At 49.5% G+C, this 68,449-nt stretch overlaps 1 protein-coding gene across 1 annotated transcript; it reads right to left on the minus strand.

The window, feature by feature from the left end:
- Positions 1-46,980: 46,980 nt before the first annotated feature.
- Positions 46,981-59,806, minus strand: Efnb1 (ephrin B1). Its single transcript, XM_028770023.1, has 5 exons — positions 58,854-59,806; positions 50,377-50,654; positions 49,415-49,507; positions 49,094-49,219; positions 46,981-48,859 (listed from the first exon to the last, which is right to left on the minus strand). The coding sequence occupies exons 1-5, from the start codon at positions 58,979-58,981 to the stop codon at positions 48,447-48,449; spliced, it is 1,038 nt and encodes a 345-aa protein (XP_028625856.1). The 5' UTR covers positions 58,982-59,806; the 3' UTR covers positions 46,981-48,446.
- Positions 59,807-68,449: the final 8,643 nt, after the last annotated feature.

Below are 68,449 nucleotides of genomic sequence, written 5' to 3' on the forward strand. Positions count from 1 at the left end.
CAAGGAGAAGATGGGGTAAGGACGTTTGAGGCTGTGGAGCATGGTTAGCCTCTCTGCCTTCGGTAGAGCATCATTTCCTGTGAGGTGGGGATGGAAAGGAAGAGATAAGCAGCCTTCTGGAGTCTGCCGCACAAGGAGCCCTTGGAAGGATGTGAATCTCAGAGAGTCTGCCACACAAGGACCAGTTGGAGGGATGCGAGTCTCAGCCATTTGGTCCTTCCTCAGTCCTTGCTGTTAACCTGGTCTCAGCAAAAAGCAGAAAGTGACTTGGGACATTTCTGATCATCCCCCCCTCCTCCAGACTCTGCAACCCTACTGCCTTCTCTCCTTCCTACCCCTGTGCTGATGGAAGATTAGACTTTTCTCCTGTTTCCAGCTAGACCTTCCAACTACACAGCCTACCCATATCACCCTCTGTTATGGAACTGTCCTGCAGGCATGACAGGGTGATGGGCATCTTGAAATCAGAGTAGCTGTGATTATATAGCAGCCATCTCCCTCACAAGATCAGGCCCACTGACATCTGAGGGCTCACCAAGCCAGTCAAGGTCTGGCCCCTCTCTGAGGATATAAAGCCATTAACAATTGCTTGGGGGTACTCTTTTGGGGGGTGCAGATTGTGCCTATATGTTGTCCATGTCCCTGGAAGCAATTTCAATAAAATTGGTTTGCCAAGGTGAACTTTGGATGAGATGGGTCTTTGGTCAGCGGTTACCCTCTTTGGTGTGAGCAGAAAACCCATGCATTTTAACCAGGCTCTTTCCCACAGTTCCTGCTCCTTGTTGACTTGGTTCCATTAGCAAAAACATTTGCTATCTTCCCTTTGAAGACAGGAAAAGGGGGCAACGAAAAGTAAAGAGCACGAAAGGTGAGGAGAAGAGAAAGGAGAGGAAAATAGTGAGGGGATAAGAAGAAGGACTAGGGGACAGAGAAGGGAGGAGAGTGGTGGAGTGGTACGAGCTTATGATCCCAGTATTCAGAAGAACGAGGCAGGAGGATTTCAAAATCCAGGCCAGCACAGGCTATACAAAGAGTCCTTGTCTTAGACAAGTCGATTTCGGTGTGTGTTTTCCTCTACCTATGGCCTATTTACTTTACTTTACTTTACTTTACTTTTTACTTTACTTTCCTTTCCTTGACAAGGAGATTTTGCAAAAAGCTGTCTTCACTGTCTCCACTTCTCGCCTCCAGGTAATCTCTCAGCCACTGTATTCTACCTTGACGCTCTTCACCCTTCAACTAAAGTCAGTCCTGTCTAGAGCTCCAACAACTGCCAGATTGCCAAATGGAGCAGGCCTTTCTAAGAGTAGCTACTGTGAGAAGCTCGCCATGGTAGTAGCCTGAGCAGTGCTTCTGAAGGAAGGCTGACCTTTCACCCTATTCTGAACCAACTGGGTAACCCTGAAAGCCACTTAAGATCTCTGAGGCTCCACATCCTAATCTGTAAAGTGGGCCTGATAATAGCTTGGCAGCATTGGTGTAAGGATTAAAGGAGTTAACCTAAGTAAAGCCCTTTAGCGCCTCACTCCAGCTCCCATCAGGGGCCGGTGCTCTGTATGAATGAGCTAGTTCCATCTACATGCTACAAGCTAGCTTGCATGACCTCCCAGCAGACCTCTCCAAAGTTGTCCAACTCTTTCTGCACTCCAGTGACAATACGCTATTTTTCTCCAGCCTCCCCAGCCATTCAGTTCATTATTCTGCAATACTTATTGCATCCCCTTAAACACGTGTGTTAGGTTCTCTCCCTCAGTGAGCTTGGGCAGTCTCAGGATCTTGAAAATCACTGAGAATCTTGCATCCCCAAGTGTCCATTGCCCTCCCAAGCCTGTTTGATCTCCAGGTTCATTTAACTAATCATTTACTTTGATGCCTTGATTTCAGTGCTTCAGGGAGAGATACATTGTCTCACTCTAAAGCCTGGTTTCCTCCCACGGCTTCCCATCTTAGGAAACAGGACAACTGACTAGGTGCTGGAACCCAGGCCCCAGGGCTATTCTAGGCTTTCCTTCTTCTCATTCCCACCTTCAGTTGAACAGTAGGTCCTATTGCTCTTCTTCCAATAGATGTCATCCATCCACGCCTCCCTTGCTTGTGCAGTGGCCACCATTTTCTCTCTAGGGAACAACTGTGTGGGGCTCCTTACGTCTGCCCCTATTTCCTGTGCCCTGCTACAGTCTTGTCTCCTAGCAATCACCAGAGTGGGGTTCAAAACGCCTATCAGACACTCCTTCTCTGTAGCTTCCAACGTGTGGTTTCTGCCTGGGTTTTGAATCAGACAAGCCTCTTTCCAAGATGTGTGGTACCCACTTTTTTCTGACCATATAGGTCCCACGACTCCTTTCTCATCCATGCTTCACCTCTACTGGCATCTATTTCAGTCCTTAGCACAAGACTTTTGCAGTGGCTATTCTCTTTGTTGGAAAGGTGCTTTCTTTCTTCAACTTTCTTCACCTCATCTCTTTGGTGACATTTGGTTAGCCTACAACTCCTAGCTTAAATATCATCTCCCTAAACAGGCCTTCACTCAACATCACAGGTAAGACAGCTTTCTCATATTAGTCTCTGTAATAGTGATCCACTTAGTCCTTCCTCGTCTCCTCGCGTGTTTGTTTCTTCTCTATTGTCCTCACAAGAATGGATGTGTAATTAGGACAAACGTCTTGACTGTCTAGTTTACTATGGTTGCCCCAGAGTATAGAACAATGACTATTACAAAGAATTCAATTGCCATTTGTTGAATGAACCAAAGAAAATGGGGCTAGAAAAAAGAAAGCAGGTTAGAGAGAGAGAAAAAAAAACAGAAGCTGTGAAGTGGAGTGGATATTATTGCTCTAGAAAGAGAAAAAGATAGACACTAGCCTCAGACAGAGCAAAGATGTCGCTTGAATGGTAAAGGAGAAGAGTAAAGGCGCCACAGGAGGCAGTAAGGAAGGCAAGAGAACATTCTACGAACCCAAAGCCAAGGCAGGGTGGAGAAGAGCAAGCAAAAAGGGACAGTTGGCAGGGACAGATGTGAGGATGGTCACTCCATTTGGTGACAAAGGGGCTCACTGATGCCTTATGAAAGAACACTTTCCAGCAAGAGGCTGGGGGTTGGGGGGAGGATATACTGAAGTAGACTGAGGTAAGAGTGGGAGGCCTAGAGCAGACACAGACAGCCTGTGCCGGAGAGTCTAACTGAAAAAGGAAGGGAACAGAGAAGGCCCAGCCTGAGGGGGAGGCAGGGTCAAAGGAGGGTCTCTTTGAAGGATAGAGGAGAGCTGAAAATCTTCATAGGCTGAGAAGGAAATAGCACTCAAGGAAGGGGAGAGGTGAAAATACAAAACAAAGGGCATAATTGATGGCATTAGAGGGTAGGTATGGAGGAGAGGAGAGACATGAGGAGGAGATGAGGAGGAGAGAGGGAGGGAGGAAGGGAGGACATGCACAGAAATACTGAGGTGCAGCACACAGCCTGAGTCTTTAGTGAAGCTGGAAGGCAAGCATGAAGACAATGTGTGTGTGGGTAAAATGTAAGAAGAGTAGAAACACAGCAAGGTGCCCCCTTGAGAGGAGTTAAAGGCTGAGGCTGACAGACTTAAGAGATGCTTCAAGTTACCTAGTCAGGCCTGGGGACAGGGCCAGCCAAAGATTGGGCCAGTAAAAGGTACAAAAAGCTTGACACTTGGTAAAGTTAGGCAATGTTCTGAGGGACAGTAAGGACTGGCAAGGAAGGTTTTCTGTGGGAGAGATATTGTGCGTGGGCACAGGAGACAAGCAAAAGGCAAGCATCCAGTGGAAAGTTGCTAAAGGAGTCTCCAGGTTTCCATTCTGATATCTGGCCACGAGGAGGTTGCTTCTACAGAAACGAACATCGTCTTGGCACAGGGCGGTGAAAACAAACCTGGATGTGTTCCCTTGGGGGCTTTGCCTCTCAAGAGTCTGAAGAAATTATGGGAGAATACCTTGCTGACTGGGGGAGGGGGGTGCCAGCTCATGAAGCATATGTATGGTACAGGCTTGCCACCTGGAAACATGTCATGACTTCTGGCACTCTAACGAAGGCCAGCAGACATGTGGGCTTGTCCAACTGTCTAGCAGTTCATATTTCTACCTGTCAGAATAGGAAGCTGGCATCAACTACCCATGGCAGGCTGGGACTCTGCAGGCTCCCAGGCAGGTAGAAACCCGGTAGAGGCAGGAAACCCAACTGCTGGGATTCCATCCCCTCAGGCCACCACGACCTGTGACTCCCAGTCCATGTCTCCATGAGTACTTGCCAGCTAGGTGTTGGGTGAGAACAGCCTGCACTGGAGAAGACTGCCCATGGGACTGAAGAGTCAATGAGAGAAGCAGCAGCCTACAGCCGGGTGAAGCTGACCAGGGCTAAAAGATGTGAGCTCATCTGTGGAGCTGAAAGCTGGTGAGATCAAACACAACCCACCTGACTAGGACTGCTGGAGCCAACGGGCACACCATCCTATTCCCAGTATGTCACCTGCATTTCATTTTCAAAAGGACAACAAATTAACGCAGTTTGTAAATGAGGCTGCCAGGGCCCCTCTGTCTTGACTGAGATTCCCCACCACACACAGACTGGTGGTGAGTAGTGCACCTCAATGTTGGCCTTCAATAAATGGAGTCATAGACAGACGGAATGACTCGCCATTGATAAAGCTATTGGAAAGATGTCTGGTCTATAGTAAGCATTCATTCATTACCTCTGGGGTGCTAGCCTAGGCAGCAGGCATTAAGCATTAGGTTGAATGAACTCTGACAGGTGTCGGTATAACTTCTCCATTGCTCCTGACCTCTCGGAGCCTCCAATTCCTCACTTTTACAGTAGCTGGTGATTAACTCGGCACACGGGTGGCCTCAGGTTAAATGATGAAATGTCCATGGATATGTTTGACTATCCTACTACATTCCAGCTGCTCAATAAATAACAGCCTGCCACCAATCCTGCCAAGTACCTGGCTCTATTTCCTAGAGATGGCTGAAGATGCTCAATCAAAACATCAGGCAGCCCAAGATCACTGGGTCCCTTTAGCTAGCTTAGTGCCCATTTACGTGGAAGTGGGTTATAGCTGGAACTTTTCTGGGTGAACTTATTCTTAGCACAGCTTGTAGTAGCCACAGTTTTTCAAACTCTCTAATCCAATAAGGTCTGCTGGATGGTTTCTTAAAGTACAGACTCCTAGACCACAGTCCCAGAGTTTCAGATTCAGTGAGGGAACAAGACAGGGGCTGAAGATGTGCATTTTTAACAAATTCCATGAAGCTGCTGATGCTGTTAGTCCTGGGACCACATTTTGAGATGCACTGCCTCAAAGCAGCAACTAATATTCATGTGTATCCCAAACTTCCGGGAGGCTGAAGATGTAGCTCAGAGGTAGCATGCTTGCCTAACACACACAAAGGCCCGAGTTTGATTCCTCAGGACTGCAGAGAGGCACCCAACACATGGGGGAAGTTGTTGGGTAGTGGATTCTGAGGAAGCAGTGCTGAAGTGAAGCCTGGGTTTCTGCAAAGGAGACACTGCTGCTAGCCTGAGCATCCTATGCATAGCAAAGCTCACAGGAGAGATGGACACACAGTTCATGGCCAGTTCTTCCCAGTTGGTGGGCAAGCAAAGCTGCATGGTGGAACACAGCGTTCGGGAGGCACAGGTCAGACCAAAGGGCACTATCAAAGAAGAGATAAGACAGTACTTGGCCAGCCAAGGGGAAAACATGATAAATAAGGGTAGCTCCATGAAAGGCACTCGCATAGCCGTCTTATATGTGTGCATGGGGGTATGTGGGCGGGAGAAAACCTTTGGAAAGAAAAAATTTCAAATAGCAAAGTAATATCTTGGAGAAAAAATCAAAGCTTTGTTTGAGTTCTCCACACACGGTTTATGAGTTATTACTGTTTTTAGTTTTAGTTATATATGGCCTGTGGTGTAAGAAATGGGTAAACTAGGTGGTCTACTTGGAGGTCAGGACCTCTGAAGGTGTTCAAACCCAGCCCTGGTGACAATTTGTACCTCTCCGAGCTTTGGAGCTGGAGGTTCTGGCCAACAGTTTGTTCTCATCCCATGGCATCCCCAGAGTGTTCAGAGAAGATTCCATGTTTGCAGGTGGAATGTTTAAGTCATTATGCATGGGGCCCAAGGTTCTTAGGCTGCAAGGTGTCATGTAGGACTTCAGAGGGTCCAAAGGTATAGGCATGGTGGTGCACGTCTATAATCTGAGCACTCTGAAGCCTAGAGTAGGAAGATAATGAGTTCAAGGATAACCTGGGAGAAAATGAGAACGGTCTCAAAAACAGAGGGTCTAATGAACTGGGGGGGGGGCATTAAGATGAATGCCAAGGAGAAAGGAAGGGCAACTCCTCACCATGGTGCCCTTCAGGAGTAAATTGTAGAGACAACAGCCAGATGAGGAAGGACTCGCAGCTGCTGCCAAAGGCAAGAGTCACAGAACACTGTGTTACCTAGGTCTACCTGCATTCATGACCTGTCTTCCATCTTAGCTGTACGGTTGAGAACAAATGACTTTCTGTTCTAAGGCTTGGTTTCCTTATCTGTGAAAGGAAGATAACTGTCCACACCTTATAGATTTGTTGTAATAACTAACCTAGTTAATATAAATCAAGAGTTGATAATAGCCCCAGACTATTGCAGAGTCTCAAAAACGATAATAGTTACAACGATCTACTCAGAGTTTTGGGGATGGGGCATCTAAATTGAGAAAAGAGATGAGTCGGGCCATAGGAAATATCTGTTCAAGGAGGCAAAGGGGCACAGGTGAATTGTGTCTAGGACCCATTTGAGAAAAGCTCAGACTTCTTAGTGCCAACTGCTGCCACTGCCCAGTCCTTTTAGGCCGTGTGTGAGCCAATGAATCACCAAGACACAAACCAGAATGAGTTTTGTGTGATCAACACACCTAGTGATGTAATGGTATGCCACAATGATACAGAGGCTGTTTGCATCATTCCTTCTGAAAACAAATTAAAAAGTGAATGTTTTCTCTCTAGCTCACAGTGAGCATCAGGACTTTGCTGGAAGGGGAACAGCTGTAGCATCCTTGGTGTCCTTCAGTGACCATGATCTGATCAGAGGACAAATGGCAAAGGAGGCCAATGTCTTCTCTAAAACCAAATTCTGGCCTACAGAAAGGACATGGTTGGGAGAGGGTAGTGCTGGGAACCCTAAAAAGAAATAAGCAGGCCATTCCTCACCAAGATGAGGGGCTTAACCCGATCATCCAGCCTGGCATATTCCTGAACACTGACTGGGAACACAGAGCCAAGGGAAGGTGGGATAAAGACTGGAGATCAGAGCCACTTAAGGAGAGATGAATAGAAGGCTCACATGTAGCCTGAAAGGGATGAACATAAATGGCGTTTGCTGTATATGTAAGAGTACATACGAAGAGATACATGAACATGTATGAACACAGCAACTGGCATGTAGGAATGACGAAGGTGATACCTGATCCTCCCTGTAACACCAAAATGCTAGTATAAGACTGAAAATGCCCAAGGCCTCCTGCTCACTGTAAAGACACTGTATATATCCAGATGCACCTAGGAGCCTTGCGTTTGTAAATATTGTCCATTGAGCAGCTACAATAGCTGCAAGCTGTTTTCACAGGATAAAAAAGGTGGCCCCTCATCCCTGTCTCCATCTATCCCAGTGGGCCCTGTTAGCACAACTTTCAACTAGCTTCCTCAAGTTCTGAGAGATTGAGCATCTTGGAAAGTTAAGGCAGGAGGCTTGTGGGTTCTGGGCCAGCTAGACTATATAGAAAGACGCTCTCAAGCAAGCTAAGAAAAAATTTCTTCTCCAAAACACAAAGAATCCAGTGGCGTAACGAGTCGATTTGTCCCCTCAGCTTCAATCTACACATCCCCAGGCCGCCTGTTATCTTCCTTTTACAGATAAAGAAACCAAGGCTTAGAACAAAGTCAGATCCCTGTGAAGTTGGCCAAGACCACACTGCATCACCATTGGCACAGTGGTCAAAGCCAGCGTGGGCTCTCTAAAGTGACAGGGCTGACCAGTTGCTTTCTTTCGGGACTCTGCTCAGGGTGGGAACCATCCATCCTGCCAAATCCCTTCATGTCCCAGAGAGGGCCAGGGACTTACCCAAGGGCATGCAAGGAGAGGTAGAAAGCAAAGCCACGTCTTTGGCCTCCTAGCTCTGGCCTGGAGCCACATTACCAGATCACCACAAACTTTTACAAACCTTCCTCCAAGTATACACAGTGCCTATTAAATTAGTCTTCTTGGCCTGGCCAAAGTCTCCCTTCCCTTCCCCCACCATCCTCCATCCTGTGGCTGACCTCCCTCCCTCCTGCTTGGTGCCTAATCCCAAGTGTCCTTTTCACATCCGCACCCTCCCCTCCCCCTGCCTGCTCTCCATAGGAGTGGGCCTCTCCCAGCCTCCCCATCTCCTGCTTCCCACCCCCTTGCCCCCAACCCTATAGAGTGTCATAAATTCTAACGAAACCCCATCAGGGGAAGAAAAGGAGCAAAAAGTGCCTAATTGGCAGGGGCCTGGAAGCCCTTGGTCCCCATGGTGGGATTGATAAGGTTCCTGGGAAGCAGTAGGGGTTTGGAGAGAGGAGGGGGAGACTGGGGGCCTGCCTGCCAAATGTAGCCAATTAATGTCAGTGCTGCCTTTCATGCCAGCCAATTAAGTCCCACATACTTGTCACCAGCCCTGGGAAGGGGGGCTGGGGAGGGCGGGACAGGGGGTTTCAAGGGAACAACTAATTTCCCTGTAGCCTCCAATAATGCTGCCTTCAAAATGGGGAGAAGGTTCTGGGGGAGCTGGAAGGTGGGTGGGGCCTCCAGGGGCTGGCGGGAGGGATGAGTTTCAGAATAGTGATCCTCGGTAGAGACTTGGTTTGTACCCCTGGGAAAAATGGAAGATCAGATTGGGTTCAGACGCCATGAGTTGGTAGAAACTAAACCTTTCTTATATTCTTCCCTGCACTAGCCAAAGCAGGCACCGGCCAGAGCTAGGTCATTTGACCTTCACAGCAATTCCTGGGCACTTCAGACATAGAGAATCTGTTCATGATCATTCGGCTTAAAATGGCCAGGCAGGCTCTGTCACACAGACCAAGGTGCTGTGACACCCTGACATCTGGCTCCAGCATCCAGGGGCTGCTCATCTCTTCTCGTGGCCACCATTCCATCAGCATATCCCGATAGCAGAGCACAGTCTCCTGAATGAGGCATATTAACAGGGTAGGATCAGAGAGACAGTGTCTTCCTAAGGATGGTTATCAGGAAACCAGGGATGGTCCCCAAGCTCTCCAAGGTTGCAGCAGCCTAGATAGATGGAACCGTTTCCAAGGCAGCCACAATTACCACGGGGGATCTCCCCAGTTCTTCCAGAGGCTTAGGGGAGTGGGCCAAATTGCTGGCTGGAGGAAATTTTCTAAGGATTCCTGAAAGGATGGACTGAGGAGAGGTAGTAGCTGGAGAGAAGGTTGGAAGAGTACAACCGGAACAGGAAAGAGAGCCCTGGTGGAAACTGGGCAATGTGGTAGAAGCAAGGACTGAATGAAGCAAATCTGCCACTCCAATCCTTGCGGAACCACCTCTGCACTAAGTGATCTTTGGAGAGTCCAGACCTCTCCACAAGCCTCAATTGCCACATCTGTGAAGTGGGGATGAGCAGAATACTCCCTTGTAAGACTCTTAGGAGGCTCAGTCGTGGGTCTCAAAGGGAGAAAAAAAGAGAGGGTTTGGAACCTATGAGTGGCTGGTCAGGGTGGAGGTGCTTCTGAGCAAGGGGTCGGGCCAGGGGCAGATGTGCCCAGGAACTGGCCCCACAATGAAACCAGCTGCCCCTCTGCCCTGGATGTAGGCAGAGGCATCACAATGTGTATATTGTCATGCAGATGCTCTACCCATTCCCCCCACCCCTAGTGGGCCCACTAATGACCCTGAGAGTTGGTTGGAGGCTGGGGCAGGCTAATTACATGGCCCGCCAAGACCCAATAATTACACAGCAACTTGTACAGAGAGGGTGGCTAATTGTGTGACAAGCTGTGAGGGGAGGGCTAGGGCGCCCCTCCAGCTAATGAGCTTCCCCCAGAGTCCATGGGGCAGGGCCAGGGCCAAGAGGGGATGTGGCAGGCAGGTCCTTCCCATTCCCAGCCCCCCATGGCGCCCAACTCCTGGGAGGGTGGCAGGGCGTGCAAGAGGGAGGGAGCAGTGATTAAGAGCCAAGGCTCGCCTCAGACCTGTCTCCTCTTGCCAAGTCTTGCTCAAAGCCGCACCTGGTCGGGTACCATGGGCCTGGCCCTCTCAGGAACAACTTCCCCCACCAATGCCTCCCTCACCCCGGGTGGCTTCGCTTCTCCCAGGCTCCTGCCCTTGTCCCTGCCTGGCTAGCACACTTTCTGTCCATGGCAAGGAGAAAATGGATCCGATTAATCTTGGGCCATCAAAAATTGAGATAGGAGCCTTGATGCTCCTATATCTCAGCCCCCACTCCTTGTGGGAACAAGAAGTCAAGGTCCTACTAAGGGCCAGAGGCCCAGGTTAGGGTTACTAGCCAGCTACCCTCATTGGTCATCTACATCTGTGGAGCTTTTCAGTGATTTCCTCAAAATGTCCCAGGTGCTCTGAAGGTCTTTGGGGGCTAACAAGATATGGCTCCCAGCTCAGCCCTTCCATTTTCACTATATGTAACTTCTACCAAGACCCTTGACTTCTGTGAGCCTTTTTAAACCACTTGTAAATGGCATGGTGAAGCGGATGGAATGAGCTAATGACAAAGAGGGCTGGACATGAGTGCCTGGGTGCACTGTGACATTCATACACGCTCCCTCAACTACACATCTGGGCATGTGCTCCAAAGACCAGCAAGGCATCCAAGTGTCCCATGACTGCATGACTCTCTACTCACCTCCACCTCCATTTCGGACTTGGTCCTCAGTCTTGCTCAGGAGTAGCCTTACCCCACCTGCCTGTGCTCAAGCCTACCGTCACTGCCTCCCCGTCCCTCTCTTTTACCTGAGGCTAGAGCCAAGCTGAATGAAAGAACAGGAACTTCCCTCAGACACTAGATTGAAACAAAGCTTCAAAGTGAAGGCAGACCTGCACCTTCTTCCCCCAGAGGTCCATTTCTAGCCCTCTCTAGCTCACCTCTCAACTTTTGACATTTTTGAACTCCCCTTCTCGAAAAAAAACAAGCAGGAGTAAAGTCATTGAAGTGGCTACTAACGGGTTGGAACAGCTTAACAATCACTTAATAAACTAATGGGCATGAGAGGAGGGTAGACTGGTCCCCAAACAGCACCTCCCTGCATGTCCTGGTCTACTGGGGCTCCTGTTCTATCTGCCTGGCCAGCTTGACTCCCAGAAGTCTGGATTTGCCTGCAGGAAGGCTTCCACTGGGTATATCTTTAGGTCTCGCTAGCCAGAACCACAGGTATGTCTGGGTCCAAGAAAGAGGTTCTTAGCTTCCCTGCACTCCAAGATGGTAGCTCTGTTCTGCCTGGAATGGCTCCAGGTAGGAAGGATGGGGACCAGGATGGGTACTACGTCCAGGCCAGATTTTTGGCCTGGTAGCTTAATAAGAAGGCCCCAACTTAGTTGATACCTGACTCTTCTGCGTTATGAGCATAAGATGTGTAGAAGGATTCCCTGTATGGACACTGCTATGACCGTCAGCCTAAGCCAATCACTTCTGCTGTCTGCCCAATATTTGTCTTCTTGGAAGATACTCGTCCCCCATATGCCTGCCCCCTAGGGATGCACTCTGTGTAAAATCAGTTCATGGAAGAGAAAACACATCCCTGATTATGAAGTGTCACAACAGGGTGTTTGTTGGAACGGCAGCTCATCGCTGTTGCTACGCTTTTTCTATATGAATTCTTTACCTCTGGCCTCTGAAGAAAGAAGAGATTGACTAAATCCACCCAGGAATACTTGCAAGGTCTTTTCATATAACATCTTTTATGGTCTGGGGGCTGCACCATCTTTCACAAGCTAGACAAGTGCACTACCACAGAGATAGATGCCTAGCTCAACTGATCTGGTTTATCTCTCCCCACATCAATGCTTCAAAGGTGTTACTTGTGTCCCTTTTGTGAATGGCTAAGCTAAGGCTCAGAGAGATTAGTTGACTTGCCTATGGCCACACAGCTAAGGAACACAAGGAGTTTTACTCTGAACTTCATTTGGGTGGCCACTGAATACCCTATACCTGCCTAGGCATCCCATCTACTGGACTGGGCCTACTAGCCTGGAGAGGCAGGGGGTGTCCACAGTGAACACTCAGGGCCCAGGCTTCAGACTGGGTCCTGATTCCAGGGTGTGAGCTCCACAGAACTCTGGAACTGAATTGCTATTGAGGGTCTGAAACCTCATTAAGCCCGTGAAGTTGCTGCCCCAAGCACATGCTGTTTGGGCCACTGAGTTCCTCAAGTAATTCCCAGAGTAATCTGTTCCTTCTCTCTGTCCCCTTTCCTCCAGCTTCTCCCAGCCTCTGCCCCATGAAGTACCCCCAGTCCTGGGGAGGATGAAGGCAGCCTCTGGGTATCCTGATGCTGCAGCAAGACTCCAGATGGTTCCTGGGTGCTGTTCTTGCCACCTTTCAGAGAAAAAGGACCCAGTTTGCTCTGGCTGCCTTTGGCTCTATTTCATTCCCCAATCCTTGGATCCTTGACATCTTAAAGATTGAGCACCTTTAGTACTTACCAGGCTCTGATCTGAAGTCTAGTGATTCCCCAGCCAGGCAAGGCCCAAGGGAGTTCTCAAAGCAAGGGGGAGAGGGGATAGATGCAAAACCAACAACATGCATTCAGTCCCACAATATTGTACTTTTGGATCCCAGAGAACAAGATCCTGATGAACACATGGAGATACACAGGGATGTAGTTCCAATGGGGACTTGGTCCCCGTCGAGGGATTGGATGATGAGACTGGGAGGTTCTGCTTTGATGTACCCGTGATCATGTGAGGAGCACGAGAGGCGGATGTACATGTGCTTATAAATATAAACACACATATCAGCTTGTGTGCAAGGGCAGCAACGGCCACTTCTGATGGGCACCGGGATCAGCATGTGCTGCAGAGTGGCTGTGGCTGTGGCTGTGGCTGTGGCTTGGCCAGTGGGTTCAAAGCTCTCTTAAGTCTTCCTGAGTTCCAATGAACCTCTAAAAGCCCCATGCCTCCATGTCCTCTCTATTCCAGCAGACACTGGGGCTGGAAACAGGTTTTCTCTCTAGTTGACATGGCCTTATCTGCATGTGGTTTCTTCAAATGGTCTCAATTCTCAGTCAAACAGATCAGAATCCTGATGGATGTGAACACCTGGAACTGGAACCAATGCTTTCATTGACGGGGCCTTTTATTCGGCTCCAGTGAACCCTTGCCAGAGCCAGACAAGTGTGGTAGAATAGTGACATTGGTCTTACTAACCACCTCTTCCTTTCACCCTACCTCTCCAGCTTGTCTCATATTTCTGCATACATATCTCTGCACATAGAGACTCACTGGTCTCTGCTTCCTTTCTGGTTTCACCAAAACCTATTTTCCATGTAAGTGACAAGGACACTAAAGTGAGGTCCTATTATTGCACCTGCAGTAACTCCCATCTCCTTTACAGTAAAAGCCACAATCCTTCCAACAAACCATACTATAGACTCATAAGATGTGACCTCCATCCTATGCCACTCCTAACAATTGCTCTTCTGGCCACCCTTCCTACCATCCTCCATGGTCCCAGCAAGGAGATCAGCATCTCCTTGCTGATCTCCAGTATACCAGGCACTCTCCATCCTCATAGGGCCTTTACACTTCCTTACTTCCTCTTGACTCCCACATTCTTCATATCTCCCATCATGCTCACATGGACCACTCTAGTTAAAATTAGAGATCCTCAGCTGCTCATCTGTGATGGTTTGTATATGCCTGGCCTGGGGAATGGCACTATTAGGAGGTGTGCCTTGTTGTAGTAGGTGTGACACTGTGAGTGTGGGCTTAAGACCCTAACACTAGCTGGCTGGAAGTGAGCATTCCAATAGCAGCCTTCAGATGAAGATGTAGAACTCTCAGCTCCTCCTGCACCATGCCTGCCTAGACGCTGTCATGCTCCTTCCTTGATGATAATGGACTGAACCTCTGAACCTGTAAGCCAGCCCCAATTAAATGTTGATTTTTTAAGACTTGCCTTGGTCATGGTGTCTGTTCACAGCAGTAAAACACCAACTAAGACACAGTTCCTAGTCTTTCTCCATCCTCTTTCTCCACAGAGCAGTTCTCATATCTGTTGCCCTGTATGGGGATGGAGCTCTATGGTGATCTATCAGACCTAACCACTGTTATGTCCTATCTCATTGAAAGAATACAACCTAAGACAGAAGCCCCAAGGCCATGCTCTTTAGGATACAGGAGTAAGCTTTCCATAAAGTTTGGGATAGAGGTGCTCTGGTCCCTATTTCTAATACTACCCAACCATGTCTCTCCCCAAGATACTGCTGGGCTTCTCACAGATGCAGATAGATATAGACCAACAATGCACATTTGTGCACAAGTGTACTCTATGCATGTACCCTCATACATGTACAGACATCTACACTGCCCAGAACTTTTTTGGACTCTGTCTTTGGCCCACAACTCCAGAAAAGCTCCAGGTTCTGTCATTTCCCTCCACTAATTGCTAAGCCCTTGGAGTTCTAATCCAAAGAGTCCCTTTTCGTTTCAGGGCACCCAGCCTCTGCCTTTCTGCCTTCAAGGTCTTCCCTGTTCTTTTCTTGATGCCTCCTCTAGCATGCATAGGCCCTATCATCTTCCCTTGGGCTGCCAGTCCCTGCTTCTGTCCCATCAGCATCCCCAGATCCAATCTTTCCTTTCACGAACCCTCAGATGCTGTGGCCCTCATTCTACTCCATCATGTTGGTGACACGCGCATTGCTTTTGCCCCACTCTCCTTGTGGTCCCCTGTCTATTCCTCTCCCCATCCCACTTGCTGACAACTGCTCAGGCTTCAGCTCTCCCAGCCTCAGCATTTCTGCCTGGCCTTTATGCCACCTGCAGGCCCAGCATCCCCAAGGGCTCTCCGCACAGCCACTCACTAATTAGGTCAATTATGAGGTCAATTATCTCCCCTCTCCAATGGTGCCTGCATTGCTCCACACATGGAGTCCTTCAGCACTTCCAGGGGCTCCGGACAGTAGATTCTGGAGCCCTTGCAGAGTCCCGTGCAGAGGCCTCAATTTGTCCCCAACCCAAGCAACTGCTTATCCCAGAGAACCATGCAGTGAGCTGAAGGTGCTCAGAAGGCATCAGAAGAATACATGGACAGCACGTCACAGCCCTGAATAACACCAGGGTGAACTTACCATGGTTGTACCACCATGGAGTCTATCACCAGAGCTGAGACATGTTTGTGTGCACGTCTGTATAAGAGGGGGGGTCAGTATAGGAGGGGGGTAGAGGAGAGACAACATGTCCCCAGAATAAACCTTTGTTTTCTTTAAAGTCATGAGGTTTAATTACCTCAAAGAAGGAAGGGACTATGAAGAGAACTCATTTTGAAAAACTGATCCTCTGACACATGGAAGCTGTCTGAAGATACTAACTATAAACTTCAATCCAGAACCTCTGATCCCATGACTTTTCTAGGCCTGACGCCATGTCTTTTTGAGAAAGTACTCCCATTTAGGATGAGCCCATGAGAGCCTCCATGTTCCCTTCGTTTTCCTAAAGTCTTTTTTTTCCACAGTGTGACCATTTGGTCACCTGCCCAGTTTCTTGAAAGCTGATGCTAAAAAATTCAGTGACATTCTGGCCATAAAAGCTCTAACTGCCCAAGACCCATGGCATCCGCGCTTTCCTCAGGCTCATTGGGCGAACTGAGAAATGCCCATGGCCTCTGGTTGGCTGACTCACAGTGGGAGTCGAGAATGGATGAGAAGGGAAACAGGAGAAAATGACAAAAGGAAACAGATAGTGAGAAGATGGATGCTGGCCAAATGCTGAAGAGAATGGATGGGAAGCTCACTGCACTGTGAGAGAGCTTGGACTAGTGTGCAGACCCATCTTCTCTGCTGTACACAGTAAGACAGGCTCCAGAAGAGAAAGGGCTTGCTCCAGACACCACTGACCTTCTCTAGCAGGGCACCCAACACCCTGCCTCAGGAGTCACCTTGGCAAGGAAGAGGTCAGGAGAAACAAAATGACACCTTCCAAACCTCTATGTTATTGGCCATAAAGACATCTGTTACAATAATTACATCAAGAAGTGTGTGTGCATGCACGTGTGTGCACACACATGTATGCATTCATGCTATAGTACACATGTGGAGTCAGAACATGTTTGGGGATTGGTCCTCACCTTCCGGGGATGCTCTTGTCTCTTGCCTCCCATCTTGCTGTAAGAATACCAGGGTTACAGATATGGGCTACTGTGTCCAGCCTTGTGTGGATTCTGGGGATATAAACTCAGACTCTATGCTTCTGCAGCAAGTGCTTTGCCTTCTGAGCCATCTCCCCAACACATATCAGGGAAATTTTAACAATAGGGAATTGAGTACTTTTGTACTTGGGAACTTTTGTAATAAGAAATTCTAGTTTCTTCATAGTGTTGAAAACTTTGCAACAAAAATAATTTATAAAACATATTTCACATCAGAAAATGATTATAATCTACCTTAAAGACCAGTTTATAAAACCAAAATTGCAAATGCATGCGGGGGGGGGGGGGAAACAGGTGGGAGTATGCTCAAATGTGACTACTGGTTATCTGGAGCCAGAATATACAAATGATTGGTGTCATTTTTTTGTGTGTTAACATCATTGGTATTTTTGTAGAATAAACTACAGATAACTTTTGTAATAAGAAAAAGCAGTAAAAAGTTATGTGTAAAAATGAAATGAAAAACAAAACAAAACAAAAATAGTTGCCATCCCCAGCTCCGTCTTTTCTCCCATCTTCCATGTGCTCAATCTCACCATCAGCATTAGCTAGTCCTCCTAACCAGGAAGCTGGGTCCAGACACAAAACGTGGGGCCATGGGTTTTCCCTACACTTGTGACCTCTGAAAATCTAAGCCCACAGTGTCTCTGAATTCTAGGTCTTTCTCTTTTCCTCCAGAGCCATGGCCTATCCCAGGCCACAGCATGATCTGAGGCCAGGGCCCTGTAGCCTGTCCATGGGCCTCTCCCTGCCTAACCTTCCCCTACCTTCCTCATATGGCAAGCTGAGCCACTTTCATGACACGTTCCACGTAATCATGTATCTCTGGCCTGCAAACCAAGTTGGTAGATCTTTTCTATAGGAAAAGATGGCTAGGCTTTGGGGTGTCTTTGAAAACCTCATTTCCCAGGCACCTCTTCTAGAAAGAGGATCCCCCTGCTCCTCCTGCCCCTCCCTCACACATACAGTTTTGCTCTGAGTTGGCAGAAGCCCTAGTCATGAAGCCGCCCCTCAAGCCCCATCCTTGCATACCTGTTCTCTCTAACCCCATTCCATTTCTCCCTGTCTGTCCTCCCTGGGAGGTGGTTTTGTCTTCTCTAGTAGCCAGAGAAGAACTCCTGTGGTTTGGGAGTAGATTATGGGGCCCTAAAAAGGGCAGCCACAAGAGGCATCATGGTTGAGTCCTAAAAAGTAGCAAGAACAGTAGGAGCCTGTTAAGTGACACAAGTAATGACTCCCAGGTGTGGGTCCCCAGCACACCACAATATCTACATCAGCCCCCCACAGTAGATACCACTGTCTTTTTTGGCCCACAGATCCTCCATTCAGCAGTGGATGCATACCACAGACCAGAATGCACCACTTCTTTTCACCTGCAGAGGCCTCTCTGCCTGGACCTGTAATGGAGGCCTGAAAACAAACACCCTCCACTCCCAGGATAAGGATACAGTGCAGAGACCGGAGCCTGCCCTGATTATAACTGGGTGAGGAGAGGATGCTCTAGTTGTGAACAATGCCGACACTGGGGCCACCTTAGCTCTTTATATGGCCTGGCTCTGACATTTTCTAGCTGGGTGGCCCCCGGCTGCACCTTACCTCACCTCTCAGAGTCTTGCATTCCTCAACTGTAAAACGGGAAAGGTAATCGTGCATACTTCATAAGACTGCTGGGAAGATGAAGTAAGAATATATGTAAAGTGTTTAGAACAGTGCCTGTCATGAGGGTGAGAGAGCTATGGAGGTGTTTGTTGTTATTTTCACAAGTCATAAAATTGTATACCTATGTATACACAAGTCAAACCCTTTTTTTTGGCAAAAGTGATAGATGTCTGTGCATTCCCTTGTGCATGTTGGGGGTGGGGGTGACCTTATGAATAAGCGATTATTTAAATGGTATGATTCAGGGGAGACTCCCCACACCTCCACCCATAAATGGCATGACTGCCTACCATTCTACCAACGAGGCATATATGATGTGAGTCTTGAAGACCATTCCTCTTTAGCAATCCCCCTATTAAAATGCGCATCCCCCTTGGGGGTGTTAAGCCTTATCAGCTAACACCTTAGTTGTCAGCTAACACCTTAGTTATCAGCTAACACCTTAGATATCAGTTAACACCTTAGTTGACAGCTAACACCTCAGCTGACAGCTAACACCTCCGTTGACAGCCAGCTGAGAGCAGGACCCTGCAGGACTGGCTTTTGGAAGATGGAGGACAGGAATAGTAGAAATAGAGGGGTTTCTATGGGGTTAAGAGGAAAGAACCAGGCTGGAACCCTAGTAACTTCTCAAGGTCATCAACCGACTGTTGCCCTGCAGTGTGTGAAGGAGAACATCTTTCCTTCCAGCTGGTGTCACCAGGTGTGGGTGGAGCGAGTCAGAAAGAGAGAGAGAGAGATCTTACGCCAGATGTTCCCTAGAAGTTGAGGAGGGCTGGCATAGCCAGCGGTGGGTGGCAGTCATGAGCTAAGATCCACCCCCACCCACCTTGCAGCTCTGGTGAGTGTACATGTTCTGTCTGAGCCTCCCTCCTCTAAGCCAGGGGTGACACTGGTGAAACTTGAGGTGAGAAAGAACAGGTACATGGTCTCGGGGACCAGCTCTGAGCAAGCCTAGGGCTGGTCTCTGATTGGGCCCTAAGAGGCCACTTCCCTGCCATTGACCTTAGAGGTCAGCAGGGCCAGCCCCTACTCTGAACCATCCGTGTCTCTGGCATTTATCATTTCATCCAAAGTCATTCCTGTTTCCTGCCTGGACCGTTCCTGTGTGTAATGAAAGCCATAAGCTCATTAAGTTGGGGTGAAGAAGGACTTCCTTTGATTTGTCCTCAATTTACCTCCCTCAAACTTCAAAAAGGCCCTCCTACATCCACAGAGCAGGAGCTCTGATGGCCAGAGTAGAGGCCCCTGTGTTCACAATGCTCATAACTTAGAACATTTGAACCCAACTTAATCTAACCAGTGTTGAAGACCAAAGAATCGTGTAATTGCTGAGCTGGAAAGACATTCTAGAAAGATGCTCAGAAATCAGAGCATCCCACTACACTCTTCCCAGTCCCTGCCCATCATTCAGATAAGAAGGCTGAGGACCTAAGAGGTTATTAATCCCTTGCATAAGCACACAGAGATAGTATGGATAAAAGGCTTCAGTGTGTACTCCCATAGGGAATCCTCAGAACATTCCTACAAGAAAGCCATGGTTAATATGCCCAGTGCTGGGTGTACAACTTGCTTAAGAACTTTTCTCTCAGCAAGGATGTGATAGGGTGGATTCCAATTGCAGCCCTCTCTCGATGGTACTTCCAAACAGGTTAGAGTGCTTAGTTAGCTGCATGAGCTCTGAGGTCAAAGGAAACTGGAGTTGTCCTAGTTACACCACTCCTTAGGCATGTGCACTTAGGTTGACAGAGCTTTGGCCTTGGTTTCCTATTGTTGAAACCAAAGAAGCGACGACTACTCTACTACGCTTTATTATTATTATTACTTTTATCATTTTACAATCCAGTCATGGCCCCCCTCCCCGGTCTGACCTCCCACAGTTCCTCACCTCATTCCTCCTCCCCCTACCTCCACGAGGATGTACCCCCTCCCGGGCCAGGCTCCCTACTCCCTGGGGCCTCCAGCCTCTCGAGGGTTAGGTGTATCTTCTCTGACTGAACCCAGACCCAGCAATCCTCTGCTGTACATGCGTTGGGAGCCTCATATCAGTTGGTATATGCTGCCTGGTTAGTGGTCCAGTGTTTGAGAGATTTCAGGGGTTTAGGTTAGTTGAGGCTGCTGGTTCTCCTACAGGGTTGCCCCCCTCCTCAGCTTCTTCCAGCTTTTCCCTAATTCAACCACAGGGGTCTCTGACTTCAGTCCATTTGGTTGGGTGTAAGTATCTGCTTCTATCTCAGTCTGGTAAGGCCTCTCAGAGGACAGCCATGCTAGGCTCCTGTCTGTAAGCACACCATAGTATTGGTGATAGTGTCAGGCCTTGGGCCTCTCCTTGAGCTGGATCCCACTTTGGGACTGTTTCTGGACCTTCTTTTCCTCAGTCTCTTCTCCATTTTCATCCCTGCAGTTCAGACAAGAACAATTATGAGTCAGAATTTTGACTGTAGGATGACAACTCCATCCCTTCACTTGATGTCCTGTCTTTCTACTAGAGGTGGACTCTACAAGTTCCCTCTCCCCACTGTTGGGCATTTCATCTAAGATCTCTCCCTTTGACTCCTGAGAGTCTCTCACCTCCCAGGTCTCTGGTACTTTCTAGAGGGTCTCCTCACCCCCAACCCCCACTGCCACCCCAGGAGGTTGCATATTTCTATTCATTCTGCTGGACCTCTGGCCTTCTCTATAATCTCTTCCTCCTCATACCTGATCATGTTCTCCTTTTCCTCTATCCCTTCCTTCTCATATGATCTCAATCTAAAGTCACCTCCTGGATTTGGTGGCACGTGCCTGTAATTACAGCACTTGGGAGACTGAGGCAGGAGGACTGCATGTTCCAAGTCAGCCCATGATAGTGATATATACGTGCATATAATATATATATTACTCTTACAGGATGCTGCACTGGAATGTGCTTATCTGTTCAATCCATAAAGATTAGTAAGCATCTACTATGTGCCAGACACTGTTCTAGTGTCTGAGGGTATAGAAGTGAACAAAACCAAGGCCAGCTCCCCACCTTCGTGGAGCTCACAATGTAGTATAGTATATAATGTAGCACATACACAAATAATTGCACAAGATACTTTCAGCTAGTGGCAAGTGGTGGGAAGGGGATAAAACCCAGGAGGATAAAACCTAGGAGTATAATAGAGAAGTATGACCAGGCAGGGGGGAGACCTTTCGGAATGTGTTTGCTCTGTTGGCTTTTCTTTTAAAGACAGTCTTGTTACATATACATATATATGTATGTGTATGTATATGATATAAAGTATATACATGTATATTATATGCACGTATATACCACTATCATGGGCTGACTTGGAACATGCAGTCCTCCTGCCTCAGTCTCCCAAGTGCTGTAATTACAGGCACGTGCCACCAAATCCAGGAGGTGACTTTAGATTGAGATCATATGTCAGGAGATAACACAGTCAGCAAAGTCTTCACCTCGAAAGCATGTAGATCAGAACCCATGTAAAAATACCAGGTATGGTGGCATAGTCTGAAATCCCTTCAGTTAGGAAGTGGAGGCAGAAATATCCCTGGGGCTTGCTGGACAGCCAATCTAGCCTAGTTGATCACCCTCAGATCTGGGTGAGAGATCTTTTGTCAAAGAAGATGGACTGTGTTTCCGAGGATGACAATCCAAGGTTGTCCTCTGGTCTCCCACATTTTTAATGTGCACATGCATCTGCATACATTTGGGCATGCATGTGCAAAGAGAAAGAAGATGGCTGAGAGAGAAGTTTGAGCTGTGACCTAGTGACGCATACAAAAGAGGAAAGAGCAAGCTCAGAGTCCCCAAGGTGAGAACCTGGATACTTTCTACTCCACAGCTCTTGCCCTGGTCATTCAGCTGGGCTCCAGGAAAGTGGACCCCTCTGCTTAAATAGCTAATGGGATCCTGAACTTACCATGATGCTTAAAACAGAGCTCTCAGTTTCCCTCCAGGTCCTCTGTTCCTGTTTTGTTCCCCATCTCAGTGGATGACACTACTAGTCCCTCAATTGCTGCACCCTAAGAGCTACCTTTGAAATTTCCTCACTCTCTACATCCGATCAGTTAGACAAGTCCAGCATTCTACTTCAGTGCATTCTGAACCCAGTTACCACGTATGCCCCCTCAGGCACCCTGCTCCAAGCCACCACCCTCTCTCCTCCAGACTAGTGAAGGGGCCACAGGATAGCCTCCCCTCACTGCCTTATCTGCCACAGCTTGTCGTCATCCTGGAGACGTCAGTGATTTCTTCACTTGAAAATATGAATCAGCATGCCTGGAATCCCAGCAAAGATGTGAGGATAGGCTTTAGCTACAGAGCAAGCTCAAGACACCTTTGGGCTGTGAGACCTGTGACAAACAGGAGTTGGATTCCAGCCACTGACTGACTTGCAAAGAAAAACAAAAACAAAAAAGAGGTAAAAAACAACAACAAAAAACACTTAAAAAAAAAAAACCTCTGAATAAAACCCCAAGTCTTGCTCATGGCTTCCAGGACCCAGAGTCCTCTGGTGCTGCCTGCTACTCCTGATCACCCTTAACATGGCCATCTGAATTACTCAGCATTAATCCCAGCCACCTCTGTCTTGCTATGCTCTCCAACAGACAGTAAGCACTCAAACGATGTTAGAAGATGAATAACAACCAAACAGAATGGAGGGAACTCAGGTTGGGAGGAGGGACTTCACAACTCTCACCAAGTGATTGGGAAGCTGCCACTTATGGCTATCTAGTGTCTCTCTGTCTGTCTGTCTGTCCACCTATCATTAGTCTACCTATCTACTTTGTGTTTGTTTGTTTGTTTGTTTGTTTGTTTTTGAGACAATCCCTCAGGTTGCCTCAGAAATTATGCCTCCTCAGGACTGGAATTGCCAGAGTAAGCCACCATTCTTGCCTTCTGACCTCTTCTTTTAGCTGCTTACCTCTTCCCACGGAAGGAAAACATAAAATGTCCCTCCTGGCCCAGCACACAGGCCTATTCTTCCTGTATTCTAAAAGGGAGCCAACCATCATGAGGAGAAAGTTCAACAACAAGCAATCCAGGAAAGGGAACAATAGGAGTTAGAGGCCAGGCATGAAGATGCTCAGGAAACACTAGCACAGAAACAGGAAGAAACCTAGGAATGAGCCCTACATGGAGACGGTGGCCACACACACATGTCCAAACACCAGGTGGTGGTTGTCAAGGCCCAGGGCTAGAGGGGAGGAGATGACCTTCAGTCCTCCAGACATGGCTGCTTCTCACAGTGACAGCAGGGAGTGGGAGGCAGGCTTGGCAGGAGGCAGGGAGTGTAGACACTGGCTGGGGAGGCGTGACTGTAAGAGGGTAGGCAAACGGGAGGACGGAATGAGCTCAATGGGGCAGCTTAGCCTAGCTGTGGAGGAAAGGATTCTTTCAGAGGGAAGAAACTAGAAAACATTTGCAGGCTCAGGGCAAGGAGCCAACAGAGGGGAGATGATTATTGGAGTGTGGTCTCCTGGGGGATGGGCTAGCTGGGACTTGGGGCCACTCCATCCTCTGAGTGGAGAGTAAAGCAGAAAAGACAGACCACCATGTGCCCATAAAGCCCTTCCCTTTCCAGCTGTCTTGCTAACACTCACCTGCAAAGTAGTTCTTTAGCTCTGACATCCACACAGGATGCTACTGGGAGGGTCCCACGTTGGGGATTCAGGTGGCAGGGAGGAGACGATTCGAGCACACACACCTGGTATGGCCTCTCTGCCTGGATTATTCACAAGAGTAGGTTATCATAGCAGCAGATTCTGACTGGAGAAGTTCAGCCTCCCCTCTCAGGCTCTCTCACAAGCTCTCTTGTCCTTCTACCATCTGCTGTGGGGTGCTGCTGCCGAAAGGTCCTTCTCAGATATAGGCCTGGGCCTTGGACCTCTCAGCCCCTACAACTGAAAGAAGTGGATCTCTTGCTTCTTTACAAATGCTCAGCCTAGTATTCTGTTCCAACAGTGGAACTGGACTGAGAAAGGCCTCATGCTGTCCAAGGCTCATATATACGGAGCCAGGATTTCCACCCGTGTGAGCACCCACTATCAATGCCTTCCACAACCTCATGAGTGAGGCAGTTTTCTTATGCTTTTCTTCAGTTGGATAAACTGAGCTTACAGAGAGGCTATCATTGCCCAAAGCCACACAGAGCCACTGACCAAAGGAAAGTCTCCAAAGAGATGATCATTTCTAACTCTTCTGTTGTGTGTCTAGAAGCAATAGTCACTGTACAAGGGCGAATGCCTTGAGCCTGTCTGAGTCCTGCCTGTGGTCATATAATGGAGAAAATGAAAACGTCAATAGACAATGAGTTGCCTGGAGCTACAGATGAAGGAAAGTCAGCATCTATGCCTTCTGACTTCCTGGTCTGTGGTACTGCCACCTGACTTAGTCAGGCATGGGAGAGGTAGGCTATGTGAAGTTGTAAAAAGTCAAAAATGATGTGTGTGGTGGAACACGCTTGGAACCCTTTGAAGGCTGAGGTAGAAGGATCACAAGTTCAAGGTCAGCCTAGGATAGACACCATACCCTGAATTAAAAACAAGAATGGGGGTTGGGGCCCCAGGTCAGCAGAAGGAGACTTGACTACCATGCATGCAGCAGGCTCTGGGCTCAATCTTCAATATTGCCAACAAACAAACCAAGAGAAAGGAAAGGAGGAAGAGTCAAGAATGCACTAGACTTAGCAGTCTTGGGGAACAAGGCTATACCTGCCTGTTTGGCAGTAAAAAATTGAAGATCAGGAAATACATGTTGGATGGATGGGTCCAAGAATAACGGGAATAAACACAATTTGGAGTCTGATAAGACTCTCTACTGTGGTCTCAAATCCTCTCCCTGGCTAGACCCTGGCTTCCTTCTCAGAGAGAGGTGGGAATAATGTTCTGCTCACACTGACCTGGGGTTTTAAATTGAAAGCTGGTCTCCCAAGCTAGAAGAGCCTATTAAGAGGCTTCTCAGCTCCTTCCAAAAGGAAGTCTCCCAAGGCCACTCTTGACCACACTAATGAAGTAGGAGTCCTACCTATATGCCAACAGACATGGCGCATACCACACTGCCTGTCTCATTCGGGCAGGATCTGGAAGTAAGTCCTTTCTCTGTTTCTAGGGCCCAAACAGAACAGCTATGTGGCCTACTCAGGACGGACAGCGTTTCAAGCTCTTGGACTTGGTCAGTTCTCTGGTACCTGTTTTCCTTTTCTCTCTTCCCATCATGGCCATTCATACACCTCACCCATCCCATCTGCCCTTGAGTGTGTGCACCGGGATGGTTTGTGTGTGTTCACATCAGGGAGAAATAGAAACATTTGGGCTCAAATAGGGGCATCTAGTCATGTCCCAGAGCCACCTTTCATACACACAGACACACACACACACACACACACACACACACACACACACACACGAGAAAGAGAGAGACACAGAGACAGAGATAAAGAGGTAAAGAGACAGAAAAAGAGACAGATAAAAAGAGAGACAGAGAAATAAAGATACACAGAGACACACACACACACACACACAGAGAGAGAGAGAGAGAGAGAGAGAGAGAGAGAGAGAGAGAGAGAGAGAGAGAGAGAGATACGCACATACAGAAAAGTAGCATGCCCACAAACATCTCTGTGGCAGGTACCCCTTTCTGTTAGATCTGAGTGTACATATTTCCTGCCAGGGTCAGGCTGAGGGATCCTTTCATGGGTAGATCTGCTATGGGAGAGGTGGAAGAGATAAGAAAGGGTAGAGTAAATTAATTTTGTCTCTCCTAATTAGACAGGCCCCGGGTCTGAAGACTGTGACCCCGGGTTTGGAACAGACTTGCTTTGATTCCTTCTCACCCAAACTTCTCTGCTAGACTTCTTCAGGAGACTTAGCACTTGCCCAGTGTCTAGCCAAGGGTCTCTAGCCCTATGCTGCATCATGAGTGGCCAGGGCTCAAGTGACAGGCTTCATTTTACTCTGGTGTGAAGGCAGGTCCCATATAGGTCATAGGTCACCTAGTACACTCCCTGTGAACTGCAGCCAGGATCTTCTTGGGAGAAAGCAGAGGTATTCCCAAGAGAAAGCCCAGCAGAGGCCCTACCAACAAGGTCGAGGGAGAGAAAAGGAGGGGAGACTAGCCCCATCAGGGAATCCCAAGACTCCCTCTGCCTACCTACTGCTTGTCTCCACCTTGTCTCTCCCTCCCCCATCTGTGCCCTGTTCCTCTCATGAAAAATGAATGGAGCATTTATTAAACTGTTTTCTCTTCAAAGGAGGTTTCAATTTTTAATGTCTCACCCGAGCTGGGGAGGCACACTGGCCCAGACAGGCTGTATAGAGGGGCAGAAAAGGTCTGCCTTGACCTGGAAGAGCTGGGAACAGGGTAAGAGAGAATAAAAGTACAGAGTGGGTATAAAAGGATATACCCACTGGAGAAGTACTTAGTTTGAGGGGAACCACTCAGGGGGCTGAACACAGCCACTCCCTTCTCCCTGTGCTCTGAAAGACTGTCGACAGCCCCTGTATTATAAGACTGAGTCTTCCCTGGGCATTTGACCCAGCTGACCATTTCACTGGTGTGAGGCCCTACAATATAGTAAAAAGAAGCAAAGGCTCTGGGTCCAGCATGCCCATGCTCAAATTCTGTCCTCATTGTTTTCTGTGTGATAATGGACACGATGTATAGTCTCTCTGTTTTCCTCATCTGTCGCATAGGTTATAAGATTGCTTATATTGAAATGAAGTAAGACGTAAGATATGGTGGCATATATTTGTAAAGCTCAATGCTTGGGCAGGAAAAATTTGAGTTCAAGATCAGCCTAGGCTGCATAGTGAGGCTTTATTAAAAAAAATGTGATAAGACTATATATGTGTGAGATATCCATTCACACCTGGCATTTTATGCACCTTCAGTGTGGCGATGTGACGGTGTGATAATCAGTGTCCAGATTTGTAAGTGATATAGCTGTGTGTCCTGAAAGTTGGAGGCTGAGGCTGAAAGCCACAGGGCCACCAAACAGTGGAGCCAGAATTTGGACTCACTCTTCTTGGCTCAAACCTTTGTGTCTACTGCCTCTCGAGTGATGGAATTCTCCCTTAGTGCCCATCAGTTGCAGCTGGTCAGTAATTAACATGCAGAGACTAGGTGCAGACCAATTGTTTCTACTTGCTGAAGTTTGGCTGCCCAGCTCCCACGCTAGTCTCAATTTATTATCTGTGACTTTAGACTAATCATTTCTCTGTTGACAGAGACTAGAATTCTCCATCTCCCTTCCTGGGGTTCTTGGCAAACAGAGCGACTGTAAGCAGAGAAGGCACGGGAGCCCAGTTATTTACTGCTCTAGAGACTAAGCCTGAGGATTCATAACAGGATCCACACAAGCCCAACCTCAAAGTGGCCTTCAATGCATGCATATGCATCTCTCTACTTCCTCCTTGTGCCTCTCTCTGTCTCTGTCTCTCTCTGTTTCTCTGTCTCTGTCTGTCTGTCTGTCTCTCTCTCTCTCTCTCTCTCTCTCTCTCTCTCTGTGTGTGTGTGTGTGTGTGTGTGTGTGTGTGTACATTCATGCCACTGTACTTGTGGAGGAGTCCGATGAAAACTTGTAGGAGTTGGTTCTCTCCTACCATATGGGTTCTGGGAATTGAACTGGGTCATAAGGATTGGCAAACACCTTTACCATGAAACGTTTGTTATTGGTCCACCTTGTTTTCGAGGCACTAAACCCAAAGGCACTAAACACAAATCCCCAAGGATCCTCTTTTCTTCATCATCCCAGTCCTGGGATTACAGTTGTGTACCACCATTTCTAGCTTTATTTTTTTCTCTTGAGTTCTGTGGATTTGAACTTGAGTCCTAACACCTGCACAGCAACACTTTACTGATGGAGCCATTTGCCCTGTCCTTGGTTCTGCATTTTGAGTATATGCTTTCATACTACCTGCTGTACAGTCATCGTGTCCTCTGTGTGCCATTTGCCTCACCAATGTCAAGGACAGTGCTCAGCCTAAGCTTGTCTCTGCAACCATACCCCAGTTCTGCCAGCAAGCAGTATCTCCAGAGATGGCCCCTGTTCATCATGAGAAGATGCTCAGCAAAAGAGGCTTACATTGAACTTGGGTATATATTGACATCGACAAACATGTGAGTGAAAGTTGAAGTTGGCATCGCTGGCAAAATTTCATTTAAAAAATGTGATGCCAACACAGTTGAGGAGCAGATGGCATTGCATTGAAAGGTTTTCCAAACTTGCAGAAGCCAAAGCTAGCAAATGGAAACATTTCCATCTCAATTCACTTGCTGTGGGGGACAACTGACTTAGAACCACAGGTAAGATTTCAAAGGTCACAGCAACATTGCTTAGTAAACATGGCAAGAAGAGGGAACTGGAAATGGATTCCCAAATTGTTCTTCCCAACATAGATGATTTCCAATCTAGCAAATAGAGGAGCAAGTTCAGAGGCTGCAGAAAGTATGTTTTCCTGTGAGTGTGTGGGGATGACGGCTACCTGGGAAACCACCAACTGGAGATAATAGTTTCTGATCAGTTTGTGAGTTCCACAAACTTCCCGTTGTCACCAACCTTTGACAAATCTGTTCTTGACATACACCCAAGTCCTCAGAGATCTCCCGGCCTTGACTCTTTGATGGGATGGTATTGGGTACAGAGAAGAAATACTGTATCAGGAGCTGAACGGACCCTGTGAGCTCATTGCTCCCCTCTCTGAGCAACAGCTTCCTCTCCTGTGCTCTGGGGACAGATGACACATTCTGGCTCCTTTCCAGGGCTAATGTGATGATCACAGGAAAGCAAGGAATGTAAAGAAAGTGAGCTCAAGAACCAATCTGCTGGGCTCTCCCATCTACAACCAGTGGACTTGACCTTTGCTCCCACTTTCACAATCTACAAAATGTAGCCATCCCTTCCTCAGTCACATCTTGACATCCCAATTGTGAAATGCCTGGCATTTAGTAAATGCTCCATGCATGTTCAATGTCATTATAGATACAAACATCCATTTTGGAGACTTATGAGACACGCCATCATTTTTACGATTTGCTCATCATCATCATTTACCGTCCAGCTAGAACAAGTCAGAGTGGAGATATGATATTACACTATTAATAAAATTGTCATGTGCTGTTTAAGTTTGTTGAAAGCAGACTCTGAAAGCAAATAGGGCTCACTTGTCCCAAACTCCAGCATGCTTATTTTTAGTGTCTTCCAAAACGCCCTGTCCCGAGGCAAGCTGCTCCCCCCCCCATTCTGTAATGGGGAGAAAGGACATAAAAGCAGCCTATGAGTAAAATCGCCACACCCTTGAGAGCAGCTGGAAGGTAAACCATCACCAAACACAGGCCACTACTGTTTATCTCATCACAGAAGCATGGCTGCAGTGGGAACAAGAAGCCAAAAGCCAATCAACGGAAAGACTCCCAGTCAGGCACTGCGGCATGGCTGCTCTCTTCCTCACCACTTTCTGCTAGGTGTTGTAAACCCTGAATTTGATGATGCCCCTTTTACCTGCTCTCTCAATTGAGCTATTCCAGTTCTTTGCACTTGATTTGATGGTGATAGTTGTCTGTCTGTCTGTCTACCAGCTACTTGCTGTTTGCTCTTTTATTTTTACTTGCCACACTTGTAATAAATTCATTCATTAAAAACTGAAAGTAAGGCTATCACAGGTCATTCTCTGAACCCTCCCCCCTCCCCCCCCAAAAGCACTATAGCTACATATCTGTCCTAGAACAGAGACCCAGTGGTCACAATGAAAAAAGGTCTTAATCCCATCTGCCCCATTCATCCTTTGGCTCTCTGGATCTCTTTATAGGATCAACACGAGCTTAACATACTCCTGGAGTCTGCGCAGTCTGTCACAGTTTGCATATAAAAAGTTGTGTGAGAGACTCAAGCATTGAAGACTTGGACCCTAGCTAGTGGCATTGTTTTGATAGGTTCTAAAAACTTAAGGAGGTGAAGACACACTAATGGGATTAGGTCACTAGGTGAATCCTTCTGCGTATTTGGTTCTTGACATCCTCCTGTCTGTTTCCTGTCTTCCATGAGGCATAGAACCACTGCACATACCCACCATCATGAGCTCCTGCCTCTTCATGTACCCAGAGTCAATGGAGCTGAGGACTAAGGACTGTCCTCTCTAAAACCATGAGCCAAATTAAGTTTGCCCTCTCTTACTAGAATTTTTTTTGGTCAGATATTTTGTTATACCAAAACCAGTCAAACAGATGCACACTGTACTGGGAAGTAGGAAAAGGAGAGACAAATCTATAGTGGTGACAACATGGGCACATTACCTATGCCACCCATACTGTATTCTGCCTGGATTTAACCTTCCCCTTGCAAATGTTTGAATAGCACCAGAAGTTCATGTGCTGACAATGACATCCTCAATTCAACAGTGCTGGGAAATGGACCCTAATCAGAAGGTCATTTGCTCTTGGTCCTCATGGGTGGATTTGCGCTGTCATCACAGGAATAGGTGTGTCTAGATCAACGTGTTATAAAAGTGAGCTTGGCGTCCTCTTGCTCTCTCATTCCTGCCTTTTCTTGCCCTTCTGCCTTTACCAGGAGATGACAGAGTGTGCAAGCCCTCTCCAGACGCCTGCACCCTGCTTTTAAAGTTCCCAGACATCCAGAATCACACAGTAATTAATTTCTGTCCATTTACCATCGTCCAGTGTTAAGTGCTCTGCTATAGCAGCAGAAAACAGGCCAAGATAACCCTTCAGAGTGCAACGAGATGATTTCTAGGCTGGTCTGCAGGAGCCTGGCCTTATAGTGTCCACTCTTTTGATGTGTTGGAAAACCTCAGGTAAGTACCTGTCTGTTTCTGGGCCTTAGCATCCTCTGGTGAAACCTGGCAGCACTGGATGAGATTAGTCCTCCTGAAGCTTGGGCTTCCACCAATCATAGGACAGAAATTCCTAGAGAGATGACTTCTGAATAGATATCTCTTGTCAATTACAATCCAGTACAGATCTGCACTTGAGAAACACCCTCCAACTGAATGCCAGCCATGAAGATGCCTTTCAATTGCAAATCATACTTGTCTTTATGAGAAAAAGTACCTTTACTATTGAAATAAAAGCATTAAAAAAAAAAAACCCGTATTTTCAAAGGGCCTGTGCCCAGTCATGGTGGCAGAGGCCTATAATCTCAGCACTCATGAGGCTGAGATAGGAGGATTGTATGTTCCAGTTCAGTGTGGACTACATTGCAAGTTCAAAGCCAGTCTAGGCTATACAGAAGCCCTCATCTCAAAAACAAAACCAAACAAACAAAAAAGAGGAAGATGGTGGGGGGAGAGATTGGGGGTGGGGAGGAAAAAGAACAGAATTTGTGGCTCCTAGTGAGACAGCAGTAGACCCCCCCAAGATGCCACAAACCGTAGAGAATCAGTGGACCAAGTGCTTGCCAATATGCTTTGGACAGAAGCCCACTCTCACAATCTGTTAGATATGTGTATATTTATATCTGGGGGGGCCTAGCTATTCCCCATCTTCATGTCTTATTCTGTCACTGCCAGTCCCTCTGGCATGCTAGACAAGAGAGTCTCCCAATTTATCTACCAGGGACCTGAGATTAGGCCTGTGGCTGGGGTTAAAGACAGGCCTGCATAGGAGTCATCCTGAAGCCCACCCCTCACCTCCCAGTGAAGCCATGGGGCCAGTGTCTTGTGTCCTGGACCAGTCCCAGTAGTTTCCATATCCAGCCGAGAAGAGAGAAGGGCCCCTGAGGATGCCCCTGAGAATGCCCCTCTAGGTGTCCTGTAGAAAGTGGCCACTGGGCTGCAAGCACCCTCTTCCTTCCTGTATCACCTGTCTCCTTCCATGCCAGGTGAGCTCACCTGGGGAAGAGGGAACTTGTTCTGCAAGTGTTGCTGACAGGAAGGATTTGAGGGAGCAGGTGAAGTTGCCCATCCTCGCTTCTCTTTCCATCCTGGCTAGCTTGGGGCAAAGGTTGAAAAGGGACTCTAAGAGGCTATGTGTGCCCGAGAATACTGCTATGCTCAGCCAGGGATGTCAGATTACTCACTGAAAAGGAGGCAGGATCCCTGTTGCTGAGAGACTTGGGGAAGACTACAAGAGCTCCTTTGGAAACTAGAAAGCAATGTGTTCTGAGCATAAGTGTCAAGTCACAAAGAAGCACAAACTGCCAGTCCTCTGTGGGGCTTCTCTCCTGTACCTAGCTCATGTTCACACAGTTCTAAAACACACATCACTGGGCTCCACCCACATCTCTGACTCAGCAGTACTGGACGGAAACCCTAAGAGTGTGCATTTTCAACAAGTTCCTAGCACCTGATGGCTGCCAGCCTTACCCACACAGTTGGGAAACACCGCTTTAGAACCCCTGCTTAGAGTATCTGTGCCGGTTTCAGCTCAGGAGCGTTAGCAACTTATAAATGCAGCCAAACCAAGTCCCCACAAAGACATGGCAGAAAGGTCTCACAGAGAATTTGCCCTGTCCCCAGGCAGTTCCCTGGCAGAGCATGAATCAGGATCTGAAAGTCAGTCAGGAATCCTCTTCAGCCAACATTCAGTCATACACACACACACACACACACACACACACACACACACACACACACACACACACACACACGACAGCCACCCCCCCCACACACACACTCCCATCTCACACCTGTATAACCTCGTGGCTAAATACAAAGACATGGTAGCTAAACAGCTAAGATTGGCCAACTTCCCAGTTTCCTGATGTGTGTGGCCTTGGACAGGTCACCTAACCTCTCTGACCTTTGGCTTTCTCATCAAGGAAATTAGAGGCAATAATAACTCTGGCAGGGTTGCTGAAAGACCGGGTGGGATAACAAAGAGAAAGTCCTTGAAACACAGAAGCCAGTAATAACTAGTTTTGAACAGTTTGTTACAAACTCCCAAGCTTTGGTAAGGGAAACAACAAGTTGGGGCCTCTGAATGGTCTAGCTCAATAAAGATACACTTGGAGGGAAGGAGACCTAGACTCTAATGGTAGGTATGCTTCTGAATCCCTCACTGTGCCCCTCCAGGCTGGTCCTTGGGCTACCCAGGCCTCACCATCCCCTATCTGTCCTGTAGAAAATATGGCTCAACATTTATCGTGGCTTTCTTCAAGCACTGCCAGACCATGGGTTCATGCCCAGTGGTGGAAGGTAGAGGCAGTGTCCATGAAGCCACGGGTCCAGCATATAAACCAGTTTTATCCTCCCTGGATCTGCTCATTTCCACCAGCAAGAGACTCTCAGAGATGTGTCTTCTCTTCCTCAGTTTCTCAAAGAGCCCTGGGGTTGCTGGAGGTCTGGGAAGAGATACTGGAGAAGATCCACAATAAAGCATGTTAGTCCCTGTCAACCATGTATGTAGCATCTCCTCAACACAGGCCTGGACAGTGGTGATCACAAGGGAATACAGAGGGTCCCCGAGGTGATTCTCGCCTGATACCAGAGCGTGAACCTAGGATGTCAAATTCCACATTTCCTGCCAGGGTCTATGGCAGTTTGGGAATTCTATCATTTGGACAAGGCCACCCTCATTATCCCATAGAAAACCCTATCACAGCATCACCCTACTGCTTGCCATCTAGACCTATGCATATCTACCTAGTCTAGCACTTGTTTCTGTGCAGCCCTAGATCGTACCTCTGTACCTACCTGACTTCTGTGGATCTCAGACAGCTTAGAAAAGAATCAACTCAGCCAGCGCAGATAGAGTCCCAGAGCCGTAAGCCAAAAGGATTGATGTAGTAACTTAAGCTCTGCTGAACCTCAATGCCCTGCTCTATAAAGGGTGGTGGTGACAATGCTCCCTTCCTCATAGTTGTGAGATTAAATCAACCAATTCTCCGTAAGCACTGGCGACAGTGAACATTTATTACGTGACGGCACGTCTTACAACACTCATTCATATCATGTGCTTCACGAAGAGATTTGAACAGCTGAACAAATGCCATAAAATTGAAAATGATCAAATATGTACTTGAAAAGAAATCAAGATAAAGAAAAATGAGGTTAGGAAGATAATAAACCCAGGGGGCGTGACATACACATATACAAGTTGCCTTCTGTAGGGTTCTATAACTACCGAAGTCTGCATTTGGCCCTTGGCTTGCTTGAAAGTCACATAAGTAAAGGAAATAGCATCAGTTATAAGGTTCGAGACATCTGGGACATAGACATAAACCAAAGATTCCAGAACATGCCTTTCTCTCAGTCGTTCACAAAGTAGAACCCAAGAGACACTGTCACATAGCAGAATACCAAGTTGACTTTCTCATGATGATCCCTCCAATCCACCTACTATAAAGACCTCCATGGCAGCTATTAAAGGAAAGTGACAAGTAATGATAGCCACCACTTACTATAGGGTAAGCATTCAATCCCCACGTACAGGACGCGAGCACTATTATTATTACCTTTGCTATTCAGAGGAAACTGAGGTTTAGTGAAATCATTGCCCAAAGACACACAGACAGGAAGTGGCCAGAGGTAAACCCAAGCCTCTATGCTACTAAAGCCCAGGTTGACAGCTACCATCTTCTCTAGCACCCTGAAAGGTCACATGTGCTGCAATAATCTCAGTGGGCAACCCTCTGCTAAGATGCGTTACGTTGAGGAGAGCAGGAGACTTGAGAACAGAGACTACACAGCCTGCCTGATAGGAAGTCTGCTCAAGATAATTTTTTTCAAGCTGAGCCAGCAGTTAGGCGGGTGCATCAGACATTACGGGACTGAGTTCTCTGAAGCAGTCCTGTACCTTGATAGTTGTGAGTCGTTCCTGTGCAGCAGAGTCCTGGGCACCCTTCAGAGATAGGCAGAAGGTAAGCGGGGGTGGGGGGAGTGATTAGATGGATGAAGAAGTCTTAGGGATGATGCTCACAGAAGACCCAGAAGGCAACCCCAGATAAGGCAGTTTCCCCACTGAAAACAGTCTACAAAGTGTCCAATGTGCTAAATTCCCCACCATCGAGCCAGGCCTGCAGCTATTTCTGTCTGGAATGCTTTCAAAGCAGGCGTTACCAATTGCCACTGTGGCCATTTAAAAACTCTCAATAAAACACCCCTAGAACATCTAATTTAGGCAATATAGCTTCCCGGTGAACCCTCCAAGATGAATTAGTTGCAAATTGCACCCGCAGGTAACTGAATGATTTGACCTGCTGTATTAAATTGTTGGAGAAAAACCAATTGAATGCTGGGGGCCGTCTGCCAACGCTGATGATCTCGGGTTTCGGGTAGTTGATCTTAAGTCCTGCTTTCTGACAATAATTGGGCAGTAGGATCAATTGTCTGTTACAGTCAATCCTAGAGCATGACAATAAAGCCATATCAACAGCTGAGAGGAAAATACTGATCTTTCTCTTCTCCCTTGCAGGGGGCCAAACACAAGCATCCAGTATGCCCAGAAGTCACATGGAGTCATTCAAACTCAAGTTCAGAAGAAGTGGGGGGTGGCAAAATCTATATACCTCTTAAATGTAGTATCTGATTTCCCAGGAGACCAGCCTTTCCTGCTAGCCCTGATTTATAGTTTTAAATGCAGAGTGCTTGGTAGACAAGCTCTTGCAGAGTCCTGGCATCTGGGTCAGAGAAGAAGAGCTGAGAGGAATAATTCCAAAGGGCAGGACTAGGTGCCCATATGGTTAAAGGCCTCTGCACCAGGCCTGCTGTAATGTTCTACCCAGCTTCCCAAGGATGATGACACTTTAGTGACTCTATATACCACCCACGAGACTGGCCACACTGCATTTGCCTCTCTAAGTGCTGACTTGACCCTAACCACTTTAAGATGTAAGCCCTTGTAGAAACAGGTTTGTGGGCAGGTAGCAGGATTTTCTGGGACAGGAGGTCATTCCATATGGTGGGAGCTGCTGAGAAATGACCCGAAAGCAGACAAATCACTTGTGTGTTTTGGAAGCCCTCAGTCTGGTAGTGTACTGACATATGAGGAATGAGAAGGAAAGGTGAACACTGGGTGGCAGTTTAAGGGACTTAGAGTTTAATCAGTAGCTACTTAGGAGCCAGAGACTTCTAAGGAAGGTTAAAACCGACAGCATGCCTCAGGCAGTGGTGGCCCACAGCTTTAATCCCAGCACCTGGAAGGCAGAGGCAGACAGATCTCTGGCTACGCAGAGAAACCCTGTGGCGAAAAAAAAAAAAACAGTGAGAGGGAGAATGAGAGCGAGACCAAGAGCAAGAGAGAGCGAGAGAGAGCCAGAGAGAGCCAGAGAGAGCGAGAGAGAGCCAGAGAGAGCGAGAGAGAGCCAGAGAGAGCGAGAGAGAGCCAGAGAGAGCGAGAGCGAGAGCGAGAGCGAGAGCGAGAGCGAGAGCGAGAGCGAGCGGTTGAGAGATGGTTGAGAGGTCAAATGTAAGTAGAGTCAGACAATGTGACTTTACTGTGTGACTCTGCAGGCTGCTAGCAAGGTGAACCGTGTCAAGTTGCATGACATCTCCATACCTCAGATAGTCATCTATGAAATAAGACAACAGCAGTGAGACCATGTAAAATTGTTGGGAAGCTTACGTAAACTATTCACATGACCACATGACGCACTTAGAAGAGTACCTGGTGCCGTCAGCGCTCCCTCAGTGTTGTCCTGTTTCCTTGTGAGCAGGCTACTCCGTGACACTGAGCAGTTGTGCTACCTCAGACCTGGCTCAGAGCGGTTTGTGAGCCTGCCCCCTGCTCATCCTCACAAATCTGTAAACTGGGTGTGACTTTTATCCCATTTCATAAATGAGCAAACTGAGGTTCAGAGAACTTACGCAACTCATTGGTATGTGGGGCGGGGAAGCAGAAGGTGAGGAGAGCTTCCGTGTGTAGAAGATAAATTAGAGGGATAACTAGGGGTGGGACCAGTCTAGGGGGCAGGCAAACCAGAGGCGAGGGGTAGAGTGAGAGGCTATGGGGAGCTGGACCATGACAAGAGAGAAAAAATAGTAGGAATGGGTATGGCGTGGGCCTTTGCTCCTCTACGCAAAGCCAGAGCTCTTAAAGGCCTTCCTGGGCCTCCATCAGTGTTGAGGGCTATGCCTCATGGGGCTGGAGGCAAAGAAGACTCTTTGCTTAGCAGGCACAGGGTTTGATTGCTAGCAACAAAAGGAAACAGGACACTTCTTGTGAACACCAAGAGACGGAGGCAAGAGAATTTCAAGTTCAGTCCATCCTTGGGCTATATAATGAGACCATATCCCAAGAAACAACCATATCCCAAGAAACAACCATCTGTGGGACTCAAGCCTTGTCAAGAAGGTAGATAGAAACAGGGACTAGCTCTATGTTTCAGCTGTGGTTAGGACAGCACCAAGCAGAAGCATAGAAGCAACAAGATTAGAGCCAAGGGCCACTGATTTAGCCTAGCCTCTTAGTCCCCTCGCCCCAAGGCCCCAGTCCATCTTGCTGTGAGTTAAAGAGGTAGCTATTTGGTATTTTTGAGGAGAGTTGCATGTGAAAGCACCAGAAAAAGGGGGCAGGAGCGAAGTAAAAATGCCAGGTGGAGATGTCCTCAGCCAACCAAACTTCTGCTTGTGGGTCACTGATACAACCTACACAGTGTCATTTGCCCCACCCCCACCCCTGCCCAGATCACTGTGGCCCTGGGATACAGGAGACTGCCTTCCTCTTTCCCATAGTGATTCATGGTGTGTTGGGAGTAAGTTTGGTCAGAGGCTGGCTGAAAGAGAATCCTTTCTGGTCACCACCCACAGCAACAACTCTTACTTGCGATCCCCACCCCCCATCCCCACTCAGGCAGGGTTCCTAGTGAAGACTGAATAAACACGGGCAGCTGGGCCCTCTCTGGTGTTTGGGGTGGGCCAAAGGAGGGGATGTCGGCAGTCCCTTGCATGTGGGCATTATGGGAAACCTCTTCCACACATCACCATCCACGTGACAGCAAATGGAAGGACTTCATCTAAGTGGCAGCGCCTCTAGGGCTGAGTCTCTAGTCCCCGCTATCCTTCTACTGTGGGTATCAGTGAGTGTTTTCCCCTCAGCAGTGTGGGATTCTACTAAAAGTTGTTGCCTCATTCTCTCCCCCAAATCCCAGATACAGAGGATTTGTTTCAGCTGCGGTTAGAACAGCACCACAGCTTTTTGACATGCTTCCCTTTCAACTTCTTGACAAGGCCTGAGTCTCACTGATAGTTGTTTCGTGGGACATGGTGTCACTATATAGCCTAAGCTGGTCTGGACCTTGAAATCCTCTGTACAGTGCACTAGCCTGGGAGAGTGGCTGTTCTGGCCTTGGGTCCTGCCTTTATCTGAATATTCACGGACAAACACCATCCTTGGCAAATCAGGGTAAGCTTTAGGAAGCAGAAAGCCCCAGGTTGGCAATTCCAGCTCTGTCACTAAATGACTGTATGATCCTGTGTGAATCCTGTGCCTTCTCAGCCACAGGGGTCCCTTCTCAATAACCAGGGAGAATACTAACTGCCTTGTAGGTTTAGGCAGATTTGATGAGACAGTGTGTTTAAAGGACCCTAAGTCATTCCCTGTTTACCCCCATTTCCATTAGCTGCCACATCAAAGAGCAGGCTTGGCAAAGAAGGGGACAATAGGACCTGCAACCGGACCTCCTGGACCTCCACCTCCACAGAAGGTGAAGGACGTAGTGAAAACCTCAGATGCAAGTGAAGAGAGGTGTTAGACACAGGCCTGAGGAAGATGAGGTAGAGGAAAAGGGAATCTTGGAATGGAAAAGAAGGGAAAGGGGGGAGGAGGAAAAAGGAAGTTTATTATTCTTCTTGCAGACCAATCACAGGGCTCCTGGAGTGTCGAATTCTGGCTCCTGCAGCCAGATGTGACCCATTCCTGTTATCATGGAATATTAATCAGAGGGGCCCTTGGGTAATTGGGGAGTTTTGATTAGAGAACTAGCCCTTACAATAATAAGCAGGCAGGAGGCTGGGGATAGCCACCCCACCCCTAACCGCCTACCTCTTAAGCACTATGCTTTTGAAGCCTAGGGCCCCATAATGCAGAGAGGGGCATGGCCCCATTGCTGGTGTAGGGACCAGGATTGGAGGGGGGGTGATAGAGGCTGCAGGGATAGTTGGCTACAAGTTGGACTGTACTGGAGTTTGAGAGCCTGGGGCTGGCCTGGCTCCACTCACCTCCCTATCAATCATCACGCTAGTTGGTCTCTGGGCCTCCCCTCTCCAGGCCCCCTCCCAGCCAGTCCTCCACTCCAGTACTGCTGCCTCAGGCTTGGGCCCTACTGGGACCCCAGCTCTGTTGCAGGCTTCACATGGCCCCCAGGCTCTGTATATTTAGAGGATTAATGAATCTTCCTGTTTGGCTGGGCCAGGCTAGAGCCCAGGATAGAGGGAATGAGGGCAAAAATTGAGGAGGGTGCAGCCCAATGGTCCCAGCCTCGGACACCTTCATCATAGAGAGCCCACACTAAGGATATTAAAGAGCAGAGGATCTCCAGCTCCAGGATTCTAGTAGGTTCCTGCCCATACCTGCTGTCCTGGGAGATCACAGTGGAAGGTCAGAGACCTGAACCCCAGTCTCAGTTCTTCTTCCCTCCTGAGCCTTGGTGGCCTCTTCTCTACATTGAAGGCATCAGATAAAGTTTATTCTTTGACCAAACTCACTCAGTATTATCATGTGTCAGGCTCTGTACTTGGCAGTGGAGCATCAAACTAGACAGATAGAATATTGTGCCTACCCTTGGAGAGAGCATGGTTTGATGACAAGAAACAGACACGTGACCATCCTTTTCTTAGTGAGATTGTAGTTGCAATAATCGAACTAAACAGTTACGATGTGCCCAGGACTCTATAAGGGCTTGATGGGTGTTACCTCTTGGCATCTTCTAGCATCTCCATGTCATAAATAAGGGAGCTGAGTTACTGAGAGGATCTTCTGTGAGTTAAGTGGCATACATGCAAAACTCCTGAGGGCAAACGGGACAGTTGATGGCATTTATTATGCTGCACTGACTTAAAATATGTTACCAGAGGTACGTGTACATGCACACACACATCCGTGTACTGTACGTTGTGTGCATATGCACATGTGTAGATCCTAGCCTGTTAGTATATGCATTGTGTTTGTGTGAATATGTCGATTATGAAAAGCATTTGGAATGACACAGGGGAGTTGTCTTTCCAGGTGTGTGTCAACTTTTTGATATTAAACATCACCTTCAAATACATACAGTTGTGACTAGCATCCCCAATATACATGGTCTTCTCTTGGTGCTGAAACTGATTCTTACTATCTAAGTAGCCTTCAGAAAGGCCTTATCAGTTCCAACTTCATCAGTGAGACAGTACAGAAAGGAGACAGCTACTGCAGAGAATCCATCAAACAGAATGTGGAACTCCAGTGACCCTACAAAGGACGGGAATGAAACACTCTCTGAGTCCTGCATCCTTTTGGCCCTCCCAGGAGAATTCTACACCATTCTGGGAGTTAACGTGCCCACTTCAGAACTGGTGTTCTGGATGTAAGAGGCTGGCTAGGCAGGGAGTAGACTGCAGGTAGAGAATCTATCTGCCTATTCACTATGGAGCAGCTTTGGCTGAGGCCCAAGCTCACTGCTCCAGAGGTGCATCCACTCTAGTAGGAAAATGGTGGCTTCTCCCATTGAAGCACACTGGCTGCTTGCTACACACGAGTTCTGCTAACGTCATCTTATTCATATTCAGCAGGTGTTAAAATGCAGGCCTGAAGAGAAGAGATGGCATTTGGGTGTCTGCGGCAGTCACATCTAGAAGCAAGTCTCTGGATCCTGACTCTAAGCTTTTGCAAGGGGCACAGTAACCTGGGAGTCGCCTCGAATCTTGCTAAGCCCCAGGGCTGAGGCCTGAAAGAGCCTGCAGCTCACCACCTCTGTCCTCCTTACTCCTTTCTGTAGTCTGTGAGGTGGAAGCTTCACTCACTCCCAGCGGCTGGATGTAAAACCAAAGTGCAGCCGTTTAAGTGACTTGATTGACAATTTCTCACTAGAGCATAGCAAAGCTGATCTGTGAACCATGCTAGCCTAATCCAGATGCTAGGCTCTTAACTACCACAGGACAGTACTTCTGTTAACCATATAGCCCTAGAATCTAGCCCATCAAGCTGAGAACAGCATTTTGCTTCACAAGTCTAAAATTTGAATTCTGGATTCAGGTCTTTTGGGTTCAAACCCACATTCTATAACTTTTTAGCCATGTTTCTGAAAGCAAGGTGTTCTCTCTCTCTCTCTCTCTCTCTTTCTCTCTCTCTCTGATTTCCTCAACCATAAAACAGGCTAATCATAGGTCTGTCTTAGATAGGGACCTCAATGCGACACTAGTACAACAGGAGGTGTCAATGAAGGAATGACAGGCAGGGTTGAGCAAGGTGCCTGGCCCATAATAAGTAGTCAATAAATGTTAGCGTTTATTGCAGGGTAATATAATAGGACATTGCATTCCTGGATTGGCTGGACAATAATGCGAGCAGTGGAGGGCAGGAACAGAGCCCAGGGATGACTGTCCCAGCCCAGCCAAGCCCTTTCAATTGAATCAATATTTCAAAGGTTTATTGACATTGCCTTTGTGTTAAGCTGTATGCAGAGTATCCCTCAAGGTGAGATGAGTTGGAAACAGGTTCCTGTCCTCTCCAAGCTCACCGTCTAGTATAAGTACACATAGATGCAGATGCGTTCAGCATGAGGCCATGAAAGTGCAGAAGAGTACCAGCCATGAGGGTCAGACACACACAGGAAAGATCAGTAGGAACTTGCCAGGGGGTTCTAGCTGATGGACATGTGTGTGGCAAGCACTGAGGCCTAAGACTCTATCTTCCCTGGTAGGTGCCATGAGTAGGTTGGTGGTGTTGGGTACACACCTTTAGCAGCTATGTGTGGTAGGAAGGATGGAGGTGAGATGCTACACATGACAAGCTCTAGGTCACCCAGGGCCCTGTAAAGCATGCTGGGGATGGGGGTGGGGGTGGGGAGGATGACTGCCAATGTGGAAGGGGAGCACAGATGGACAAGAGCTTCCTCTCTTTTCCTCCTTTAGTGTTTATGTTTGTTTTCTCGTAAGGTTCATTTCAGAGAACCTCTACCTTGTTCAACTAAACTGAAGGAATGGGAGTTGGGTTTTTTTCCTTCTTTCTTTTTTTCCACACCCAAGCGGGGATCAGAGTTCTCAGGACCTCCCAGGGCTCAGGCTTTGCTGGTATGAACTCACTGGAGCGGTGAGAATGCACACACCTGGGGAGGCCACAGAGGCCGTGGACTGAGCAGGCTTGTTGGGGCTGAGCAAGCCTGATGGGCTAGGGGAGGCGGTTAGCCTGGATCAAGGAATTAGAGGCCAAGAGACCAGCTAGCAAACCCTCCTGCTGCCTGTTTCAAAGGAAAATGGCTTCCTTCCCTGGGCAATGCCCTAAGTCACAGACACCTCTGGCCTTTTCTTTCCAGATTTCACACTCCCAGGCCCCTCAGAGGGGTGCCTAGGAGAAACTAAAGCGCCAGAGAAGGGGATTCCTGGGCCCATAGTAAGCAAGCCAGATGGGAGGGGGTCTGGTGGGTGTTGAAGAGGCAATGGACTGGAAGTCAGGAGACCTGGGTGAGGGCCAGTCCGGTGAACTCTCTGCGTGACTTGGGCAGTTCCTGTCTCCCCTCTCCGGGCCTCAGTTTTCCCATCCATCTAAAAAGGGGGCTGGACTCCAAGGTCTCAAAACGCCCTAACAGCTTGAAAGATTCCATTCTCTTCTCTGAATCTGCCCAGGGGGAGGCCTTGGGGGCTGGGGCACCGGCAGGGGCTGAGAATTCCATAGCAATTTGCATGTGAAAGCATGTTACTGCTATGGCTATTAGTGTGTGCAGAGGGACTGAAGACAGGGCAGGGACAGCTAACTGTCAGGCTGGCCAGAAGAGCCCAAGCAGCCTGGTAGGGGGATGGAGGGAGCTTGCCCTGAAGTGTGCCCAAGAGGCTGGACAGTAGCGCTCAGCATCCAGGGACGGGGAGGCCACGGGAGCTTTAAGCCTCTGCTTAGTCTTGGATTGCCCAATTCAGAGTCTGGGCCACAAACGGGTGGGTCAAAGGCCCTTTACAGATGTTGTCAAGCTGTTATGCTGATGAGTGGCTTCAGAGCTGTGTGAGGTGCCCCAGCAGAGTGGCCCCCAGGGAGAAATGCGCAGTTAGTGTGTTTTCTAAGTCAGCCTTTGAACCAGGCTTAAATCTCCTGGGGCCACATTTTCCTCAGCTGTTTTGGTAATCACCTTGAACAAACTTACCCAGTTTGTCAATATAAACATTACATATATGTAGATACGTTTGGCTCAACCCCCGGCAGCCCTTTGATGTGTGCACCTGCCCCCTTTCTCTGGTCTCCTCCTCTCCTCCGTCCCCTCCCACCCATCTCTCTCTGTCTTCAGCTGTACAGAAGAAGTGTGCTCCTCTGCGCCTATTGGAGAAGAGTCTTCTGGACTCTAGGCCTCAGTTTTTTCATGAGAGGTTCAGTCTGGAAAGGAGATAACAGGGCAATGGTAGCTCTACCTTTTCTGGCTCGTGACTCAGTCAGTGTGGCTCTGCCCTTATTTCTCCCAGAACCTGGAACTGTTCTGTGGACCCTTCCCCTAGGGATCTGGACAGAGAATGGGAAATTCTTCAGAAGCCAGCTCCTCTTCCATCACCTTCAGCCATGTGGAAGTGTTTGGAGTTGTAGTGGGGGGAGGTGCATTGGAAGAAGCAGACCAGTATGGGGACAGCAGGATAGCCTCTTAGGACCCTTGCAAAAGGCCAGCTTTGGTCAGTTATGAGGAAAACTGCACGCAGAGCCCCGGAAAGCCAAACTCTCCACTACGCTGTCACTGAAGAAGTCTCAGTGTGCTGTGTATCCAACATTTATTGGCAAAAAAAAAAAGCATGAATGAATCAAAGACTGACTTTAGAAGGCCAGTTTTGAATCTGCATATGTTTAATCTGCCTCTCACATCCCCACCACCCAGTCACAGAGTCAGCTGAAATAATTCAGTCAAGTACTAAAAGACTCCTAGAACATGGGGAGCCTAGGATCAAGGTAGCTCATCCATGCTGTTTATTGCTGGGATTGTTTTAAGGAAAATGAACAAATCTCATAGTACCTCTACATTACCAGAGAGAACAATGTGCGCAAACACACACGTGCACAGGCACACACACACATATGCGCGCGCACACCCAAGCACGCGTGCATGCCTGGTCAAAAGAGGAGTCTTGGCAGAGCAGGGTCAGGCTCTCAAGTGTCCAGTGGCTCACAGCCTGGGGTTCTTTCCTCCAGATCAAAAGGCCCCTTGGCAAACCTCTTCCCTTCCACAGACCTTTAAATTCCTCTTTCCCCATAACCTCCAGCATTTCCTCTTCCCCTTTTCTTTGCCAGATGAATAATCAACCACCAGAAACAAAACCTACAATGATTTTTCTCCCCTGTGCCTTTCGATCCCTCTCACCTGGGGCTCGGTGACCTCTACCTTGGGTAGGTGCTGCTTTCCCCTCTCAGGTGTTTCCCAAGGGAGGAACCAAGATCTGATGGCCAGCTGTACCACCAGCAGCTGATGGACAAGGACGTGCCTCAGGCTGACGGAGCTGGGTGTCATTAGGATTGTTACATGTCCAGGTAGGTGGGCTAGATTTCCAAGAGCGATTGCTGCTAGCTGGTCAGAGGGCCACTTGCTTAGCAGGATCCAACATAGGACATCTCCAGGTGGGTTGCAACTCTCCTTTGATTTTTGGACCCATTTTTACAGCCCTGCTTAGAGGGTCCCAAGCCAGTCATGTTCCACAAACATTGGAAATGTATCCTAGCCTCTTAAAATTGACTAGTCTCAACAAGCTCAAAGGAGCTTTGGCCTTCAAATTCTATAAAGCTGGCCTGTCCCTTTCTGGGGACCCCAGGCCTGGGTAAGCACCTGCTCAGTTTGACTTCCTAGGTCAATTGGGTTCTGCTTGCAGAGGGAGGCAGGCAGCCTCACACTCACCTGGGAAGCATCCTCTATCCCTGACTCACCAGCAGCTTGGGCCCAGCTGGGACAGGAAGGAGAGTAGAGGGTGGGGCTGCTTTGGAGCTGTACCACTAGAGGACCACCCCTTCTGCCTCCCTGGAGCTAAGCCTGGCCCTTTTCTGACCCAGACAGGAGGGTGAGGGAACTGGGTGAGAAGCACTCCTGTTCCTCAAGGCTGGCAAGGAAGAGGCAAATGCGGAAGTGAGGAGTCACCTGTTTCCCTGTTAGGGAACTTCTCTTATTTGAGTCCTCATGACCCTCTTCGCCTGGTGTCTATTTTGGGGTAAGTTATGCCTTGTGGGGTTTCAGTTCCCCCCCATCAAATATGAGGCAAGTAATTTCCCTACCTGCCATCTTCACAGAGCATCTTCTGCAGTTCCGAGAGATGGGCCATGTTCCACACTTGACAAAAGTTCCTGCTGAAGGACATACTAGATGGTATACCTAGGAGTACCAGCCACAGCACTCGTGCCAGGGAGCAGCTTGCCAGGAGCTTTCTGGGCTTCGGTAGACTGCCCAGACTTTTCCTTGGTCTTCTCCTACTACTGTTTCTTTATATTCCCACATCTTACTTCCAGAATCCTACCCTTGTCCCCCACCTCACCCCCATCACCACTGAGGCAAAGACAACTGACAACCTTGGCCAGGTTAGGGGACTGCCAAAAGGACACTATTGGGGAGGTCTAGGTAAGGCTGGCTCACCCAATTTGAGGTCAGAGACAATAATCTGTCCAGAGCTAGCCCTGGTCAGAGACCCCCCAGCTCAGGCTGGGCCTCACTCTGGGCAAGCAGTCAAATAGCAGAGGCCTGATCTGATCCAAGCACTTCCTTTGGTTAATGAGAAACCAAATAAACAGACTCTGCCCCAGCTGGCTCCAGCAGCACCCCAGGCTGGCCCAGCCCTATTCTAGACCAGCCTCTTTCCCCTCCCCTGGCAAGTCCCACAGTCTCAAGGCCCTCCTCCCCCTTCTTTCTCTATGCACTCCCTACTTCCCTGGGAGCTGGGCCTGCTCCTTGCCTGCTCCAGTGGGCTTCCTGCACTGGATCCCTTCATCACACCCCTTCCTTCCTCCTCCTCCTCTCCTCCATCACTTTCTTACCCATTTTTAGCTGGTGGGATCTCACTTGTCCTCCTCCCCTGATATCTGTCTTAGCCGCTGCCAGAGGCAGTCCCTTGAAAGGCTTGCAGGCTGCTCTGGGCCCTGCCAGTCTGTACCTCTTTTCAAAGGATGGAAAGCAAACCCTGTTTAGGACCATCAGCACCCTTTCTGACCTGAGCAAGTCAATTACTCATCGGCCTGTGGAAGGGAGCCTAGGCATTCACTGTTGTTCTAGCTTCAGGGCCTTCACTGCCAGCCAGAAGCCACCAAGTATGCCATGGTGGTACCTCTGGTGTGAGCCCATTGTGAACACAGGAAAAGGAAGATTGTTTTGGCTGAGAGGCCAAATGGGTATGAAGTCACCTAGTGCCCAGTGGGCCATCTTTGGATGTCAGTTCTTTCCAGCTCCAGACATCTTGGGGGCAGAACAGGGCTGGGCCTGCCATCAGGTTCCACATTTAGTCTCAACCAGGTGGTGGCAGTACCTGGAGACACACCCAGGTTCCCCACGGGAACACCCTCTCTCCATCAACCTTTTCTGGCTGATCTTGGTGCCAACCAGGGCAGGTGCCTATGGTCTGTACCACAGAGGTGACAGGATGGATTGGGTGGAGGGGTGGACTCAGGCTCCAGGGCAGCAGAACGAAGAGGTCAAGACACTTAGGAGGTAGAAATCGGCAGGAAGGGCATGGGCACTTTAAACACTTGCTTCACAGGACAGCCACCGGCCCTGGTCACCTCTGGTTTCACAAAAGAACTCTCTCCCACACAAGTACAGGCACACACATACAGACACACTATCACACTTCATTCCCCGACAGCATGACACTAGTTTACACTCATTTCTCCATGTGGTTAATTTTTTTTTTTTTAGTTCTCATTTTTTTTCTAAGAAAAAGGCAACAAGAAAATAATTCAGAGTTTATACAAAACATCTTTACATTATTTCTTCCAAAAAAGACTAGTATTTACACAAATGGCAACAGAATCAAAAACAAAAATCCCTTCCGACTGCCACCTGGAAGGGGCTGGCTGTTTTGCTCCCTCTCCCGCCTGGCACTGGGGTGGGCAGCTGGCCAGGAGGCAGTGTGGAGGTGGGTGGTGTAAGGCCCAGTTCCTTCCACGGCAGCTCTGGGAGTGCCTGCAAGGCGCAGATGAGTGGCAGTCTGTTAGCAGCCGTGCTGGCAAGGAGCTGGGGTCAAAGTGCACTGCAGGCTGGCCCAGCCCCAAGCAGCCTCTTCCTCTTTCCAGGCCCCAGCTCAAAACTTGGAGTGGGGGGGGGCAGTGGGAGCCATATTGAGTGAATGGGTGTGTGTGTGCTTACTTGTACTAGAACCAAGGGAAGGAGCAGGCCACCTGGCCTTACAGCCGCTTAGATCTCCACCTTGAACCAAAGATGCCAAAGGTAAGGAGAGAACAGGGTGGTGGGGGGAAACTCCCAGCTCTGCAGGGCAAATAGCCACCTGGGCACCTCACCTCCCTCCACCCCCCATGAGGTCATCTGCCTGCAGCAGCTCTCCTGTTCCCCAGGCAACAGCCAATTAAGACATTAATTACCGTGAGAGTGAAGGAGGCAGGAGATGCCCAAGAATCCCACAAGGAAGGGATTTTTTTTTTTTTTGGTAGAAGGGTGGTAGTCACTACCCTGCTGCTAGGAACAGCACTGTATCATGAGGGTCCGAAAAGGAGGGTGGTGCTCTCCTCTCCCTGGTAGGCAGAAATAGCTCTGGCCTACCCTCCCCCACTCCCCTGAACTACTGAGGAGTCTATAAAAGGCGTGCCATCCTATGTTTCCTGGCTGGCCACATCCTGCCCCAGGCCGTCTTATACTGGGTCAGGCCAGGCTCAGAAAGCCTGGGGAGGGGCTGCCTTATACATTTTCCCATTTTTTCGCAAAAAACAGATGAAAATGAGTTGACAGCTAAAAAAAAAAACAACACAAAAGCATTAAAAACAGTGATGATAGTGGACAAGCAGTCCTGGGGATGGGTGAAGGGATGAGGAGGGGGCAGGGCCAGGGTGCTATCTCCCTGCCTGCAGTCCGTCAGTGTCCAACCCTGCCCTCCAAGAAAGGGCACCCCCACAAAGCCCAGAGGCCTGGCCAGAGGGGGAAGGCACAAGAGCATGGGGATTAGGGGCACAAGCACCCCCTCCGAAGCCCAGGGGGCAGGAAATACGGGGATTATAAAAGCCAAGAAACTACAAAACTAAATACAAAGGTGGGCACAGCTGGCAAGGGGAGGGGTGTGGGGGAGAAAAGAGAGGCCGATCCAGGCCAAGTGTCCTGTGGAGCCTGAAGCCATGCTGGGCCTTCAGACCTTGTAGTAGATGTTCGCTGGGCTCTGAGGTGGCATCTCCTGGACGATGTAGACAGGATGCCCGTAGTCCCCACTCACCTTCTCATAGTGGGGGCAGTAGTTGTTCTCTGTAGTCCGTAAGGGGATGATGATGTCGCTGGGCTCAGTGCCCGCTGTACCACTACCCCCTTTGGGGCTGGCTAGGGTACTGAGCGAGAGGGCAGCCGCCCGCTGCTGTGTATGCTTGCGATGTCGCTTGCGGAGCTTGAGTAGTAGGACTGTCAAGAAGATGATGATGAGCAGGAAGATGACACAGCCGGCACCTACAGCTGCGAACAATGCCACCTTGGAGTTAAAGAAGCTGTCGGAGTCCCCACTGCCACCACCACCTGCACCTGGGCCACTCTTCTCTTCCTGGTTCACAGTCTCTGAGGAAAGGGAAGAAAATCAATGGTCAGTCAGGAGACAATTGCAGTCAGCATAGTGGCAGCAAACAATGCCACCTTGGATCCAAAGAAACTATCTGGGTTCCTGCTGCCACCACATTCACCAGAGATATACAGCATGTCTCGGGGAGGAGGCAGGCAGCAGGTACTTCTTCAGATACAGGATGGAGAGGATGCCTGAGAAATGCCCTCTGCAGAATACTAATATCCATTTACCATGCTTGCCATCAGAGTCACCCTGGGATCCCCGACCAGGAGCCTGTGTGGCTGTCTTGATAGTGTTGTCCGACTCCTTGCTTGGCCGGCTAGTAGTCAACTGCTCAGGTGTCACAGCATTTGGATCTGAGGGCCGAGAGAAGATAGATCAGAGGGAGGACTCTGCCAGCATGGGTGCCCTCAATTCCCTTAGGTGGGTTAAGAATGGTCTGAGCATTAGAGCTCTGCCCCTCTAACCCTCTGACTACTTCCCCACTACCAGTATACCCTAGGCAACTGCCAACATGGGTGTCCCAAAGGCTTAACTGGGCGGGCACTCACCTTGCCCAACCTTCATAACAATCTTCATAGTGCGTGTACGGCATACACCTCCCTCCCGGTTCTCCAGCCCTTCCAAGCTCCCATTGGACGTTGCTGTAGGAAAAGGCCAGAGAAATTAGAAACTGGAGTTTTCAATTCACTTTTTTCTTTTTTTGACAGACTCGAGAGAGAGCCAAGAACAATGATCAGCAGTAGAGCATGGCAAACAGCTCCTACCTATCTTCCCCAAGCCCTTCTACCTCCCTCCCCATAGGAAGTCACAGAGCCAGCCAGGCACATACTGAGCCCCTCTACTGAGGGCACACCTTGTGGCCAGGCCTTGGTCTTGGGGGCAACACTAAGGTGTGCCTTCTTACTGAGAGATGCTGCTTCAGACCAAAACAAATGGAACTGGTCCCATTAGAAGGGCATTGTCCTAGACTGGCAAGAATCCAGTGTGAGGCAAGCCAGGCTAAAGCCTCTCTCTCTATCATCCCATCAGCTCCTTGTGTGATCTGAGGAAAGGTGCCCATGCACTTCTTTGAGGGATCGGAGGAGGGTTGTGGCTAAAGAGTGAGCCAGGGCCTCAAAGATGTTTGTCAAGACAGTACCACTGAGCTACATCCTCAGCCCTGGTCACTTCTTGGGGCTATAAATCCACCCTATCTCACCCCAAGGCGGGGTACAAGGCAGTAAAGCTGCCAAAGGATTCAGCCAACTCTGTCATTCTCAAGAAAGGAAGACAAAGCCACATGGATAGGAAGCCTTTCCCATCCATGCCCTGGAGCTGAGCCAAGCTGCCGTGTTCTGAATGTTGGGGACAGAAGTCTAAGGTCAGGCTGGGATTAGATCAGGAAGCACTGTAATGTGTGCATGTGGTATCACTGCATCACTCGGAAGCTGCGTACCCACAGGCAAGGAGGCTGCAGGGAGGCAGAGCTGAGTCTAGAGAAAGAGTCAGGGATGGGTGGGTGTGGACTCACATGTAATGTAGTAATCATGGTACTTTTTGAATTCCAGGCCCATGTAGTTGGGGCTGAACTCTTGGAACTTGATGGTAAAGCGGATTTCCTGCTGTGGCTTGTTGCAAGTGACCAGTACATTGGGATCAAGCACAGTGCTACAAGCAGCTGCCTGCTCCGGCCGCACCAGGTACAGCTTGTAGTACTCGTAGGGCCGCCCTGCTTCTGCTCGGGGGCAGATGATGTCCAGCTTGTCTCCAATCTTTGGGTAGATCACCAAGCCCTTCCCACTTAGGAACCTGCCCAGAAGAAAGAAAATGGTCAACGTCAAGGTTGGGAGCTCGGGCTATCTCAGAACCAGGTGCTATGACAGTGAAGGCCAGGCTAGTCCTACTGGGTGGAGATATCAAATCAACCTTCTGCCCTTCCTCTAGCCTTGGGCTGGGGGTGGAGAGAGAGAACCATACTGCCAGCAGGGTGTGGAAGGGGTGGCCCATAGGCAAGGCTGCCAGGCTTTCAGTGCTTTGCAGGGTGGAGCAATGCCTGGCTAGGGGAGCCCTTTGTCCTAATGGGGCATTTCCGCAGGGGGGCTGACGTGGCCAAATGGGCCAGGTACCTATGTGTCAGGCCCAGGCTGCCTGGAGGTGGTGCCCTGTTCCCCAGAGTTCCCAACACATTCACATTCCTTCAAATGCCACTGCTACACACACACACACACACACACACACACACACACACACGGGGGGGGGGGAGAGAGAGAAAGAGAGAGAGAGAGAGAGAACGAGAACAAGCAAGCCCACACATGTCTTAGCCACCACCACCCCCGCAGCTCCCAGCCAAAGGCTAGGGGAGCTCAAGCTGCCTGGAGCCTGCCCCCCATCTTGTTAATCTTCTGCATGATGGGGAGATAGAAACAAGTAATGGAGCCAGGATCTGATGGCCACCATCTCTCGTTAGGGACAGCTCGACAGTAGTATTCTGGTGATGTACCCATCCCTACTCCCAGTATGAGAGCAGAAATCCCCAAACTTGAGTAGTCTTTCACTCCTGAGATGACTCAGGGAAGGAAAGAAAGGGTACTCCTACCAGGGGTAGCAGAAATGAGTCTAAGACAGGACATCAGAAGCCCACGCAGCCGTAACCTAACCTCTTGCTCCTACACCGCAGCTACTACAGATCCCAGGAGGAGATGAGTAAGTGCCTTGAGCTGGGCTTCACTGTCTAACCTGGAAAGCAGAGTAAAGAAATGAAGCTCTGCTGGCCACTTCTCAGCTTGGTCAGGCAGAAGCTGAGGGCAAGGAGAAGAGCACATGCTGGAATCAAATGGAATGCTTTACTAGCTCCGTAGTCTGGGACAAGCTCTCTGAACTTCAGTTCCTTCACTTATAAACTAGTGCCCATAACCCTAGGATTGGGTGGCATGAGCACCTAGAATACAGTAACTACTCAATGAGATTGAATCCTTCTTTGAAATAGTCTGCCAAGAGGCAGGAGATCAGATACCAACATTAAGTTCTGTAGTTTCTTAGGCGAGATCCAGTAAGAGAAGATACAACTTGACTGTCATGGACTTGATTGTCTGGTTTGGTCCAAAAAAGTAAATAGCCCACACTTCAGCCACTGACACCTCCAAGCTATCTGTAGGTTACAAGTAAAGATGGTGCTTCATATAGCCAGGATGAGAGGCATCAAGAGGGAAAAGATGGCTCAGCTGATGATAATACCATGATGCTCTAAAATGGCTTCAGACAAAGATCAGGATGAGGGTGGATACCAAGTGAATGATAAAAATGTCAGGGCATAGCAACAGTGGACAGCAATGGGTAAGACAAAACCCAAGCTTGCTGTCATAACACGCAGCATGGGTTTCATCCGCTTGGTGGCAAGCCCTCCAACAGAAAGAACAAAGGAGGACTAAAAGTAACCCATAGGAAGAATGAAATGAAGAGTGTCATTCCATGTGTTGGTGTAGAATCCCAGGTCACAGGCTACCACAATGTAATTCCATTTGCTGAGGCCCACAACTGAGTAGGGACAAGCAATGAAGGCGTATTGAAAGCTCTGCGCAGAAGCCTTCCTTCACATTGTCAAACACATGCCCTTGTCCTGACATCTTCCAACGGAGGAAGGAATCTAAGTGGCTGAAGCAAATAGGGGGAAAAAAACCAGCCCTCCTTCCATGTCATGTGATGCTCCAAGCTAAGAGGTGCCATCTTGATGTGCAGGAGGGTCAAAGCCAGAAAGGGGTGCTTTGTCCTTTGGACTCTAACTCGACAGCTCTGCAACAGACAGAACGTAAGCAAACAGGGCATGGGGGCACAAGCAAACATTTGAGATGAAATGCCCCCATCCCTTTTGTCATACAAAGTCCACAAGTTTCACCAAAGGGTGTGTAATTCTCACGGTGTTTTGTTTTGTTTGTTTTTTTTTAACTTTCCTCTGGTCCTCCCCAGGTAGCGAGAGGATTTCCAACATTTCAGAGCACAATGGAACCCTAGAGACCAAGCCCAGGTCCTTAATATGAAGAAATGAGTGATCAGAGAACTATTCCCATTGAGAAAAGCTTCTCAAATCCCTTAGGCTTTAACAGAGCCTCAACAGTGTCTGATACTTAGGCCACTGCACCTCAGCACAACATATAACTGCAGCTATACAGATGACATGAACATGGGAAACAGACTGGTTCACTTCCTAACCACTGGGCCCAGCTTCCTCACCAGAGAAACGTGTGTCTGCTCTGGTACACTCTTCCACTGCCACCCACCCAGACTCCAGAGTCCCAGGACTGAACAGGGCTTTTAGCTACTTGGGGTTCTACTTTGAACCCAGACACATTGAGGAAACAGATGTCTGCATGGTGGGGGAGGGGGAGAAGAAAGGGCTATTGCCCCCAACACCCCTCAGAGTGTCTCCAACCTCAGTGAACAGACTTCATAAATATTCATCAGCTCATTTGCATAGCAGCCGGCAGAAGAAAACTCACCTTCTCCTAAAGTGTGGAAGGGAAAGGAGTCTAATGAGGCCTGCATCCCTGACCCCAATCCCACGCTTTCTTAGCATCTTCCCCTAACTGGAAAATTTTCACTCAGGAAAACTTCCTCTGAAGTGCCATGAGGAAGTCCAAGAAAGTGTACTGGATCACTAGGGTTGGGTGTATAGCCAGTGAAAGTGAAGCCCAAAGCCAGGCACAGTGTTAGTGATTCTTTTAGGGGCACCATACCTAGCTCCCCCTTTTCTCACCAAGTTATGAATGGGAGGAGAGGAAGAGGAGGAAGCCTCTAACTCAAACTCTTTAGGCATCACCTTTCAGAAATGACTATACCCCCCCCCAACCATCAAGCCAAGCTTTCCTTCCTAGGGCCACCCCCAGACAAAGCCCTTTTCTAGAAAATAAGGGGATTGACATGGCCCTGCAGGAAGCCTAAAGCAGGTCACCATGGCAACCTGAGGCCTTCCCTCCCTAGTCTCTGATAGCCCTGGGACCCCAGGGAGCCACCCCAGGGAGTAAAAAGACTTTAGGAAGGCAGCTGGAACTATTTCAACTCCAGTCTTGTGGCCTATCCTCTCTCCCCTCTTCCCTCGCCCGTCTTCCCCTCAAACTTTCTCATTAGAAGTGCCACTGTAAACTACTCAAAAGAACTCTGAACTATGGAAAGCCCATAGGGTCTGGGGACAGTAGCCTCCAAGGCTCAGAAAACACTAAACAGCCCTTGCACCTGTACCTTAGTCCAGATGAACTACTCTCTACCTTTCTGTAGGTGCCTATGGGGAAAGAGCTTACAGTGGGGACAAGCTATTCTTATCCCACCAGGCCAATTCTTCTTCCCTCCAACCTTTTCCTTGGGCTCTATCAGAGAAGTTTAAGGGGGAGCCTGCTTTCCAGCCATGCAAGTCTAACTGTGGTAGAAGACTCTAGCCACGATTTTGGTTTGGTGACCCCACCACTACAAGGCCTGTTCTCACCTCATGAGGGCAATACTAGTGAGGGACAGACCCCAAGCCAGAACTCAAGTCTGCTCCCATCCCAGCTAGGGTGGGGAGCCCTGAAATTAAAGGCTCCTCTTTCACCCCCCAGCTCCACCCAGCCCCCAAGGCAGCAGGAGCAGGCCTGGCGTGTCCCAGCAGTGCCCGCCCAGGCGTGGGTGGGCAGGAACAGCAGCTGGGCCCTGGCACACACACAGCTCTGTCGGAGGCAGGCAAGCCAGAAGAGTCCTAGAGGAAGTCACTCTCCCTACCAACAAGAACTATGCCCGCCTCTTTGTCCCACCTGACCATAGCTACTCTACTGGGGCTTAACCACACCCCCTGCCATGTTTTCCCTGGAGTTCCTAAGAGGAAGACATTCCTGGCCTAGAGAGGAACCAAAGGAGCTACTCGGAGCTGGGAGGGGCAGAGTGCCAGTCAGTGAGTGAGGCTAGGTCACCTGTGCAGTGTGCCCTCAGAGCTAAGCCTCGGAAAGTTAACCGAAGAAGTTGGAACACTACTCATCCCACACAGGCAGGGCCTGAGTCATAAAGCAGATGCAGGCCCGCCTGGGAGGTGAGAGAGGAGAACCCAGGAGCAGCAGAGGTCTGGTTCAAAGCCCATTTTGAATTCCTGTTCCCTACAGCAGGACGGTATGGAAAGAATGGTCCACAGCACAGTTCTGCCTCTGCCCGACTCAACAAGTCACTGGCTGACCTCAGACAAGACATTGCCCCTTTCTGAGCATATGCCTCCTTCTCTGGAAAATGGGGCCAATGCCTACTTCCCAGGGCTGTTGGGAGCACCCGATGAGATCATATATGAGAATACACTGTAAGTAGCAAGGTACTACCTGCCTATTACTTAGCATGCCGACCACAGTATCATTTAGAAGTAGCAAGCTGAAAATGCTTATACTTCTGGCTTGCTGGCACCCTGACCCCAAACCACCCCAACAAATCATACTGGGGAGAAGGGACTTTCATAGTCTCAGAAAGCCACCGGTGAGCCGCCTCCACTTCAGACGCCCTTATAATTACGTGAACTATCCCCCAAACCTGGTATTCCCATGACAACCAGCAATCTCCTAGTTGGCCTAGGGACCCCATACATAGCCCTAACCCCAGAAAACAGCGTTTCACAGCAAGCAGTATCCAAGGCCTGGCCATCCCCATGCACCTAAGCTAGTAAGGTAACTGAGGGCCCCAAGAGCCTGAGAGAAGAAAGGGAACCCCCAACTCAGTCCCCACCCCAGCTTCCTCATAGGCTCTTCTGGCCCTGGCCTAGCTTCCCTGGGTGGGGTCAGAGAACAGGAACCTTTAGGGCTCCCCTGCTCTCACCTGCGGCCAATTAGAGATAAAATAGACTAGTCAGGTCCCTAGCCACTCTGCAAAGGAGTCCCTTGGGCTGACCTCCCCAGGACTGTGAGCTAGAACAGCTGTGAGGGGCTGGGGCCAACACTTTAGCTTGTCACAGGCAAGCATGGGTTGGGGTCTGCAGCTGCCCCACCCAAGCTTGATAGAGTCAAGGGTCCTGAATGCCAAACTGAGCCCCCACCCCACCCCAACCCCATTGGAGGGAAGGTTTGTAATGTGATCTACAACACATTCCCACTTCTTGGAGGTGGGGGAACCTGAGCGGGGAGCAGTATAGGGTCAGAATGGGACTGAGAGACTGAAGTGCAGCAGCTGGACTTGGCTGAGGACTCAAGTGTGAGGCTTACCGGCTGCCCCAAGTTCCCGAGGGGAAGCAGCTGGGGGAGGTGGCTGCCCTGGGACCATTTAGCCCATGCCCCCTCCCCAGGCCCCAAACATGCTCACTTTGGTTTCCACAACACCCCAGTAGGACCAACCCCATTTTCCCACCCTCTACTCTTGGGGCAGATCTGACAGGAGGGGCCCAGGAAGCAGAAGTTCCTATCATCTAGGGACTACCACTGGGACAGCCCCGTAGCAGCAGTTGAGGAAACAGATAAGACCAGCAGTCTTAAGCGGGCCCTTTCAGCTCCCTAGAGCTGGGGCTGCGTGCGCCCTGGAACCTAGAAGCAGACCCCATCACTTCTTTATTTTGATTTTTTTTCCCAAGGAGGAAGCAATTAAGCAGGGTTTATAGGCACTGGGAGATTTTTAGAGGGAGGGATGCCAGCTCCTGACAGGGCTGAGGAGAGGGGACCAAAAGCCAGGAGAGGAAGAGGGGAGGGATAAGAGAAAATGAGCCTGCGAGGGAAAGCACGGGCATGTGCGAGAAACAAAAGGACTTGAGAAAAAGAGGCAGAGAGTGACTAAGAGTGAGAGGGAGTGTGAGAAAGAGGGAGAGCAGACGGGCCTGGCTGGAGAGGGAGGTGAGCTCTACTCTCACAGGGTGTGAGCGAGCAACTATGTCGGCCTGAGAGGGAGAACTCAGGCCGGACACAAGGAAGCAGAGAAAGGATTTATTAGGAAAGCTGGGGCAGCCTGAGGGTTGGGTGCGGTGGCACAGGCAGCCCCCAGAGCTGAGGGCAGTGCCTTGGTCCTGTCCTCCTGCCCTGCACAGGGTGCCAACAAACACAGACATAGACTACATTCCAAACCCCTGAGCATTGATGAAATGGGGTTAGGGGACCACCAGGACCAGTCCAAACTATTCCCAGAATCTGCTCAATTACGGGATAGAATCTAGGCAGGTTCTACTGAGTCCAAAGTCAGTCCCCTCCAAATCCCCAAGACGCCTGTCCTCAGCTTGAGGTGGATTGGAGAGAGGACAGAGGGGACACAGCCTTCTCAAGCTTGTAAACTGCTCTAGAGCTCTAAAGGCAGAGAGCACAGGAAGAGGGACGCTCCCATGGATCTTGTTTCTCCCAGCAACCTGGACTCTGCAGGAGGGCTCTTCTCCAGCTGTGGAGTTGCAAGGTATCTCGACCCAAGAGAGCAATTAGGTCACTCCCATGAGCCCTTAGGATGGGTTACCCTAGGGGGATTGCAATTCTAGCTAAGGAGCACTTCCAGCCTCCACCCTTACATCGAAGAACTGGGCACTTCACAAGCTCTTCCCGTGGGCTTAACAGCCTAGAGGGTTCCCAGAACAATTTGAGCCCCAGCAGTTAAAGTACAGTGACCAAACAGGCTCCTGAGTAAGGCAGAAATCATAGCCAGTCAGTCCCTTTCCTTGTACGGAGGCAGAAACCTCTACCCTGACTGTGGACTGGTAATGGGATCCTACCTTAACCCAAGGAGAAAACAAGCCCTCTTGTCTCACTTTAGGGGTGAGAGATGCACCATCCCTGGGACTCAAGGGGCCAAGGCAGGCAAGAACCTAGGAAGTTAGTAAAGAGCCCACAAGAGTGGACAGGAGGAAATTCCAGAAACGGGAATCTGGGAACATGGAAGGAACAGGTCAAGCGCTGCCCCCCCCCACCCCCCAGTTTTCCACTGTTGTCCACAACTGGACTGCCAGAAAATGGGAAGAGTGATTAAGACCCTGAGTTCCACTGTGAGTCCTAGATGCCAAAAGAGAAAAAGGTCCAGAGGTCACAACAGCCCAAGATACTCCCCACCAACAGCCCAGAAACCACTGAGCCACCGCCCTGAAAGGTGTGTGTTGTTTAGAGATGGGAGGGGGCAGAGTTAGGAAGGAGAAGAAAGAAAAGGACCTCCTTTATATCATCCTCCCCAAACCATAGGGAAAATCTAAGCATGGCTCTCTAGTCCTGGGGTGGGGGGTGGGGGGACAGGACCTGTCTGGACAGGAATCACACGTTCCCCACCCACCTCCCTCGATGGCTCCACTACCATTCTCAGCCCTTGACTGGCTCTAGAAGAAGCTCTGGTGCCTGGCTCAGTTGGACCCCCGACGGGCACTGGATCGAACCCCCTCCTCAAACAAACCCTCTTCCACTCCGCCCTTCTCCACCCGCCGCCTTTGTGAGCCTGGAAGCAGCGCCCGCCTTTCTACCTCCCCGGCAGAGAGAAATGGGGGTGGGGGGGGTGCGTGCAAGAAGAGACGGCAAAGAGAAAGACAGGGAGGCAAACAGAAAGGGAAGAAAGACAAATGAAAATGGGAGAAGCTGGAGAAGGGATACAGATGCTGCCACTCGCTCCGGGGCTCTAGGTCCCGAGCCGCCCTGACACCTAAGCAAATGAGGAACCTGTGTTCTGACCTGGTCCCTTGCTCAGGTTGATCCCTCACCCCTGGGGTGACTGTGAGTGAAAACCACCACATTCCCAGAGGCCCTGGAGTGGGTGCTTACTCGCCCCCACCCAGCTCTTGGGTGCGCTCTGGAGCGCCTAGACATTCTATCTGCCTGGTGTGACCAACGGACTCAATCCGGACTTGAGGAGGCTAGGGCCGAACCCAAGGGTCGAAACCCAGCTAAGTGCCACCACCCCACCCTTCTGCACCCTATCCCGACTGCCCGCAGGAAAACACGAGAAAGGCCAGATATAAAATAGGACGCCGTACCTCCTACGGACACCCCCCCCCACGCACTTGGGGGTGCACGACCTCACCCTGAAGAAGTGCCTCCCACCCCTAGGGACCAGAGTAGATAAGTTACTCACTTAGGGTTAAGAGAGCTCCAGGACACGGGCTCCAGGTTCTTGGCCAACGGCGTGGCAAGCCGGCAAAGCGTCAGCACGACCATAGCCACAAGCCACTTGCTGAGCCAACGCTGCCCAGGCCGGGCCATTTTCCCGTGGGCAGGATGCACTTCAGGATCCCCTAGCGCCTCCTCAGCAAAGATCGCCTCGCCTGCCCGTGCCGCGCAGCGCTCGGAGCCACTCAGGCGCCCATCCTCCGCAGCCGCCGGCCTTGAAGCACTCCCCTCCCGCCGGCCTCGGGGTCGCTCTCCTGCGCCCGGCTGGCCAGGAGGACTCACTGGGCAGGCGTCCCCAACCCGCGCATGGGCTGCGGCCTCCGAGGACTCTCTCCCCTGGCCTCTCCGCCGCACGAGGCGCGACGGGGGCTCGCCGCCCCCGAGTGATCCCGCCGGATTCCGCTCGGTTCTCCCAGACTGTTTGAGACTGCGAGTCCTCTCCCCGACCGGGTCTCCCTGTAGAGCGCTCAGTGGTTGCCCCGACGCCTCGACCGTCCCGGGATTGACGCCTCTGGGAAGAAGAGGTGGGCTGTCTCCCAACAATGCGAGCTCGGTCCCCAGGCTCCCGACTGGGTCCCCCTAGCACGGACTCCGTTCCTCCTGGCCACGGTGGGACTTCGCGCCGGCGCGTCCCACGACAGCTTCTACTTTAGCACTGGCCCTTCTCAGTATACTTAAAAGACTAGTACGGCCCTGCTGAGTAAATCAGTCCCATCAGTTTGCGCCTCTGAAGCCTCGGCCGGGTAGCCCGGCAGCCCGGTCGCCAAGTCCTTAATCCCCGGCGATTGAGCCCGAGTGTCTGCAGTCAGTGCGAATCTCACACACCCCCCACTGCTGTCCAGCGCGCATAGACTCCCTCCGCTGCCGCTGAGCTTTCTACTCTCCTGCTCAGGCGAGCACAAGGCCAACCCTGCTCCTTCGAACCAATAGAAAGCTCTGTGACGGGGTCCTTGCCCCATACCACGCCCACAGAGCAGGAAGGGGTGTGGCTTCGGGGAGCTCTTAAGGACGCTGCGCGCTCTCTCTCGATGGCACTAATCTGAATGTGCGGCTCCTGCGGTTATGCTTGTGTCCAGCTTAGTCTGGTTCCCAGGGAGTTTTCGGGAAGTTGGCGCTTCCGAAAAGCTGCTGGCCTGCTCTCCTTTATGCACACCTGGCCCACTGACCTAGACCAGAAAAGCCCTGTCCCAAGTACCTCCAGAAAGCACAGTTCTTGGCGTTCTTTTTACACACACAAACACCCCACGTGCGCATACTTGCATACCATCCCCAGAATCCCACTGTGTGCCCATTTCTGTCATCCTGCCTGCTCCCAGTCCAGTATCTACACTCTGTTGGACCGTCTTTCTGTCCTCACAGTGCATTGACCACAACAAGAGTAATAGCTATGGGTGGTGGAGACTCAGAAAAAAAATATTGTGTCCAAAGGGGAGGAAGAATTTATTTGCATCTAGTGAATCAAGCCTTTAAAAATTTCATCTTTGAAAGCAAGCCCTTTGGGACCCTCCGCCCCAACTCCAGGCACAGAGATTTAATCAGTCCTATCTGAAGGCACACGAATGGGTCTAGGGTAGGCGAGTAGGGACAAGAGGTCACAAACTATACAGAAAGCTCCAGGATAGGGGGGACAGGAGCAGAAGAGAAGCACTTTGAAAGAGCAAAAGCAGGCATCTGGGCCCTGAGATTCCGGACTCCAGCCTTTCCCGGCCTCAGCCTCGCCATCTGGGTCTTTGTCTCCCAGCACTGGCCCATTCTCTCCGCCCCTCCTTGTCTCTTTGCTTATAATTTGGCTCAATCCCATAGCTCAGACCCTCCCGGTCTGACCTACTCGCCTTCCTCAGGTCCCAGTGGACGTACTCACGTGCTAATGTCTCCCCCTGCTGGCCTTCTATAGACTTGCGGGTTCCCGGGATAAGCAAGCGGAGGCTTCCCATGGGAGCCTGACAAGCAAGTCTGGCTCACACAGAGCACACAGAGGCAGGCATGGCACTAGCAAGAGCCGCCTGTTGGTGTAGGAAAAGTGGGAAAGAGCTGGAGGAAAGATCTGAGTTTGTGGACTACAAAGGTTAGAAAGGCTTCCTATATTCATGCCCTTCCTTTCTCTCCTCCTCGGCTGCCTCCTCTTTTCTTTCTCTTTTTAATGAATCAGGGTTCTAACTTAAGGCCTCAGACTTACTAGGCAAGGTCTTTATCAAGAACCAAATTCCTTCTTGTTGCTTCTCTATGGAGATAATTGTCTGAGCACCATTCTTTAGGGGCTCTGCCATTTATACAAGTTCTATGTCCATTATTGAGATATGGAGTCCTTCACTGTGCCATGTAATGATCTCTGCCGTTGTAGTGCGGGCATCTACGTGGGGGGAGAGTAGAGAGGAAGAAGCTGAGCTTCGCCTACCTTTGGAGCCAGAGACCTTGCAGCATTCAATGGCTCTGGGTACACAGTCTAGGATCTTTGTTTTCCCAACTGGACTCTGCACTGGAATGTAAGCAGAACAAGGAGAGATACAAGAAAGGTAGAAAGACACACCCGCAGTCCACCTGAGAGCCACACCATCAAAGAACTTCCAGACAGGACTCTAGAAAGCAGCCAGTTGCTTACAATGTCGCTATAGGTCATCAAGGACCACTGTAGATGATTTTCTTTCACCCTTTGAAATCAGTTTTTTAAAAATTGGATATTTTGTTCATTTACATTTCAAATGGTATCTCCTTTCCTGGTTTCCCCTCTGGAAATGAAATCAGTTCTGCTATCCCTGTTTTTACTTAAGAGGGAAACTAAGGCTCAGGATTGACATATCCTGACCTATCCCTGGGGTCGTTCCTGGTGCCTCTGCCGCCAATCCTATGACCATTCTCTTGCACAGTCCAGATGGACCCACCTGCAGCTGCTCCATGCATACTCGCTTTCTTGGCTCATTGTAAATTACAAGCTGCGAGATTCCTGGAAAACCACGGCCATCAGGATGGCCAGACTACTGCTCTTCACTCCCAGGTCTTAGAAGGTCACTCGTCTGAGGAAGGGTCATTCATTTTGGCTGTAAACCAAAGTTCTTCTCAGACAGACTCACTAGTGCTAAGAGCCCAGATTGACCCCAGATTTTTCCTTTTCATGGTCAACGTGTCTTGTGCCCCTCCAGAGGACAGCCCCAAACTAAATGGGAGCTACCAGATTTGGGAAACCTAGGCAGATGGAAGTAGTTCCTGAGTGTGCCAACATCTAATTCTGGGCAGAGGGGACAGTGGAAGATGAAGACAGACTCTTAGGTCCAGACTTTCTCCACACACTGCTCATCTCTGGTCATGCCACTATCCTTCTGCCTCAGCCTGCCCGTGTTAGTTAACTACCACGACCTCAGGAGCATGGTTAGAGTAGACACACACTCTCTGCTTCAATCAGAGCCAGCAGCTGAAAGGTTCCCACCCCTGCCTGACCCTAGCAGGTTCTCAGTTGTAGAGATCCAGGTTTCCTGACTGAGGGGAAAAAAATTAATTCTCTAGGGGAGCCTGGGAGGAAGGCCAGGTCTGTGGGGAATGCTACAAAGCTCTTACTAGCCCACAGACTGTCACAGTCTAAGACTCCAAGGTCCTTGTGTCAACACACGCACACACGCACGCACGCACGCACGCACGCACGCACGCACGCACGCACAAGCTGTGCCTTTCTGGGCCCAGCTGCCTACACTCACAGGATGGGAGAGAGGCTAACTGTCAGCTCCATCCCCTTTGGGCAAATCCCCTCACCTCTGAAGGGCCTGTTATTCTTCTGTGGCCTGGTGGTCATTCCTTCTTCACAGCTCCCTGGGAGTACTTAATGAGATAATGTGCCTGCCAAGGCTCAGCCTCATGCCTGGCCTACCACAGGGCTTACTAAATGGAAACTCTTATTCTTCCACAGAGCCTCCCATGAAGACACTCTCATCCCTAGTGACACACATTCATACCAGTTCACACATGCTTTGTGTGTCACACACATATTTTCCAATCCCCTCCAGTTTCACACATGTGTCCACATTCACATACAAAACCTCCCTCTTTGCTGAGCAACCAACTGGCAAGGTGAGGTTCTGGCCTGATGGAGCTTAGAGTCTAACCCCTGTTTTTTCATGTTCACTGTACCTATGGAGATCCAAAGACTACCTCCTCTCCATTTCTGTGGATCATGCCCTTAACCTCTCTCTACCTGCCTTATACTCAAGACACAGAGCAGTGAAGCTATTCACCCAAGGCCACACTGCCAGGAAGCAGAGAAGTCAGGCCAGCTGGACAAACAACTTGACTTTCTACTCATAGCTCTCTGTTCTATCACAAGGCTCTGGGCTGAGGAGTGGTGTTTTGCTGAGCCACCAAGACCAGCCAGGGCTCATTTTCCAACACCTGGAAAAGCAAAGGAAGGGTCAGGGAGCAAGTATACTGACCCTTGATGTCATGCCAACTGGTGAACCCAGTGAAGCTGGCCACCCTCTGATCTCTCAACAGTTATCTCTGTGCCCCCTTTCTGCCCCTCTTATAGTTGTACATACCTACTCCCTCCAGGCAAAGAAGAGCCCCCTTTTTTAGTCCCCTCACCCTGGAAACCAGAAACAGCAGGCGACTGCTTTCATATGGTGCTGTAACACCTTTGTTTAGTGCTTGCAACATCCCTGACATTGTGCATCGCCCTGCTTTAAACATACAAAGCCCGAGGCTTCCAGTTCAGTGTGGTTGCATCCTGTCCTCTGCTCTGCCATCTTTAGTTTGAAAGGGCCTCTATCTCTTGTTAAGCAGTTTAGCCTCACCCATGAGCACTTCCCGACCTCCTAACAGAGGGCAGCTGATCTCCAAGTTGGGCCCAAGCTAACTTCCCGCCTCCAGTGAATTTCTTCACTTTTCCCAAATGGCTAACTCTAGGTCTGTCTCAAGGGGAGCACAGGATGGAGAGAACTACCCCACTCTTCCCTTCCCCTCACCAATTGTTCTAGGACCCTAAATCTATACTGCAGAGCCCAGTGCTCCGGAAGAGTGTTTCACAACACTGGCCAGGGAACGTGGGGGTGATCCCGAAGGCCAAAGGTTCAACCATTCTTTTCCCCTATCTCCTCCCTATCCCTGCTCTAGCTGCATGCCTGGTTTATGGGTGTTTGCACTGAGATCTCCTTGATCTGTCAGGTGACAGCCCGGCTCTGGTCAGGCTGATAGCACCTGGAATGAAAAGACCTCCACCAAGCCCAGTCCCTTTCCCTCCCTGTGTCTCTGGACTGCCTTGTGCCCCTTTGATCCCATCCTGGATTCCTAGCACCCGCAACAAAGTCTGTATGCCCCGTTCAGGCAAGTGGCTTAACCTTGTACCTAAGAGCATTTGGAAAGGGTGTACAGAGAGCATAGGAAAGCCGGAGCCTAGCAAGTGGATAAGGTTCAGGCCTGCAATTAGGGGCCTGGGCTTTTCTAAGGCATCACTCCTGGCATCTCAGCCCTCTTGTGGTTTTGCTGAGCTGACCTTCCTTTACAAGGTCCTCTGTCCTGGCTTCTCTCTAGTGCAGCAAGAGGTAGCCCAGGTGCAGGAAAGCCTAGAGCACTGTGGCCCGGGCCACCTGTTGCTCCCTCACTCTGGTTACCTGGAGAATGTACAAGGAGGGGACAGGCCATTCATCACTGCCTAGGGCACAGGAATTCAGGCGAAGGAAACAGCAGCTGTCCCCACTTATCACTGACCCCAGCCTGGTTCCCTATCTTAAATGGGGGAGGGCAATGGTGCCTGGAGAAACAGCACCTTTGCCCAGACTGGAGAAAACACCGGACACACGAGGCTCTGTGTTTACAGAGTAAAGTTGCTATGGAGGAACAACCCAGATTGAGCAAGCAGTGGAACATTCTGAGGAGATGCAACTATCTGGAAGATCTAAGCCCTCATAAGCCCGCATACTGATTTCTTGCCTCACATTCCCGTAAACAGGCTAAAGGGTCAGATTCTAGGTTTTCTTCACTGATAACCTCAGCCCTGTGGGAGACAGGTCATGAGTTGCAGGGGCCATCCTTGGACAGATCAAAGTCTGAGTCCACCGTTCCAGAAAACTACTGGCAGATAATAGTACTCTGGCCCACTACCCCACCCCTCACCATCCTTGAGTCAACTCAGACAACATGGCTGACACTGAAACCTCCCCTCCCTGCTCACAACTTGGCCCAGGTGGGCTTTGTGCCACATTCCTACCTCTATCTACAAGACTCCAGGGTCTTCCTAGACCTTTAGTCTCCTCACTTAAGCCCCCAGGGCCAGGCCTCTATGTCCCCAAAACTGCCTAAGGGGGTCAGGCTCAAGTGCTGACTCATCTCCATTAACAAGCCACCTAGGATCTTCCCCCACAGAATGTTTTCACTCTCACTACCCTGGCCTGGCTTGTCCTTCACAGCCCTTCTTCAGGACAGACACAAAGCAAAGAATTTGTGGCAAGGCTCCTGAACTTTCTCCCAGGGATTTGTCCTGGGCAGAGGTGTGAAGGTAGGAGGATTAGGAACCCCAAAAGGGAAGTTCCTGAGGGATTAGGGATCCAAAGACAAGAGAAGAAAGGGTTGGGTGTCAAAGGTGGGAAAAGAGGGGTTTGGGCAGGTGAGGGATTCAGAGATGGGGTCCTAGAGGAAGTAGTTCCCTTTCTCTAGTACCTTCTCTATTCTTCAAACTCTGTCTCCCTCCGATGGCCAGTTTGGAAATTGCATTCTCAAGGCTGACCCAGCCATGAGCCTGATGCTCAACAATCCAACGACAGGAGGGGTTCGGGAGTCTGTCTATTTGCAGTGCTGGCTGGGTCTGAAGGAAGCTAGGAATGCACCCTCCACCCCCTTCCTGTATACCGTCTGTCCCAAGATGGAAAATCAAATTATCAAGTCTATCCTTAAGCATTTACTTCTGGGTGGCCTCCTTAGGAGACATGCTAGTCTTGCCTCACAGTACTGGCTGAAATTGGCATTTCAACTCAGGTTATTTATGTGCATTTAATTAATTATGTGCACTCCATTATATACCAACCTAAAACAGAATTTTCTGACTGTTTCTCCTTTATTTGTTGTGCCAAGGCTAAGAAAAAGGACAGGCATACAGGAGACACTCAATAATTGTTAATAGCAATATTACAATTTACCGAGCACCTATTATGCTCCAGGTGCTTTGTATACATTCTCTCACACAAAATTTATTTTATATGCAGACAAGAAAGTCTGGGCTCCCAAGAAGTAGAACCTGAGCTTTGACACAGGCCTCCCTGGCTCTTAGCTACGGGCATCTCAGTCTTCTATGTGACAGATGCATCCTTTGTCTTTGAAAAGGATACAAGGATGACAACAACTCAGTTCCCAACAACACAACTGGTGTGAAGCCCAGTGAAGCTTGTGTGGTGCAGTACACACAGTGGCTTGCTGTATATAATGTCTCCTGTCTCCCATCCCAGGGCAACTCTGCTGTATCTTGTCATTAGCACACAGACAAATCTCCACTTAGATGCTCAGTCTCCAAGATGCTGCCAGATGAGCAGCTGGCTAAGTTAAAAACTCTTGCAGTCAGCAGACCAAGGAAAATGTCAAGACTCCAGGGCTAAGGAGAGTGAGTCCCTTAGAAGTTTGTTCAAAACTCTTAAGGATCAGTATGGGTCAGTCCACTTCACAAACACTGTTGTCCTTCTCTGGAAGCCTGTCATGTTCTGAGTCCTGAAACCTAATACACCAAGAGGAACCAGATTTGGTAATATATGCTGGTAATTACAGCCATTGATATATGAAAATAGGAGGTTCAATTTCATCACCAGATATACAGTGAATCTGAAGCTAGTCTAAGCTACATGAGGTGCTAAGAGGTGGAAGAGAGAGAGGTGGGGGGAGGGAGGGGCAGACAGAAGCTGACACACACAAAAAGAGAGTTGTATGACTCCTGTCTTTGATGTTATACTGTTGGCTAACTCTCAAGCCAGCAAGTGCTTACACAAGAGGCCCCCATCAAGCTGACCTTTATGTGATCTGTACGGGTTTTTGACTGTAAGTATTTCTGTGCAACACACGTGGGCTTGGTGTCCAATGAGGTCAGAGGAGGACATTAGATTCCCTAGAACTGGAATTAAGCATGGCTGCAAGCTACCATGTAGATGCTAGGAGCCAAACCCAGAGCATCTGCAAAAGTAGCAGGTGTTGTTAACTGCTGAGTCATCCCTCCAGGGCCCTGGACTTTACTCTTCTCTGGCTTTGCTTGAGAAATCTTATCTGTGTGCAGCTGATGACCCTGGAGGAAGCGGAGGTAGATTACTCCTGCCGGAGGAACCCCTCTACGAAGATCCCTTTGGGAGCTCAATTGTTGACCTGGGCAAGATAAGTGCCTGTTTTGGCTTGAGCCAACTGTGAGGGGTGGGGGTTGGCACAACTCCTCCCCCATCCCCGGCTTTTCCTATTGCCCCACTGATGTGGCCACAGCCAGACATTAAGGCCTAGGACTTGGTAACTGTCATTCCCCTCCCCTTTTTTCTTCATTTGGTGAGGGACATACTGATTAATGCAGAAAATCTTGACTACCCCCAGTGCCTTCCATGACCCACTGCTGAACAAGAGCATAGCGGGCACACTCTCAGAAGGGACTGGTCATCGTTGGCAACTTATCTTCCACCAGCACGTGACAGGCTCTCTTCCAGCCCAGTTGATTGCTAAGACTGTTAGCACTTGCCTGGTACTCAGAAAATCGGCCCTCCAGGTGCTGATTAGAGAAGATGGGTTTATGTGCTGTTGTCCTGCACATCCAGAGCCTCCTTAAAAAGCAGAACCAGCAGCCTGCCTCAAAGGTATTCAGGTCATCAAGCCTCCCTGACATGCTTAGCCACTCCCTTGATGGAATCAGGATGCTGGAGTCAGTGGTGCCCAGGTGGGCCTTGTGAGGAACACATGTCACCCCGCTCCCCACAGCTCCCCAAGGGTCCTGGACAGGGCAGAGCTGTCACTCAGGCTTCATTGTGAGAGGCCAAGAGCCTAGTTCACAATCATGGCAAAGGTTGAATGTCCCACAAGAAGCATTTATGTGGCAAATGCCCTAGAAGGATAAGACCTGCTTAGCTGTCTTCGACCTCTTCAAATATTTGCTCCCCATTTATCTCGCATTCCTGCTTTTCATTTTTATTGAAACTTGTCTTTGGAGTCTACATTTCTTTTATTGTGTTACTGTTTTTCAGGTTATTCCTTATTTTATGACAGCTTCACAGAGATAGAATCTGTATGCAATAAAATTTGCCCCTTTAAAGTGTACAAACCCAAGGGCTAGGGTGTGGCTTTTCAACGGAGTGTTTGCCCCACCATGTTAAAGGCCCTGAGTTCCACTCTCTGCAGCACAGAAATCAACCAGTCACTCAACCAATCAATCAGTGGTGCTTTGATCGGTACACTTTAATGCACTTGGATTGCTATGAAAATATCACCATAGACCAGTGTCAAAAGATTTTCCTACTACTTTGATAAACCTATGTCCATTATCAGGCACTACCCGTCTCATTCCTCCTTCCTCCTCCTTCTCTCCCTCTCTCTCTCTCTCTCTCTCTCTCTCTCTCTCTCTCTCTCTCTCTC

Source organism: Grammomys surdaster, unplaced genomic scaffold (genome assembly GCF_004785775.1).
Source record: "Grammomys surdaster isolate TR1022 unplaced genomic scaffold, NIH_TR_1.0 197, whole genome shotgun sequence".
NCBI lineage: Eukaryota > Metazoa > Chordata > Mammalia > Rodentia > Muridae > Grammomys > Grammomys surdaster.

Coding starts and splice junctions, on each gene's coding strand:
- Efnb1 (XM_028770023.1), bottom strand. CDS start 58,981: ATGGCCCGGCCTGGGCAGCGTTGGCTCAGCAAGTGGCTTGTGGCTATG. Junction 50,655..58,853: donor TGGAGCTCTCTTAACCCTAA/GTGAGTAACTTA, acceptor TCTTCTGGGCAG/GTTCCTAAGTGGGAAGGGCT. Junction 49,220..49,414: donor TGTTATGAAGGTTGGGCAAG/GTGAGTGCCCGC, acceptor CTCGGCCCTCAG/ATCCAAATGCTGTGACACCT.